Source organism: Mesoplodon mirus (genome assembly GCF_964341445.2).
Source record: "Mesoplodon mirus genome assembly, chromosome: 12".
Classification (NCBI taxonomy): Eukaryota; Metazoa; Chordata; class Mammalia; order Artiodactyla; family Ziphiidae; genus Mesoplodon; species Mesoplodon mirus.
In genome coordinates, this window is record NC_138988.1 from 43,687,441 (window position 1) to 43,758,258 (window position 70,818).

General features: G+C 43.1%; 3 protein-coding genes across 6 annotated transcripts; all 3 read left to right on the forward strand.

Annotated features, from left to right (window-relative positions):
- The first annotated feature begins 2,416 nt into the window (after positions 1-2,416).
- On the forward strand, positions 2,417-13,847 carry SLC25A38 (solute carrier family 25 member 38). 3 transcript variants are annotated; one of them, XM_082638391.1, is made up of 7 exons: positions 2,417-2,615; positions 7,664-7,785; positions 8,412-8,496; positions 9,209-9,388; positions 9,623-9,797; positions 11,799-11,965; positions 13,048-13,319. In XM_082638391.1, the coding sequence occupies exons 1-7, from the start codon at positions 2,547-2,549 to the stop codon at positions 13,168-13,170; spliced, it is 921 nt and encodes a 306-aa protein (XP_082494517.1). In that variant the 5' UTR covers positions 2,417-2,546; the 3' UTR covers positions 13,171-13,319. The 3 variants fall into 3 exon arrangements, with proteins under 3 accessions (XP_082494517.1, XP_082494518.1, XP_082494519.1); XM_082638392.1 differs by having other exon boundaries at positions 9,623-9,791; XM_082638393.1 differs by lacking the exon at positions 11,799-11,965 and having other exon boundaries at positions 9,623-9,791; positions 13,048-13,847.
- A 3,302-nt stretch (positions 13,848-17,149) lies between these two features.
- Positions 17,150-40,120, forward strand: CASP14 (caspase 14). Its single transcript, XM_082637465.1, has 7 exons — positions 17,150-17,766; positions 19,664-19,716; positions 20,781-20,930; positions 24,688-24,913; positions 25,380-25,496; positions 34,858-34,967; positions 39,724-40,120. Exons 1-7 carry the CDS (start codon positions 17,418-17,420, stop codon positions 39,823-39,825), a joined length of 1,107 nt encoding a protein of 368 aa, XP_082493591.1. The 5' UTR covers positions 17,150-17,417; the 3' UTR covers positions 39,826-40,120.
- A 3,494-nt stretch (positions 40,121-43,614) lies between these two features.
- On the forward strand, positions 43,615-57,120 carry RPSA (ribosomal protein SA). 2 transcript variants are annotated; one of them, XM_082637798.1, is made up of 7 exons: positions 43,615-43,679; positions 45,977-46,142; positions 47,055-47,173; positions 54,377-54,622; positions 55,437-55,565; positions 55,673-55,838; positions 56,961-57,120. In XM_082637798.1, the coding sequence occupies exons 2-7, from the start codon at positions 46,010-46,012 to the stop codon at positions 57,053-57,055; spliced, it is 888 nt and encodes a 295-aa protein (XP_082493924.1). In that variant the 5' UTR covers positions 43,615-43,679; positions 45,977-46,009; the 3' UTR covers positions 57,056-57,120. The 2 variants fall into 2 exon arrangements, with proteins under 2 accessions (XP_082493924.1, XP_082493925.1); XM_082637799.1 differs by lacking the exon at positions 43,615-43,679 and adding an exon at positions 43,729-43,991.
- The last annotated feature ends 13,698 nt before the right edge of the window (positions 57,121-70,818 follow it).

Below are 70,818 nucleotides of genomic sequence, written 5' to 3' on the forward strand. Positions count from 1 at the left end.
GTGAGATTTAGAGTTAGATCTCTCTGCCTGCAAAGCCCATGCTGTTTTCACTGCACCTTTCAAGTTCCCCCTGAGACCCACTCAAGAGGGAACACAAGATTCATCAGATTTTGTAGTTGGAGCTGGTGGTGGGGTGGGGAATTTCTTCTGCTTTTAGTTTATTCTCTTCTAAGCAGGTGTAACTTGCTTCAGACAGCCTTGTTTGCTTCCCCTGCATTTCTTTGCTCTCACGTCTCTGCTCTACCCTGAGCGATGCAAGAATCTTCTTCTGGATTTCAGGGAACCCTTCAGCATGGCACCTCACTGGAACCGCGCCGTGCGGAGTGGAGTCCTGGGTGACTCTTTCTTTCCCTTTCTCCCCTCGTCTGCCCCTGCAGGGTTACCCATGGTGGCGCACTGGGGACCATGATAGACACGTTTTTCATGACTTTGTACAACAGTGCCAATGCAGTCTTTACAGGGACCATGACCATCACCTTCAAGAGGTCTGTTTCCTTGCCTGGGTTCAAGTTAGGAGTAAGCTGGCATGGGGTTATTCCATGTGTTGCAATGGAAGATGAGGGCTCATGTAGCAATCCTGAGTGTAAAGAGGAGTTTCTACTTTTGCTTTTCTCATGGACCAATCTAAACTTGTTAGATGTTCCTTTTTCATCCAAGGACAAGGTGATAAGCTTGAAGATGGGTTATGTGTTCCAACATAAAGATATTCTACATAGGACGATGATGAACTACTTTTGGCTGCCTCCGATTTACAGAAAGCCAGCCCATGTGCCTGTAAATATTTACTTCACTCCACAAATAATTATTGGGCCCCTACTGAAATGATAATTCCTGATATTTGATTAGTCTCTTGCGAAACACGCACACATTATTTTGTTCGATCTTTACTATAATCCTGGGAGGTCGGTACCATTATCTCCAACTTCACAGATGAAGAAGCTGAGGTGAATACACAGCTAGCAGGTGACAAATGCAAGGGCCCCTGATACCTTAGAGTAGAACCCCAGGACCTCCACTCTGGCAGCCTCATCCTCCCACAGGGTCATCCCTCCCTTTCTCAGGAGACCAGCCCACCAGCCGCTCTCCCCCATTGCTCTCTCCTAGACCGAGTGGTGAGGCTGGAGGCAAAGGTCACTGGCATGGAAGGAAGAAAGGTGTTTCTCTCTTGTGAAGCCCAAAGCAGTGACAAGACTGTCCTCTTCGCCAAAGCTTCTGGTAAGGCCATTAGAATTCTTTTTTCCTCCTGTTTGTGCCCATCCTTGTGGATGGGCACAGAGGGTGACTTTCCACACTGCTGAGGGCACTGCCTACCCTGGGAGACTCTTAAGGCTGCGTGTTTTGGGTTGGAGGGGATGCTCTCATGGAGAGGAGCGTCTATAAGTTATAGGATAGAGGGCATCATAACACACCCATTCACCTCTCTGGGAGGCCAGTGTTGTCCAGTAGAAAAGTAGTTCGAGCCACAGGTGCAATTTTTAAAAATTTTATTGAAGTATAGTTGATTTACAATGTTGTGTTAATTTCTGCTGTACAGCAAAGTGACTCAGTTTTACATACATATGTTCTTTTTCATATTCTTTTCCATTATGGTTTATCACAGGATAACAAGTGTAATCTTGTGTTCTAGTAGTCATATGAAAAAAGCAAAGAGATAAAATTAATTTTAATAATTATTTCACCTAATTCAATACACCCAAAATATCATTTCAACATGTAATGATGTAAAAATTATTCATGAGATTATTTTATCTTATTGTCATGTCTTAGAAATCCAGCGTGTGGATAACTTACAGCACATTTCTGGCACGAAATGAAAGCGTTAAAAGGGAAATGTGGATCTGCCAAGACAATAAAGTTGTGTTTAATGGAAAAATATTCCACACTGCTTCGGGTTTTAATACAAATTAATTATAATTAAATCAAGTTTAAAATTCTGGTCTTCAGTCACACTAGCCACACTTCACGTGCTTGATAGCCACAGATGGCTACTGGCTACCGCATTGGGCAGAGCGAGTCTGGACTGTAACTACCTTCAGACGTGGCGCCCAGAACCATACCTCCCTGCAGACGCCCGATGCAGCTCCGGGCGCAGGGAAGCCCCGATCCTGCAGTTCCGGAGGTCTCCACGAGGCAGCACTAAGGAGCACACCCTCGCCAGCGCGCGACCCGCGTCCAACCCCGGAAGCTAAATTCCGCCGTTATATCTAGTTCTTCCGGCTTTCTCCACTCCCGGATGCACTCTGCCTAATACTCTCAAGTCCTGAAGACAGCGACGGGACAGGATGGGCAGGGCAGTAGAGCCTCGCAGTCCGCTGAGCTAGTGAAGAGCGGCGCCTGGAGCCACTCACGTGCGGTGGGCGCGCAGGTCCCGACCCCCGACCAGCGCAGACTGCAGAGAAGCCCCGCGGTAGGACGCGTCGTCCGGCTACCGCCATCGCGTCGCCCGGCTACCGCCGTCGCGTCGCCTTCTCTAGAATCGTCAGGGCCGGGCCTGAGCTCCCACCGACGGCACCCCGGGCCCAGTGCAGTCGCAAGCCTCCCCTCCAATGATTCAGAAGTCACGCCCGGCGCTGCTGCAGCCTCAAGATGTCGGAGACAGGGTGGAAACGCTTATGGTAACCTGCGGGGAAGGGAAGGCAGGGGTTCCGGCATTGCCGGCTCGGGGAGGGAAATTCGGAAGGTTGTCGAGGGTCAGCGGCCCTCGGGGAACCTTTTCTGCCTCCGGGATGCGCGCATAACCGGTTGGGGACGTGGCGGCAGAGATGGAGTTTGACTAAGGGATTAAAAGAGGGGAGGGAGGGAGGAAGGAGAGAAGTTGCAGTCCAGTCCTTGGGACAGGCAAGCAAAGGTCTCGCTCCTGTATTGGTAATCTGGGTAGAGGTAGGCGGAATTGCCGGGGCTTTGGCCGGTGTCGGGGGGGAATGTGCCCGCGTGCTCCAGAGCGAGGTGCGAGCGCTACGGGACGTTGCTTTGAGTTGGATGCCTAGAATGACAGGTGGGAGGACACCTGGGTAGATATTTGGACCATTGCAAAGCCCGGCAATAACGCTAAGCCTGAGAAGCGGCCGTTGCTCGAACGAGGTGGGTTATGGCTGCACAGCGTCCGCGGGCTGGACCAGGTGGACTCTCCCGGGAACCGGTGCGGTTTGCCAGCGCCACGAGGCCACGCCCCTCCCGCGCCTGGATTGGCTGCCGTGTTCGTGCCGCGGGGCTGCCATTGGTGGAGGCGGAGGCTGGGCTGGGCCGGCGAGGATGGTGTGGCTGAGTTGCTGCTAGCGGTGGGTGGAGGCGGGGATGCGGCTTCGCTTTAGGCCGGGAATGCGGCAGCGGCTACTTTTCTCCCTGAGGTCAAGGTCACGGGCCACCTGCGCCGGGGGCAGGGCAGGGGTGTGGGGTTTTTTGTTTTGTTTTGTTTTTTATCCTTAACAAAGGTGGAGGCGGGGACCGCTCTATGTTTACATCTTATAACATGTGCTTAAGTATTCCTTTTTGGGTCCTCCAGCTCTGGCCTGGAGATCTGAATTGGATTTAGGATATAGTTTTTTTGAAGGGGAGTAGGAGTTGCTTGTGGAATCTGTTTGCTAACTATTCAAGTGCTGCTTATTGCCTTTATGTATCTATGTATCATTGTTTGGTTGTTTTTGCCCTACCCCCCAAAAAAAAACAAAAAAACAAACAAATAAAAAAGCCCGCTGTATTACTCGTTTTATTTACCTTGAATAAATTTGGGCTGTTTAGGGAAAAAAAAAACCAAGCATGCCTTAAAGGGTATGCCATCCACCACTGACAATATCTTAAAAATGAAAAGTGTAAATTCTATCTTTTTAATACAATTATGTTACCTATGTTTTGTGTGTGTGTGTGTGTTACGCGGGCCTCACTGTTGTGGCCTCTCCCGTTGCGGAGCACAGGCTCCGGACGCGCAGGCTCGGCGGCCATGGCTCACGGGCCCAGCCGCTCCGTGGCATGTGGGATCTTCCCGGACCCGGGCATGAACCCGTGTCCCCTGCATCGGCAGGCGGACTCTCAACCACTGCGCCACCAGGGAAGCCCATGTTACCTGTTTTGTTTTGTTTTGTTTTTTAACTATCAGAGGTTAGTCTATACTGCTGGTGTATCTTTTGCATCTGTTCTATGCTAATGGACCTGGAAGATTACAAAGTTAAAAAAGTTATGGGCTCTATGCATGCATGTATCCACAAATATTTATTTAGCCAATAAAATGTTCAAACAATGTGCTGTAAAAATAAAAACATTAAGAAAATAGTTCTGCAATGGAGGACAGTGTGTTGGGCGTTGGGGAGCAGTATACAGTAGTTCCGTACACAACCTGTGAGAGCATTAGAGAGGCAGCTCCAAAGAGAACTGCTTAGAAGCTGTAACTGCAGGCCATTCCTACAGCCTTACTGGAGCAAAGGGCTGGAGGGAGCCAGGGGAGAGTCCCTTGTCCAGGGATGTGGCCTGCAGGGCCCTTTAAGCTTTATCCTGTGGAATTGTGCTCAAGGGAGAGCCATGTGCAGATTTCCTGTTATATGAAGTGATTCGTTCGTTCATTTTTTTTTTTTTTTAATTTATTTTTGGCTGCATTGGGTCTTCGTTGCCGTGCGAGGGCTTTCTCTAGTTGCGGCGAGCGGGGGCTACTCTTTGTTGTAATGAGCGGGCTTCTGACTGTGGTGGCTTCTCTTGTTGCAGAGCAGGGGCTCTACGCGTGCGGGCTTCAGTAGTTGTGGCTCGCGGGCTCTAGAGCACAGGCTCAGTAGTTGTGGCGCAAGGGCTTAGCTGCTCCATGGCATGTGGGATCTTCCCGGACCAGGGCTCGAACCCATGTCCCCTGCATTGGCAGGCGGATTCTTAACCACTGCGCCACCAGGGAAGTCCCTGATTCATTCATTCTTGATTGTTGAGCACCTGCTGTGGACCAGGTTCCGTGGTCAGTGCTGGAGGAACCACCATGAACAGGACAGTCCAGGCCTCCTCTGTCCTTGACCCTCAGTCATAAGGCAGGTGGGCTCCAGCGCCGTGGAAGCACTGAAGAGGAGCACTGAACGCCAGTGTGGGGTTAGGGTAGATCAATGGCAGGGTGTTCACTGGGATGGAGCGCCCTGCACGAGAGGCACATGGTGGGTGAGGAAGAAAGATGAGTTCAGGTTTGGAAATGTCAACATGCGGTGCCTGTGGGACATCGGATTAAGTGGATATGGGAGTCTGCAGAAGATAGGTTGCAAGTGTGGACCGAAGGGTGGAAAAGAAGAGGCCCTGCATGTGAAAGCGGAGAGGCCGAGGAAGTGGGAGGAAGATCAGGACAGTGTTAATCCCAGAAGCCGGAGGCAGAGCACATTTCCAGAAGGAGCTGGTGGTGGTCAACAAGCAACAGCAGAATGCTGCTGAGCTGCCTGGGAAGTGCCCTGGACTGTCACTTAGACTGGGAGGGATGGTGAAAAAAGCATGAACTTTGAGTCCTAGCCAATGGCTTCAAACCCTGTGACTTAGGATACGTTGTCATCCCTGTGAGCTCCAGTTTCATCTGGAAAATGGGTTTGAACATCTAGCTCTTATGAGCATTGTGAGATTTCAAGGTGCTGTATATGGATGCCTCACCCCAGGCTGCTCTGATAGCGGGGGTTGGCACTGCTGAGGCTGGAGACCCCCAAGGAGATCACTAGGATGGATCAGTGGGGGGCAGGCTCTGGGAGGAATGAGGGGTCATCAGTAGGAGTTGGTCATGAAACAGTAGGTAGACCAAGGAGTCTTATTTGTCTCCTAAATGTCCTGCTGGGACATGAAGGAGAGGCAAGCGTGTGGAGAACCGTGGACAGAGTTTCCATTAGGGGATGTTGAGTTTGAGATGCCTACAGGCCATTCGAGGGGAGGTGGGGGAAGCATGGGGACAGTGGACTCGGGAGAGAGGCTGAAGTGGGCTGGAGGTGTGGGCGTTGCCAGCATGTGTGCGTGGAGCATGGTGTGGTGTGGAGGTGAGGGTGCCCTGAGAGGCCGCAGCTACGGGGAGATAAGAGGAACAGCAACATCTGTGTCTGGGGAAAGGAGGCTTAGAAGGGCAGCCAGAAACCAAAAAGAGAGGAGCGGCGATCAGCTGTTTCAAATGCACCAGAGAGGCCAAGTAAGAGAAGGCCACAGATGGGAAAGGGGTTCTGGGATATGGCAGGTCCTTGGTGAGGCAGCTTTAGTGGAGGGGCTTTATCTGGATGGCAGACTGGGGAACCTGAAGGGTGACTAGTGAAGAGGGAGTGGAGATGATGTGGCATCAGGCTGGAAAGATGGGGGGCTTTCAAGCTTGTTCCAGACACAGGAGAAGATGCCAGTGGAAGTAAGAGGCTGAGTATGCAGGGAAGAGAGGCTCACTGATGCCATAAAGGTTCGGATGAGGCTGAGAAACAAAATTCGTGGGAATATGGGTTAGCAAAAGGAGCAGGACACACATTTGATGAAGTTGTTCCCATCTGGCTTGGTTGTACTTGTGGTCTTACCTTTGATGCTTGGAAGGCTATTTGAACGTGGTTATAAGCTCCAGTATTTATTATCTGAACTTATTAAGCCCTTTTAAGGAATTCCAGTTATAAATTGAGACTTGCTTTTTTGGTGAAACGTGGAATAATCTTTCTTCTCTGTGAAACAAATACCACAGATTACAAACATTTTGGTTCCGGGTAGGTAGTTTTTTTTGACGTGTGTAACAGGCAACTTCATCTTAATAGCATTTTAGGACTATAGTATGCCATTTATTAAAAAGTAATAGTGCAAATGACATTTAATGAGAAGACAGAAGATCTTTGGATGGAGTTTGCCAAGTGTCTCCTTTGGAAAAGAGGACATTTGTTTCCTGCTTGGATTTTTAAAAGTGTGTTTTCACAACCAGTTGATTGCGTCTGGATTCCGGGGCATGCCGTGGGGCCTCTGGAGTGTGCTTGGGGGGGAACACAGTCAGTCTGCGAGGCAGTCCTGCCCTTCTGGGTGCCGCCTCTCGATTAGACAGTGTGTGTGACTCTCCCGGCTTAGAGGACAGCCAGCAAACCCAGGAGTGGTTGCTGCCTGTGGCGCCCCTGTGACCTGTTTAGGTCCCAGTGAGACGAATGGGTATATGACAGGGGGAAAGTTTTACATTAAGGAAATGTATGGGTTTTACAGGAAGTGGCACAGACGTTTCACATTCTAGCTGCTCACTTATGGTTTCACTTCCTTTGTCTTACTCCTGTAAATAGCCTGCAGGCCCTACAACCAAAGGAACCTGAAACCAGCAGTTCAGAGTTAAAACACTGTTCAGTTGATTTTTGCTTTTGTGACAAGAAGGAGTTGGCCTTTAACTTACCGTCAAGACAAGTAGGGAGGTGTGGTCAGTGGCATAATTCACAGACGGAAATTACCGTGTTGCTCAGTAGGAGCAAAGTTATCCATAAGTTTTTAATTATCAGTAATTACTAAAGTTGTTATCGGTAAGACCAGAAAGCTACCTCTTGGAGTATACTGTGTTCTCAGCAACATTCCAACACTGTTCATTCCTGGCTATGCTTTTCCCTTCTGTGAAGTCTGACGCTAATACAGGGCGCCACCAGGTGAGTTTCTAAGAGATCCTTACAGAGAACTGACTGGTCCAGGTGTGGCGAAGGCTGAGACAAAGCTGCTGACACAGTGTTCTCTTGCCCTGCAGTTGCAGCCCGTGATCAAAGCTTTCCTGTGTGGCTCCATCAGTGGGACCTGCTCTACCCTCCTTTTCCAACCCCTGGATCTCCTCAAAACGCGCCTGCAGACCCTCCAGCCCTCAGCCCATGGGTAAGGCCTGCTGCCCCCTCCCCCCGCCCCCTCCCCCCCTTTTCACCAAGGACCTGGTTTCAACGACTTCTCTCAGACACTGGCGCATCTTTACTGTGTTCAGTCAACTTCCATTCTGTTGGATGAGCAAAGAGAAACACAGGCCAGGCCGAGCTTTCATGTGTTCTATATATACTCTGTTATATTTGACATTTCTCTTAATTAAGTGGGGTCCTTCCCTGAGTAGCTTCCTGGGATCTGCCTTGGTGACGTTTGCATTTTACTGTGCCAGCCTGTAATGTCATAACTGTGCTGCCTGGCACAAGTAGTGGGTGGTTTTCTGGAAATAAGGTAGGTATTGAGTGTATCTTGTGTGCCCCCTGTTGGGCTCAGCCCTGTGGGAAGTACACAGAGTGTATGTAAAATGAGAAGTTATCCCATTGCTTGCAGTGTGAATGGACAAAGAATCATGCACCTGCCACATCATGAACGCATAGGAACTCAGAGTAACTCCAAGGTGCCTTTTAGAGATTCTTAAGTGTTCTAGAAAAGAGTCCATACAGAGAAGTCTGTGAGCGGGGAGTTCTTTCACAAGGATGTGGTCTAAGTGATTTCTCCTTCCTTGCCTCCATTTTGTCTGCCTTCAGATCCAGACGTGTTGGGATGTTGGCTCTGCTCTTGAATGTGGTTCGCACGGAGAGTCTTTTGGGCCTCTGGAAAGGGATGTCCCCTGTAAGCTGCCTTTTGGGTCTTGTCTTGCACCCCCTCCTTTAATAACTAGCCATCTCTCATCCACCTCACACCTCCTCTCTTTTAAGGGTACATGAGGTTGGAGGTGGTGGGAGGGCCTTTCTGGTCTTCCTGCCTGTCCCTCTCACTGTCGCTGGCTTCCATTTGAGGGCCCTGGGAATAGCACACCTGTGCGCCCTGGGCACAACTTCTTAGTGCAGCATGAAGTCCTAGAGCAGAGGCAGCTGGCGCCCCACCTGTCAAAAGGCCTTGCCCTCACCCCTCCAGTGCCTCCACACCTGCATTTCTTCGCCTAGACAGCTTTTTCTGTCCTTAGGAACTCACTTTGCTGGAAATGGCAGGGAATTCACGCTCACCCCAACCCCGCAGCAGCCCTTAACCAATGAAAGATGAGAGCTGATGTTTAAAACTTCCCTTCCCTCCTCGGGTGGCCGGGTAACCGAGGCGTGGACACTGATTCCCAGAGTTCCCCAGAGGGATTCCATTGCCCATGGCAATAGCTGATGAGATGACACAGTCTTTGTTGGCTGCCTTCTCTCCCATCTCATTTCCCTACTCTCCCATTGGTGTTCCCTCCACACCTTAAATCGACTCCTTGCATGCGAATCCTGGGTCTTCTTTGGGGAAATCCAGCTCAGACAGGATCTTACGTGTTGGTGTTTGATTCCGTTCCTCCCTCCGACTTGTTCTGCAGTCCATCGTGAGGTGCGTCCCTGGCATTGGAATCTACTTTGGCACTCTCTACTCTTTAAAGCAGTACTTCCTGCGAGGCCATCCCCCCACTGCCCTGGAGTCAGTCATACTGGGGGTGGGCTCCCGCTCTGTTGCGGGGGTCTGCATGTCACCCATCACTGTGATCAAGACACGGTACGAGGTGAGTGGGCAAACAGAGACACTGGGCTCTTGAGTCTAGTGGCCACTGATGCCGCCTCCCAATTTATAACCTAACACAGGGTTGACGTGGTCGGAGAACTCATCTGTGTAGTCAGGCCAAGCACATGCAAACTAGAGCCGCCAGGGCTCCGGTAATGCACCCTGAGGATGTCTTCGTTCAGTACGCAAACCCAGGGCCACTGTGCCAGCCGTTGGTTCTGTGCTTCCTTTGCAGAGCGGGCGGTACGGCTATGAGAGCATCTACGCGGCCCTGAGGAGCATCTATCACAGCGAGGGGTACCGGGGTCTCTTCAGTGGCCTGACAGCAACACTCCTTCGTGATGCCCCCTTTTCTGGAATCTACTTGATGTTTTACAACCAGACCAAAAACATTGTGCTTCGTGGTACGGGTAAAGGAAGGTGTGGTGGGAAGAGATATCCCTCGAGAGATCACATCCTCACCACTTTCTCTGAGATAGGAGACTATTTGTTGTTCTTAGCAGCTCCAGATTCTTCTCCTAGTTTTAGAAACCGAGCCATATCTGCATTGTGTCAGGCATGGGACCCGGTGCTGGGATGCAAGGGCGGCCATGAAGACATGGTCCCTGCCCTTTTGAGTTTATAGCTTCCTAAGGCAGACTACTGTTAGTATGTAATTCTTGAGTCGGGGAGGGGGTAGGATAAAGCTCATTTTGCATACGTTTTGCAGCAATGCTTCCCACATTTGCCTGATCTTAAGAAATCTGGGTCCTACCCAAGGCATCCTAAATCAGAAGCTTTGGGGTAAGACCTGAGAGACTGTATTTTTCAAGAAGCACTTGTGATTCTTATCAGACAAGTTTGGGAAATCCAGTGGGTCAGGAGCTAGAAGAAAAATATTTTCATGTCCCTTGCTGTGCTACTGGTTAACGTTGTTTTGAGCCCTCCTTTTGGATGGAGAGAAAGATGCCAAACCCCTAGCATTCTGGCAGGCCCACCCTCCCAGTAAGCTCGTGTTGTCAAGACATGGGCAAAATCGACAGGCAGTAAACATCCACCCAGGCAGAGCCAGGCATTGATAGAAACACATCCTATAAAGTGAACCTGCATTCAATAAGGTGTCTATGGATAACATGAGCAAGGAATTGCAACCAAAGTCATTTAATTGGGAAAGCCAGAATGCCACCCCCATGACAGTGGTGTCAGTTGGGGTGCTTTGGGAGATTGGCTGCTTCTCCCCAGGCGCCAGGAGGTGTGACACTACAGGTCACAGCCTTACCTTACAGGAGAAAGTTAAGGCAATAAGGGAACTTGGATATACATTTTTAACTTCTTCATCCATCCTAAATTTTTTTTTAATTTGGTATTTAGAAATCATTTTATGCTTACCAAAAAAAGCCACAAGAATAGTACCTATAACTCCATAGCTCTTCATTATTCTCTTTCTATGTGTATAATTGTTTTCCTCAAACCATTTAAGAATAAGTTGCAGACATGATGCCTCTTCACCCTCAAATACATCAGTGTGTACTTCCTAAGAACAAATGCATTCTTGTATAACCATCGATAGTTCTTTCATCTATAGTCTTGATTTCTCCAATTTTCCCAATAATGTATTTTGTAGCAATTTTTATTTTTTATTTTCAAGAGTATAAGCCAGGGCCTCCCTGGTGGCGCAGTGGTTGAGAGTCCGCCTGCCGATGCAGGGGATACGGGTTCGTGCCCCGGTCTGGGAGGATCCCATATGCTGCGGAGCGGCTGGGCCCGTGAGCCATGGCCGCTGAGCCTGCGCGTCCGGAGCCTGTGCTCCACAACGGGAGAGGCCACAACAGTGAGAGGCCCGCATACCGCAAAAAGAAAAAAAAAAAAAACAAAAAAAAAAAAAAAAACAAGAGTATAAGCCAGTTATATAACCTCAGCATGGGTTTCCCTGATGTTTCCTTTCAACTAGATTCATTTATACCTTTTTAGCAAGAGGAGCACCTAACTGAGGTTGTGTCTTCAGTGCCTTATATCAGGAAGCTCATGATATCCGTTTGACGCACTGTGGGTGATGTTAACTTTTTATCACTATAAAAATAGTGTCTCCACTGAAAACTCAATTGTTTGTTCTTTTGTAATTTCTAAGTATCTCTGTGGGGAGATACTTTGAATCTATATAAATCTATATAACTCCTCCTGTCCTTTCATCCATATATTTTAGCATCAGTGAATGACTTGCCTGAATCAATTATGCTGATGGTTGTAAAAAGGTGAACTTTTAGTTCCATTATCCTACTTACACTGATTAGTTTAGATTTTGAATTCTTAGCCTTGTTTGAACCCAGACCCTTCTGGCTTTCAGGAAGAATTAGTGGGCAACTTGGCATGGATATTTATCTGATGAATGTGGGATTTATTTATAACCGAATGTTGCCTTTGTCCTGTTTCAGACCAGTTGGATGCAGTCCTTGTTCCCGTTGTAAATTTCAGTTGTGGGATATTTGCTGGGATTCTGGCCTCACTGGTAACTCAACCTGCAGATGTTATCAAAACTCACATGCAGCTCTCCCCAATGAAATTTCGGTGGATTGGCCAGGCAGTGACACTCATTTTCAAAGTAAGGCTTTAGAATAAATATTGGTTCATATTGTGGTTAAGGCTTTCTCTCTAAGGCAGTAGCTCTTATCCTTCACATGGTAGAATCACCTGGGAAGCTTTTAAAACAATCCCGATTCCCAGCTCATAACCTGGGCTTATCATATTAGAATCTCTGGGGGAGATGAAACCCTGGCATCAGTATTTTAAGTTCCCTGGTGATTCCAATGTGTTGCCAAGGCTGAGAATCACTGCTAAAAATCTATGGTTGTGGGGTTTTTTGTTGTTTTGGTTTTGTTTGTTTAGGGAGGGAGCCTGACATTAGGACAACATGTGATATTTGTTAAACATGCATATTGTTGGGCTCTACCCCAGACCTACCTAGTCAGGAGATCTGGGAGGACTCCTTAATCTAATCAAGGATCTAGGAGAAAATGTAGTCAGAAAAAAATCACAGGCACATTGTTTTGTTTCCAGGAGTTTGCGCTAATGCAAATGGACAGATGGTATTGAAGATAAAAAGTACAGTAATTGTAAAGTACACTAAAATGCTATTTAAAAGACACTGAGTAAGCCCTTTGGAAACATGTACTGTTATCAGATATTCTTTTTGAGAGTAAATTTGTCACTTAGATCTTTAGATGTTTCTGTACTTCTCAATTTTTGTATGTAGCACAGGAAACATGTAAGCATCTGCAGCAAGTATCTGCCTTATCCTAGATACAAGCAAGTATTTGTGACTCTAATCATATTCATCACACTGCTTAGGTTGCCTGCTTTCTTATTCTTTATACCTAAAATCATGAAGTTTGAAAATAGAGTCTTCAGTAAATGTGAAAATGGTAAGATTTTCAGCGAAGAAATAAATTCCCCTGGATGGAGCAAGCCTAAAAAAGATAAAACTTAGCAACTACTCCCCAAAAAAATTTTTTTAGTTAATTGCCTCCTTGGACCCAGTATTCGTAGTTTTAACACTATTTATAAAAGTCTAAAAAGTAAGACTTAACAATGGGGTAATGCAGAGAGAGATCCTCACTCTCGTGCCAGGTATATAAGTGTATTGCTGCTTTAGTCCCAGAGTTTTGGCCTCCATTTTCCTCCTAGGACTATGGGCTGCGTGGCTTCTTCCAAGGTGGTGTCCCCCGGGCCCTCCGCAGAACTCTGATGGCAGCCATGGCATGGACAGTCTACGAAGAGTTGATGGCCAGGATGGGCCTGCAGTCCTGACCAAGCCAGGACCAGGCAGAGATGGGATCTGTTGCCCTGCCTGGTTTCTGCCAAGGACCTCTTCAGCTCACTACCCTGGACCTGGACGAAGTCCTATCTGGAGAGGCAGGCAAACACGTCATCTTCAGTTACCCAGCTCAAGAAGAGAATAGGTGGGCCCGACTCAAGCCTTCCAGACCTCCCAGAAGAGGAGTCACTGACATGGACATCACATTGGGGAGTTAGGAGAAGGGTCTGCATACCCTGCAAGGCTACTTGAAAAGGCATTTCCAGAGGGTGCTCTGTCCGGTGGCTCTGCTCAGCCACCCACTATGCCACGGTGCCTCTTTGGATCTGCTCTTGGGCAATGCAGCGCCAGGGATGCTGTGGGCCGCCTGCAGTGGCGGAGGAGTTCCAGCAGCCAGGCTGGATCTGCTGAGAGAGGAGTCACTGTCACCAGGCTGAAGTCTGCCTCTGAGGTGATGTTAGGATGAGGAAGAACAGATGTCACGACTTCATTGGTTCCTCATCGACTTCTCAGAGGCTCCGGAGAAGGGGGGCAGTGGCTTCCTAGCCCCTAAGTGTCCAAATAATATTGTTTGATCTTGGCTCCTGCACTGTTTCAACTCCAAGTCACTCTGGCATTTTTCTGCAGCTAAAGTTGGGTAAATAAAGTGAAGCACTTTATCATCGAAAAACCTCAAGTGCCACGACTCCACTCTAAAATAACAAAATAGTCTAAGGTGGCTGACTCTTGAACTGTATAGGTCCTCAAACCTAAAATTTTTTAAAATAGCTTTATTTTATATATCATACAATTCATCCATTCCAAATAGACAATTCTGTGATTTTTTTAGTAACTTTACTGACTGGTGCAGCCATCACCATAAATCAGTTTCAGAACACAGTCACTCCCCCGCCCCCAATAAGATCTCTTATTTACAATTAACACTCGATCCCAGCCCCAGCACAGCCTAGGCAGCCACTGAACTGCTTTCTGTCTATAAATTTGCCTTTTCTGTGCACATAGTGTCATACACTACGTAGTCTGTTGTATCTGGCTTCTTTCACTTAGCATAACGTTTTGGAGGTTCATCCATGATGTGGCATGTTCAACACTTTATCCTTTTTTTATGGCCAAATAATATTCTATTGTGTGCCTATTTATCCATTCATCAGTTGATGAATGTGTGAATTGTTAGCACTTTTTGGCACTTACGAATATTGTCACTATGAACATTCACGTATGAATCATTTGTGTGGACATACATTTTCATTTCCCTTGTGTACATGCCTAGGAGTGGAATTACTGGATCATGTGGTAACTATGTTTAATCATTTGAGAAACTACCAGACTGTTTCCAAAGTGGCAGCACCATTTAACATCACCACCAGAAGTTTATGAGGGTTCTGATTTCTGCACACCCTCCTCAACACTTGTTATTGTCTGTTTTATTTATTGTACCCATTCTAGTGGGTTCTATCAACTTTCAAGCTTAGGAAGCGGCTGTTGTTTTATCCAAACAGCAGAAGGGGGAAGTTTGATCTCCTGGTTAAGAACGTGGGCTGTGATCCAGGCGGCCCAGGTTAAAAGGCTGGCTCTCCACCTACTTAGACACATTTGAAATTGTCCCGAGGGGATGGGGATAGTAATATTTCCTACCTCCCAGGGTGGTGGCAAGGGTTAAATGAGCATATGTTTCTGGTGCATTACATTAGTTTCCTAGGGCTGTCACAGCAAACCACCACAAATTGGGTGGCTTCTAACAAATTTATTATCTCAGTTTGGAGCCTACAAGTCTGAAATCAAGATGTTTGCAGGACCATACTCTCTGAAGGCTCATGGGGAAGATGGTTCCTTGTCTCTTCCAGTTAATCTCATGGTGGCTGGCAATTCTTGGCGTTCATCAATCCAATCTGTCTCTGTCTTCACAATGCTTTCTCCCCCGTGTGTCTCTCTGTCCAAATTTGCATCTATTTTTAAGGACACCAGTCAGTGGATTAGGGCCCACCCTACTCCAGAATGACATCTTGATTACGTTGCAAAGACCGTATTTCCAAATATGGTCATGTTCATAGGAACTGGGGGTTAGGACTCCAACGTATCTTTTTGGGGGACACAAGTCAACTCATACATATTAAGTTTAATGATTTATAAGTTTAAGTTTTAGGTTAGAATGCCGTATTCAAAATTATAATGTGGAGAGGAGTATGGGAGAAGACAAACCAGGATCCTAATCTCCTAGTGGTACCCAAGCCACCAGTGCTTGGTGACCTATGTGTGTGAGGCTGTGTGCTGGGGAAAGCAGGGGAGCACCTAGGGCTGGAAATGGTGTACTTGGGGCAGGAATGCAGGGCAGGCAGCTTAACACGGATGATGGATGGAGTGCCTGCCGCCTAAGGACTTAGCCTCTGAGGCAGGATGTTCAGGTTTCTTGGCCTCTTCAGTCTCCCTGAACCTCATCTTGGGCTCTGGGAGCCTAATGCCAGTGGGGCCCAGCCAGGGGCTCCTGGGAGTGGAGGGGCAGAGATAAGCCCCAGAGGTGCAGGCTTCATCCCAGTGCAGATTTGCTCTCCTTATACACAGCTGGTGAATTTCAGCCACCAGAGTCCCCTCCCTGCTCTTCATTTGTTCTTTTGGGGGCAAATCATATTAAAATTTGGAGAAATCGTCTCATTTTCTCTAAATATGGAGTAAAACTGAAATTTGCCATTATGAACTCTGATTCCAGAGGCAAGTGGCCCTGGGGTCTACATATCCCAGGCCCCCAGAATGTGTTTTTTCCTCTCCTGCAGTCACCCACAAGTATTAAAGTTCAGAAAGGAAGTGGCTAGTGAGCTTCAGAGGGCTTTGGAAACACTGCCCAGTGGCCCCCCTTTTTTAAATTGATTCGTTCTTGGCTGCCTTAGACCTAAAGCAAATTATTTAGGGGCGGAGCTTTGTGGGAGTAAACAGTCATCTGGCGCTAGAGATAAGGCCTAGTAAGGCAGGAGGCAAAAAGGGCAGAAGCAAAGCTTTCAAGCTGCTATACTCAATTTCCAAGAATATGTTATGAAATATCTCAATCACAAGAGTAGAATAGATGGTACATTGCCCCTTCACTCACATCACTCAAATGGAACAATTATCAGGATTTAGCCACTTTTGCTTGTCTTTCCCCTCTCCCCCACCTCCTTTTCTTTCCTTAACTGAAGCTTTTAAAAGCGGATCCCAGACATCATACCATTTCACCCTTCCACATTTCAATATGCATCTCTAAAAATTATGGACATTTTTCTTAGGTAATTACGTTATTATCCTACTTGAAAAAAGTTAACTTTTTTTTTTTGCTTATCATCCAATACCCAGCCCATATTCATGTTTCCCTGATTGTCTCAAAAATTATTTACAGTTGGTTTATTTGAATCAGGATTCAAACAAGTCCTAAGATTCTTTCACCAGCTGTTAGAAAGGGTAAGTAATTTTGAGGCAAACCACGGTTAAAAAAATGAGTCATCACTTCCTGAGGGCCCAATCAAGTCAGGGAGCCTAGCAATAGGACTCCGGGGGGTTGCAAAGCTGAGATCTGCTCTCCAAGGCAGTGCTCCTACGCCTCCAGGCTGAGCAGTGTGCATTGCCACCTTCTTGCTGCCTTCAAATTCTCAAATATCAGCTTTTGTCACCACGTCCTCCTAAAAAAAAACTGGCTCAATGCCATAATCTGTAAGTGTTCTTTCACCTTCCAAGTTCTTCCCTGCTCCTTGGGAACTACTGGCTTAGGTAGCTGCTAAGCGCTATAATGTCAGTGGTTCTCAAACCTGGCTGCACACTGGAATCATCAGGGAGCTTTAAAAACCACTGATGCCTTGGTCGGCCACCCAGACGTTCTAATGTAATCAGCTCAGGTTGTGGCCTGGGCATGAGTAGTTTCAAAAGTCCTCCTGGTGATCCTAACGCGTGCCAAGGCAGAGCACCTCGGAGTAGCCCTGCAGGGCGGGCACCACTCGGCTTTGCTAACCCAGGCTCCAAGGGTTAAAGAAGGAGCTCTTGTGGGCGGAGCGGGGCCTCCAGGGTGCGGGGCGTGGCTCTGGGGCGGGGGCGGAGCTCGGGCCCGAGAGGACGGAAGGCGGGAGCTTGCAGGCAGCCGGCGTCCAAATCTCCGGGCTTCAGAGGACGAGCGGAAACGCCTTCGGTTTTCAAAACAAAGAAGAGAAGCGGGAGGCGTGTGAGGCGCGCAGGGCTCAGATTGGTCCCTCCCGCCCGGTCGCTTCAGCATCATTGGGTGACAATGGAGGGGAGCCCGGGAGTCGGCTGGCGTTCGGGGTCCGACGGTTCGCGGGCGCCTCCGAAGATCCCGCCGGCCATGGAGGAGCTGCAGAGCCGCTTGCAGGAGACCCTGGACCTTCTGTCCTCGCAGGAGCTGCGCAGCTTCCGCGACCACCTCAAGAAGGTGGAGCCGCGCGTGAGCCAGGTGAAGCTGGAGCTGGAGGGCCGCAGCCCGTCGGAGCTGGCCAGGCTCCTCGCCAAGCAGTACTACCCGCCGGCCGCCGCCAAGCGCGTCCTCGTCCAGGTGCTGGAGCAGCTGCCCCGCGCCGACCTGCTGCCACGCTGGCAGAGCGCCGCCGCCGACGGCCCGGGTGAGCGCGCGGAGATTCCTGGGGTTGGGGGGACCGGAGGGGGCGCTTGGTGACCGCGGGGTTTGGCCCTACCGCCCGGGGATTCCCGGATTGGCGGAGGGAGGACGGACCGGGATTCCCGGGCAGGGGGAGGGGGGACTGACTGGAGGGAAGGGGGACTGGCGGGGAGGGGGGTGTCCTAGGTGAGCTCCGGGTTAGGCCTGGGGCACAGGTGAGCAGCGGTGGACCGAGCTTCAGTAGGGTTGGGTGGGGGAAGTGGAGCAAGGAGGATGTGGGCGTTATGGGACCAGTGAACGCGCGGCGGAAGTGGGAACCGGGGGATAAGCGGGCAGGAGAGAGACAGTTCCCAGGCACGGAATCCAAGTGACCAGTCCAAGAGTAGCCATCAGGGTCTACCAGTTCATTCTGGGGTTGAGAAATCAGATTGACTCAGCAGGCCTGAGATGCATTTTTAACAATTACCTCCAAGTGATTATGATGGGGGAGGTTTTTAGATGATGCAGTGAGAAACCCCGTGTTGGAATCCACCATTAGAACATTTGCCATAAATCTGGGAAGATGTGGCTTAAGATCAAGAAATGTAACAAGCTGGGGGCGGTTAGGGTTTCCCCTTGTAAGTTTAATAAATGTATGTGTGTATAATATGTGAGTGAGTTTGCGTACATAGAGAAAGAGAGAGCGAGAAAGAAAGAGAACACTTCTACTGGGCACACTGAGGTAGACACTAAAATATACTGTTGCTGGTCTCTGCCATCTCATGCTTATGATATGGTTGAGTTTTTTTTTCCTTTTTAATTATTTTATTAAATCAAAAGTACAACCGCTACTTAACTCTACACACACATTTAACATTTTAAGGAATAACGTTATGTGTCATTACACCAAATTCCTGGCTAATAGCTCTCGAAAATTTTGAGAAAAATCACGCGGAGGGGAAGGGTAAGCTGGGACGAAGTGAGAGAGAGTAGCATTGACACGTATACACTACCAAATGTAAAATAGATAGCTAGTGGGAAGCAGCTGCATCGCACAGGGAGATCAGCTTGGTGCTTTGTGGCCACCTAGAGGGGTGGGATAGGGAGGGTGGGAGGGAGACACAAGAGGGAGGGGATATATGTATGCATATAGCTGATTCACTTTGTTATACAGCAGAAACTAACACAACATTATAAAGCAATTATATGCCAATAAAGATCTGGTTGAGTTTTGAGGCATGTTGCTTTGCTGACTTTTAGATTCCTAATGGGTGACGACTGTAAACGACCTCAAAACATGGCCTGTAGGCAGAATACTGGCCCCACGAAGCCTTTGATTCTCCCTTGACTGCATCTGCACAGCGCTTATCATAATGTCTCTCCAGGCTTAGTGGTTAATGTATCACACTTTTGTTATCACCCCTTTAAACTGTGAGTCTCTTGCAGTTGGTAAACTGGGTTTTTTTGTTTTTCAGAATCAACCAAACTACCCGGTATCATGACTACACACTGTAGGCACTCCAAAAATATTTGAATTGAATGCTAAGAGTTTGTTTAATTAAAAAATTAAATAGGGTCTAGTTCCTTTAACTTCATTTTTCTCTTCATTGATGTCTTGGTCTCCTTTTCTGGAGGTGCATGTTCACTAATGTTCATTGGTGCTTCTCCTTTTCATCTCTGGCCTGGCTCTCCCTGCCCCTGATTCTGACTGGGGCCTAAGGGAGTTCTGTTAAGTTTTCATCCTTATGAGTTTGGGAGAGGGTTTTCAGAATCCTAGAAACCTGTTTTAAAACATAAGAGGCAACTGATTTCCTTGGGAGGTTCTTCCTGTTAACAGGAATGACAGCAGATCATGATTAAGAAGAGAAAAAAGAAAAAAATATGTTCTTTTCTGTTTTGTCTTTTCATGAAAATTCATTCAGTGATTCCACGAAAGATTCCAAAGAGAAGCTATGACTGTGTGGAAGGTGAATTGGTAAATATCTGGACTCTTAAAGATAGTATTTAGTCACCATTTGAACATTTTTTTGTGCTGCTTCTGTTGGATTGGAGGTGGGTATCTGTGTCATTGTCTCAAGTGGTCAGATCTCCCTGCTTTCCGTTATAAATAGGAAAAGCAAAACATTAGCCAGATAAAACCACTTTGCACGCATTAACCAAATGAGGTAAGCACTGTTGGTATCTGCATTTTACAGACGAAGGCATTGCAGGCTGTGTGGCCTCTCGAAACTACATAAATTGCTGGCTTCCAGCCTTTTTTTGCTTGTTTTATTATGGACATTTAAAACATAAGCTAAAGTAGAGAGAAGAGAAAAATGAATCTCCAGACTCCAGCCCAACCTACTCTTTGCCCTGCTTCAACAATTAGCAACGTGGCCAATCTTGTTTCATCTGCTCCTCCCCCCGCCCCCCCATTATTTTGAAGCAAATTCCCCAGCTACCATATCACTTTCATACATACAATACTTGAGTATGTATTTCTGAGAAAGACTTTTTCCAAACATAGTCATGATACCATTATCATACCTAGAAACAAATTCCTTATTGGCAGTCAGCCTTCAGATGTCCCTGACTGGCTCTTATGCCTTTTACAGTTGGATTGAGTCAGGGTCCGACTCACACAAGGTCTACACAGTTACACTTGATGGTTTGTCTCTTAAGACGCTTAATTTATGATACCTCTCCCTTTGACCTCTTTTCATGTTTGTTGACGAAACCAGGTTATTTGTCCTGTAGAATGTCCCACATTCTGGATTTTGATAACTACAGCCCTGTGTTGTCATTTACCATTTTCCTTAAATGGGCAGTTATGGCTATGTATAGGAATTTAAAAATAAGATTGGCCTATTCGTCCTAGTTTGAGAAAGGTATTTGAAAAAATTATAAATGAAGTCATGATGAGAGAGGAAATCAGTGTTGTGCCCCTGCTCTGAGCTGGGAAACGTTATCATTAACTCCAGAAGAAACTCATTTCACATATAAGGCGTATTTGGATTTGGTTTGGTTTAAATATTGTTTCTTGGCTTTCCTTGAAAACAGGACCATTATGACCTGAGTGGCAGGCGGAAGGCCTTCCTCATGTGTGTGACGAGGAACAGGCCGGGCGCTCACCAGGATGTCCTACTGATGGAGGATTGGCTTGGCCAGTGCCAGTTCGAAAATACGTTGTGCATCGATCCCGACAAAATGGTACCAAGTTAAAAACAAAAATGAAAATTTGTGGCTCGGGACTTCCCTGGCGGTCCAGTGATTAAGACTCCGTGCCTCCACTGAAGGGGCGCAGGTTTGATCTCTGGTTGGGAAACAGAGATCCCACATGGCTTGTGGCACAGCCAAAAAAAAAAAAAGAAGAAGAAGAAGAAAAATTGTAGCTTGGATATTATAATTTTCCTTCCTTTTTAAAAAAATTGGGTTTTATTACCTGGTTAGAACCAGGGCCTGCTGAGCAATGGATGTGTATGTCCTGATGAAATTCTTACCCAGCTTACCTGTTGGATGCGGATGCTTTTGTCATGTTAAGTGTGTGATGATACTCCAGCTTCCCTTCTAGTCAAGCAGGGACCTCTTGGGTCCCTGCATTTGAAGAGGGAAGGGAATCCAAGAAGGTGTAAAAGTGAGTTGGGCAAGGAGGCCCAAGGACAAGCTGTGAGTCCAGAGTAGGCAAGGTCCAGAGCATTTGGGAACAGGAAGACCAAGGGGACAGCTTTGAGAGGTCATCAAGCAGCCAGGCCAGAGGAATCCCAGCAGCATTGGAGCCCAGGGGCTTTGAAAGATCCTGGTGGGACTTGCTTAGAACCATGGGAGGGGTGGGGAGAGGAGTTGCTGAGAGCCCTGGGCAGAATTGCCTTGTGATTTAACTAGAGGACACAAGAAAATGAGGTGGAAGAGCGGTGGTGGTGGGTGGGAACTGCATTTTGACCTCTCTTACCCCAGCTGAGTCCTGGCCTAGCCCTGCCCATGTTTTGGGATAATAATAACTGAGGAAAGTCCTTCATAGACCCCAGGAGGCACCGCTAGTGAATATCAAGGAACAGCATAGCAGAAGGGCTAGGAAAGCAGCACACACTGACTGGTGGAATCTTGTCTCTTACTAGTTGTTACCTTAAATCTTGTTCTCAACTGAGGGTGATTTTTGTCCCCCCAGAGGACATTTGACAATGTCTGGAAACATTCTTGGTTGTCACAACTGGAGGGTGCTATTGGCATCTTGTGTAGTTGCCGAGGTAGAGCCAGGGTGCTACTGAACACCCTATGGTGCACAGGATGGCCCCCAAGGCAAAGATTACCTGCCACAAAATAATAGTGCAAGAGTTCTAGAAATTCTGTCTTAAATTAATTGACTACTTTCTTATCTCTAAAATGGGGGGGGGTGATAGTAATTTATCTCGTAGGGCTATGGTGAGGATGAAATGAACTACGTTATGTAAAAGTTCTCAGAATAGTAGCTGGCTTATAGTAAGTGCTCAATAAATTTTGATTTTATTATTTCGAAGCTAAAAACAGACTCCTTCATGTTTCCCAAGGATTGTACCAGAATCTCTTCCAATATTACGTGATTTTTTTAATCCTGTCCTTTCCATTCAGATTACAGGTAATTGCCAATGTTCTTCTGGTTTATTTTCCCAAAGGTCCAGAAGTGGCCTCTTTCTCTACATCCTGTCAACATTTATTTGCAAATATTTAGCAACTTTACTGGTAAAATTATTTCACTGTTTCATTTTCCTGATTATTAGTTTGGTTGAACATCTTCTGGCCATTTTTTTCCTTCTGTGAATTATTTGAATTACCTGTTTGCCCTTTCTCTTACTGGATTTTCTTTTTCCTTTTTGTTTTCGCTGCGCCATGTGGCTTGATCTTAGTTCCCTGATCAACTGTCGAACCTGGGCCCTGCATTGAGGGCACGTAGTCCTAACCACTGGACCACCCTGGATTTTATTTTTCTTACTCTGTAGTTCTTTTTCCTGAATTTTAGACAAAATAGAATGCAAATATTGTTACTTGCCTTTTGACTTTTTGTTATCTTAAGTCAAATGGAAGTCTTCTTTCTTTCTTTCTTTATTTATTTAATTTTTTTATTTTTAGCTGTGTTGGGTCCTCGTTGCTGCGCACGGGCTTTCTCTAGTTGTGGCGAGTGGGGGCTACTCTTCGTTGCAGTGCGCGTGCTTCTTATCGCGGTGGCTTCTCTTGTTGCAAAGCACAGGCCCTAGAGCACGTAGGCTCCAGTAGTTGTGGCACGTGGGCTCAGTAGTTGTGGCACGGGCTTAGTTGCTCCATGGCATTGGAAGTCTTATTTATTTATTTATTAAATTATTTATTTTGGCCGCACCATGCGGCTTGTGGGATCTCAGTTCCCTGACCAGGGATGGAACCCAGGCCACAGCAATGAAAGTGCCAAATCCTAACCACTAGACCACCAGGGAACTCCCCTGGAAGTCTTAGTTTTTGTGAGTAAACTTGTCAGTCTTTCTGTTTGTTGGCTTCTTGGTTTTTACGTCTTGATTAAACCCCATGATTTCCCAACTTAAAATTTTTTTAAATTATTTTTCTGTAACATTTTTATAGTTTAAGGTTAGCCTTCTACTCACTGGAATTATATTCTTTGGAACAGTGAGGTGGGAGGTCTAACTTTATTTCCAAGCCAGTCATCTCATTTTGTTGATGATACATTCTTTCCCCACATATTTGAATTCCATTCTTATCATAAACTAAATCCCTATATATATATTTGGATCAATTTCTGTATTCTAAAATATTCTATTCATACATTTGTTTATTCTTAAGCTGGTATATCAGTGTTTTGTTCACCATGATTTTATAGTACCTTTGGATGTCTGATAGGACCTATCCCCCATTCATTGTTTTTTATGTTTTTTTTTTAAACTTCTGAATGTTCTTTGCTATTCTTGAGCACTTTGCTGTTCCTGAGCATCTGTTCTCTGTGACCTTGAGAACCATCTGGTTAAGTTTCACAGAAATCCTTTGAGATTTTAATTGACATGACATTGAGTTGAGATTAATTTAGAGTTAATTGGCAAATTAATAGTATTGAGTCATCTCAGAAACATCGGTATGTCATAGTTTATGTTGCCTCTTCACTAAAGTTTTTTTTTAATAATTTTCTTCACTTAGGTAACGTGCATTTCTTGTTAGGTTTATTCCTAAATATTGTTCTACTTTTGTTATGACCATGAATGGATCCCTTTTCCATTATGTGGTTTAAGTTATTATTCCTGGGTAATTGGGGAGCTATAGATCTTGGTAAATTAACTTTGTATCTGGTCAACTTGCTGATCTCTAGTTCTAGTAGTTTTTAGTTGATTATATTTCCAGATAGTCATATTATCTGTAAGTTGATTATATTTCTAGATAGTCATGTTATCTGTAAGTAATGAGTTTGTTTCCAATATTTAAACTTCATCTAATTTTTTACTTTACTTTATTGAAATGGCTAGGATCTTTGTTATAACACGTATGAGGCTAGTGAGAACAGCCATTCCTGTCTTCTCTTTTTAGTGGGATTGATTCTGATGACGTCTCCTGACAGATTCTGGCAAGTAGATATGATTGGGTAGACTCCTCCATTCCCTTCCATTTCTAGCTTATTGAGGGTATTAATTTTATAAGATAATTTTATATATTAAAGTAAGTTAATAATATAGCATTGAAATACATTAACCCTTTGGGGAGCTATAATTCTGTTGTATTTTGTGGTAGAGAATCAGAAATACCCTAATTTTGTCAAACAAGAACCACCAGTGGTACAAGAAGAAATCATATGAATTCCGAAAGCAACCAAAAGGGAGGTGACAAGTTATACTGACTCTGTTAGAGATGCAGGTATTTTCATATTTGTCGTCTCATTGGATCACCTTGTAAAGGAGCCATCTCTTGGATTTCTGGGTTTTCCTACTTGCAGTTCTTTTTAATATGTTTTCCTGTTTTACAGGAGTTACTTGGAAAAATAACATCATTTCGAGATGGACTAAATGAAATTAACGATGACATTGGCTGTTGCCTTGTTGCTCTTATGTCCCACGGAGAAGAAGGCTTTATCAAAATGAAAGATGGTGAAAAAGTCAGCCTGGAAGGCATTTTTGAAATGTTTAACAATAAAAATTGTCCAGCACTTCAAGAGAAACCAAAAATCTTTATAATCCAGGCCTGCAGAGGAGGTAAGTGGAGACCTCTTTGTAATAGTTCTGTTTCTAGGAAATTCTCATATTGATGATTGAGGAAAGAAAACTGAGTTTTAAAAAATTATTTTACATTAGCGGACGCTTAGCTGATGTAACTTTAGTTACGTAGTATAGTAGCGACTTTGAGCTGGGAGGAAAGGATGAAGGGAAAGCTTTCCTGGGATAGGATAGTTAATTTAGGCTGAGGAAGTGTCTTAAGTCTTTAAATTCATGAGGTGGGTTGGGGAACCTCAAATTCTGGGAGAGAGGTGGGCAATTTCCAGGGGATGTCCCACCGTTCATGTGATTCCAGGTGGCTTGTGGGACTAATATCTGATTCATGTTAACTTTGGTGGATATTTCTCTCTCTTATGGAGATACAAGCTTGTTGTGACTTTTATTAAAGGTTATTGGTGGCAGTGGTGTATTATCGTAGCTTGCATTTTCATTCCTCAAAAAATAGAGAGAAGAGACAGTGGTGTTGAAACGGATGATGAACCCATGGACTCGGATGAAGGATCAGAGAAGAGGAGGCTGCCTACATTCAGTGATTATTTCATCATCTATCCCACCCAGGCAGGTAAGACAGTGAGGCTTGATGACAGTGAGATACACATTCGTCCAGAGGGTTAGCTTCTTCCTAATGATTTTGAAAATCTTTTAATTTTTTTTTAGCTGTGCCACGCGGCTCATGGGATCTTAGTTCCCTGACCAGGAATTGAACCCAGGTCCTCGGCAGTGAGAGTGCTGAGTCCTAACCACTGGACTGCCAGGGAATTACTGAAAATCTTTTAAAAAAATATTATCTGTGCTTTACAGATTGATGTACATAAGGAGAAATTTTCATTAACCTATCCATTTTCAACTGTTCCACTTTCAGAGATGGCAGGTTTGCATCTGACTGTTCATCTCTTCCAGGAAGACGCCATCCTTTTAGCAAACTATCACATAGTAAATAAGATCATCGGCTCTCATGTGAAAAAGATCTTCGTCCAAAGCCAGCTCTGCCACTTGCTGTCTTTGAGACCTTCAATATTTCTTAGCCTCTAGATATATCAGTTTCTTTATGCAAAAGAAGAATGATAAAATATACTTGTGTCATTGGGATGTTATATAAATTAAATTATGTAGTGTGGGAATTGTGCTTATCATAATAACTGGCATAATAAGGTAAAAAAGAAATCAATATTATTACTAATATATTATGCTGATTACGTTATTATCCTTATTATTACTATACTATTAATACTAATAAGTTAAAATCCAAAAGAATCTTGTGTGCTGAAGGGGTGAACTTGATTCATTTGTGAAAGGGAAACAGGAAAATGTAGAGAAGATAGAAATAAATGGTCAAGGGCATTTATTTAGCTGTTTTTATCTTGACTTTCTTCAAAAAGGATTAAAATAGCTTATGTGTGTGTATACACACACACACACACACACATATGCAATTCAAGATAAAATGTTAGTGAAGAAATGGAAGCAAAGGAAAATAAGGACAATAATATAAAATGAAAATGCCCCATTGAAGTTAGATGTAACTTTATTCATCCAAGAGAGATGAAAGCATATGTCCTGGGACTTCCCTGGTGGTCCAGCAGTTAAGACTCCATGCTCCCAATGCAGGGGGCCCGAGTTTGATCCCTAGTCGGGGAACAAGATCCTGTGTGCATGCTGCAGCTAAGAAGCCTGCATGCTGCAACAAAGATCCTGAGTGCCAAAACTGAGACCTGACACACCCAAAAATAAATAAATATATAATAAATAAATAAGTATTAAAAAAAAAAAAGAAAGCATATGTCCTGATAGACACTTGTATGTAGCAAGTGCAAGCAGGTTTATTTGAAATAGTCAAAGACTGGAAACAACCCAAATGATCAACAGGTGAAAGAATAAACAAATCGTGGTATATCATACATGGAATACTACTCAGCAATAGAAGAAATGAGCTCCTGATGCATGCTACAGCATAGATGAAGCTCAGAATAATCCTGCTGACTGAAAGAAGTCAGACAGAATAAAGCAGATACTGTGTGGTTCCATGCATACAAAATTCTAGAAAATGCAAACCAGTCTATAAGAGAGCAAATCAGTTGTGTTTGGAGGTAGGAGTGGAGAGGGAAGGAAGGATTACAGAAGGGCATGAGGACATTGGAGGGGGCTGATTGGATTCATTATCTTGTTTGTGATGGTTTCACGGAAGTATATATATGTCAAAACTTATTAAATTGTTTGCTTAAAATATGTGCAGGACTTCCTTGGTGGTCCAGTGGTTAAGAATCCATGCTTCCAATGCAGGGGTCATGGGTTCAATCCCTGGTCAGGGAACTGAGATCCCACATGTCGCGTGGTGCCACCAAAAAAATATATATATGCAGATGCTTGCCAATGATCAATCATACTTTAATAAAGCTGTAAATTTTTTTAAAAGTTAGATGTAAGACAAGCATGCCCACTCTCACTCCTACTGTTTGACATGGCATGGGTAGTCCTAGCTAATTCATTAAGATAAGAAAAGATGTAAGGATCAATATTGTAGAAATCAATAGTTTTGAATATCTAGCAGTAATCACTTAGAACATATAATAGAAAAGAAAAAAGATACCATGCTATTTTTTTTTTTTTTTTTTTGCGGTACGCGGGCCTCTCACCGTTGTGGCCTCTCCCGTTGCGGAGCACAGGCTCCGGACGCGCAGGCTCAGCGGCCATGGCTCACGGGCCCAGCCGCTCCGCAGCATGTGGGATCTTCCCGGACCGGGGCACGAACCCGCGTTCCCCGCATCAGCAGGCGGACTCTCAACCACTGCGCCACCAGGGAAGCCCAACCATGCTATTTTTTCTTGCTTTAGTGAATGATGTCTAGGAATGACCAACAAAAGATGAGCAAGAACTTTATTAGAGAAAATGAGAGAACATTCCAGAAAGGCATAAAGAAAGACCTGAATCAATGGTGGGAAATACCATGCTCATGGTTGAGATTTTCAATACCATGGAAATGACCTTTTTTTCCCCAAATGAGTTTGTAAATTGAATTCTACATGTTTTTTCATGGAATTTGACAAACTAATCACAAAATTATTATGGAACGCTTAAGGGTCAAGACGAGGAATCTTGAGCTCCAATTTTGTTGAATGAATGAATTTCATGACTATGTGCTGGCTATTTATGTTGAGGACTAGAAATTCAGTATTGAACAAAAGAACTAAAAAATCTCTGCCTCCATGGAGCTTATGTTCTAGGGGAGGAGAAAACAGTAAGCACATACAGAAAATAGATCCTGGGTTGCTTTATGATTCCATGTCTATGAAGTTCAAAAACAGGCAAAACTAATCTATGGTGGATGGTAGAAGTCCGGGTGATCCTTGTCCTCAGGTGCACAGTGTTTGGAGTGGTTATGACCAGAGCAGCAAAAGGGGACTTCTGGAGTACTGGTATCATCGTGTTTCTTAATGAGGGTGCCAGTTATGGGGGTGTGTTCAGTTTATGAAAATTTATTGAGCTATTATATACCCATATGCTTTGCATACTTTTCTGTATGATGGTTACCCTTCAGTGAAAAGTTTACCAAATAAAATGTTAGATGGTGATAAGTGCTATGGAGAAAAGTAATGCAGGAACCGGGGGGAGGGAGTATTGAGGGGAAGAAGTGGAGATTATAAATTTTTTTTTTTTTTTTTTGGCTGCATTGGATCTTCGTTGCTAAGCACAGGCTTTCTCTAGTTGTGGCAAGCAGGGGCTACTCTGTTGCGGTGCGTGGGCTTCTTATTGCTGTGGCTTCACTTGTGGAGCACTGGCTCTAGGGTGTGCAGGCTCCAGTAGTTGTGGCTCACGGGCTGTGGAGCTCAGGCTCAGTAGTTGTGGTGCACGCGCACGGGCTTAGTTGCTCCGCGGCAGGTGGGATCTTCCTGGACCAGGGAAGATCGAACCCATGTCTCCTGCATTGGCAGGTGGATTCTTAACCACTGCGCCACCAGGGATGTCCCAAGACTATGGTTTTAAAAAGAGATGTGTAGAGATGTTTCCACTGAGAAGATGATTATTGTGTAGAATTGAAGGCCATGAGAGCATAAGCTATGCAGATATTTGAGAAAATGTGTCTTCTAAGATATGAATACTTACTAGAAAGCAATAACAAAAACTCTATCAGCCGGTACATAGACAAACAGATCATTGGGATAGAATAAAGAATGTAGAGGTAGAACCAAATATATAGGGAAAAGAGACACATGACAAAGAAGCCATTGCTCATCAATGGTGAAAGGATGGACCGTTTAATAAGTGATGGGAAAACTGGCTTCACGACGGGAGAAAAGCAAGTTTATTTTCTTCTTTTTTTAAAAATTTTATTTATTTATTTTTGGCTGTGTTGGGTCTTAGTTTCTGTGGGAGGGCTTTCTCTAGTTGCGGCGAGCGGGGGCCTGGTGCGTGGGCCTCTCACTATCGCTGCCTCTCTTGTTGCGGAGCACAGGCTCCAGACACGCAAGCTCAGTAGTTGTGGCTCACGGGCCTAGTTGCTCCGTGGCATGTGGGATCCTCCCAGACCAGGGCTCGAACCCGTGTCCTCTGCATTGGCAGGCAGATTCTCAACCACTGCACCACCAGGGAAGCCCAACTTTATTTTCTTATTTCTTGGTGTAGGGTTCCTTGTATCTTTAATCACGTGGACTCTCTATCTGTAGTTATGTTCCCTTCTTTACCTCTAATATTTCTGGCTTTCTTCTTTTTTTTCTTGATCAGTCTTGCCAGTGGTTTATTTATTTAGTTAAGAACCCATTTTTAGTTTTGTTAATCCTCTCTATTATTATGTTTGTTTTTGATTTCATTCATTTGCCTCACATTTCCATTTTTCTCCATTTTTTAAGGGTGTATTCTACTCTTACTTTCCCAACTTTTTCAGTTAGGTACTTGGATCATTATTTTCTAGCTTTTAAAAAAAATAAACATTTTCAAACCTATAATTCCCCTCTAATTACTGCTTTCACTGTATCTTTTATATTTTAATATGTAACATTTTTATCCTTCAGTTCCAAGAATTCTTAAATTTCCATTATTCTTTTACCCATTAGTTATTTAGAAATATGCCTCTAAATTTTTCTGGTATTGAAATTTTAAAATTTATCCTTTTATTATTATTATTATTATTTATCCTTTTATTATTTATGTCTAGTTTATTCTTGAGAAAGAATATCACCTATACCAATCTGAAATCGGTTGAGACTTGCTGTAGTAAATTTTTTAATGGCTATTGATCTATCATGAATATCCTATATGTGCTTAAGAATGTGTGTTCACTTCTTGAATACAAGGTTCTATATATTTCTATTAATTGAGCTTAGTTATGTTGTTCCAAGTCTCTACTAAAGGTCAAGCAGACATATTTAGTAATTTGTCTGCTTGACCTGCCAATAACTGAGATAATGTGTTACTATGTCATGTTATCATAGTGGATATGTCAGTTTCTTCTGTAGTTCTATTATCTATTTTTCTTTTCTTTATATATTTTGAGGCAACTTTAGTAGAGGCATATGATTTTAGAATTGTTACACTTTGTGGTGAAATAAATATTTTAATCATTGTTTAGTGAACCTACTATCACAAATAGTGCTTTTTTTGGTATTAGTTTTTCTCTGATATTAATATAGATACCCCAGTATTCTTTTGGCCCATATTTGCCTGGTATATCTCCTTCAGACCTTTTTCTATTAACCTTTCTGGGCCTTATGTTTTAGGTAGTCCTTTAAACAGAATATAACTGGATTTTGTTTTTTAATCCAGTCTAATATCAATCTTCTTACTGGTGAGTTAAGATAATTTATCTTTATTGTGACTATTGATATATTTACATTTTTACCATTTTACTTTGTGCTAGTTACTTTTATTTGCTTTTCTCCCCTCCTTTATTGCTCTTTTTTAAAAAAAATTGAAGTATAGTTGGTGTGTACAATATTATGGTAGTTTTATTGCTCTTTGTTTTTGATTGATTGTGAGTTTAGTTTGTTATTCTTACATTTTATCCCTCTACTGACTTGGAAGGTATGCGTTTCGCATCTCTTCTTCTCCTGGTTCCCTGTGAAATGTTATAAGTAAGTAAGCTTATTCTTACTCCCTGATGATACACAGAACCTTAGAACACTAATTCTCATCACCTTCCACACTTAAGCGCTATTGTTCAACATTTACTTCTAACTTTTATTTTTTGTATCTTTATTTATATGTAATTATTTATGTATTCTTACACTCCTCCTCCTTCCACCCTAATTTTCTTCTAAATTAGAACATTAACCCAACACATTTTCATCAGATAGGTTGGCATGTTCTAGGGTGACAAGCACTATGCTAGGTAATGCCTATTCCTTTTCTAAAACCCCACAAATTCGAACACTTTTGTAATATTTTATACAGTGTATGTTTGTTTATATTTATGCATGTGTTTACCATTTTCTTCTCTATCTGTCCTGAATCTCAGACCATTTTCTTTCTTCATGAAGTATATCCTTTAGAAATTCATTTAAGGAAGATTTATAGGTGGTAAGTTCACTTTACACCCAAATCTGGCCGATGATGTAACAGTGTCTTTGCTTGTTCTTCCTTGTGATTCCATCATTTATTTCTTTAAACATTTCATGCACAGTTATTTTATATTTTTTACCTTATACTTTCAGTATCTAAAGTCTTTGGGGATCACTCTTGTGGTCATTCTGTTGCCTGTCACTCATGGGGGTTTGTTTCTTTGTGTGTCTGAACTCTTAGCTCATTTATTGAATCTTAATCTGTGATACTCCTGGGGGCATAATTCAGTTATGCTTCCCTTTAGAGAGGATTATCACCCGCGTGGACCTCTGTAGCTCTGCTCAGGGTCACATGGTTAATGCAGGATCTTAAATTCATCTGCCTATCTCCCAGGTACACCTTCCAGACTTGACATTTCCCCTTAGACACAAGCGCAACTCTGATTTTCCCCTTTGCTTTCTGCTTCTAGCTCAAGTTTCAGCTTCCTTGTTTGGAGGAATGGCATGCCTTGGGGATTTCCATTCATTCCTATCAGCCGAGAATAGCATTAAACTTTTACTTTAATCAAGAATTAAGTTTTGGGGCTTCCCTGGTGGCGCAGTGGTTGAGAATCTGCCTGCTAATGCAGGGGACACGGGTTCGAGCCCTGGTCTGGGAGGATCCCACATGCCACGGAGCAACTAGGCCCGTGAGCCACAACTACTGAGCTTGCGCGTCTGGAGCCTGTGCTCCGCAACAAGAGAGGCAGCGATAGTGACACGCCCGCGCACCGCGATGAAGAGTGGCTCCCGCTTGCCACAACTAGAGAAAGCCCTTGCACAGAAACGAAGACCCAACACAGCAAAAATAAATAAATAAATTACTAAACTCCTACCCCCAACATCTTCTTTAAAAAAAAGAATTAAGTTTTATACCTGGAGGGATATTTAAAGTACCCAAAGTGCCCAAAGTGGAAAACTTGGAATATGTGATAAAATGAATCTTTTGGATCATCCTTTTTTTGGAGGGGAGCGTGATTCCAGTTCTTTTTATTTTTATTTTTATTTTTATTTATTTTTGACAGGAAAGTAGGATTTATTGGTGGGCACGAGTAAGGAGGGGACAGCACCACGGCTCTCGCGAGTGCAGGACCCGCCGTTTGTCCAGGGCTGGAGTTAGGGATGTATATGACCCCACAGCCATCCGGGATGAGTCGCTTTTCTGCCATCATGTTTTCAAATTCGTCAGCATTAAACTTAGTAAATCCCCACTTCTTGGAGATGTGGATCTTCTGGCAGCCAGGGAACTTGACCTTGGCCCTTCGGAGGGCCTCAATCACATGCTCCTTGTTCTGCAGCTAGTGCGGATGGACATTATGACTTGGCCAATGTGGACCCTGGCCACTGCACCCTGGGGCTTTCCAAAGGCACTGTGCATACCCCTCTGGAGCCTGGATTGGGGACAGCATGCCAGTCATTAATGTCGACTGAAAAGGGCTGTCTCCAAGGTTCCTTAGGGCAATCCATACAGGCAACAGGCTGCATACACTACTGAGGAGGCTGCTATTTGCAGCCATTGCGCACTGGGCCCCCATGGGGGAAAGAGCACAGTCGGCTTAATTGGCTGCAAATACATTTTTTCAGGCTCCGGATGCGCAGGCTCAGCGGCCATGGCTCACGGGCCCAGCCGCTCCGTGGCATGTGGGATCTTCCCAGACCGGGGCACGAACCCCTGTCCCCTGCATCGGCAGGTGGACTCTCAACCACTGCACCACCAGGGAAGCCCCAAATATTTTTTTAAATTTTTAATTAATTTATATTTTATTTTGGCTGTGCCATGCGGCATGTGGGATCTTAGTTCCCCGACCAGGGATCAAACTTGTGCCCCCTGAAGTGGAAGCTCGGAGTCCTAACCACTGAACCACCAGGGAATTTCCTTGGGTTGCCCATATTTACCTGATTGGATGAGGCAGTACCAAATATATGTGGGGATGGGGGGCAACGGGTACTTCCATATACCATTGATGAGAGCAAGTTATAATGCCTCTTTGGAGAGCAATTTGTGATACCTAGGAAGTTTGTTTATTCCACGACCCAGCAATTTCACTTCTGGGTATACACCCTACTGCTGCAGTCTCCAGATCAGGGGGCCACAGTGAAGTCACACAGCTATACTTAAATCTGTGAACCACCAGCTCAGGTGAGATATGGTTCCAAAAATTAGATCGTGCTGTGTTCTTTTTGATATCATATTTTGGTGGTATCTAGGTTTTGGAGGTTCGCTGAGCTAAAAAGCAAGTACCATGGTGGTATCCTAGGTTGAGAAGTCATGCAGTGCCCAAAAGGGGCACACATCCCATTAGTAATTGTGGTTATTTAAGAATGAGGGAATTCCCTGGCGGTCCAGTGGTTAGGACTCTGTGCTCTCACTGCCGAGGGCCTGGGTTCAATCCCTGGTCAGGGAACTAAGAGCCCATGAACCGCTCGCACAGCGCAGCCAAAAAAAAAAAAAAGAATGAAAAAAATATTTTTTTATCAATTTGTATGACCATCACCTTTCAATTTTTTTGACCATCTATTCATGTGCTTATTGGCCATTGTGTATCTTCTTTTGCCCAATGTTGTATTGGGTTGTTTGTTTTCTTATTAAACTGTATATATTCTGAATACAAGTCCTTTCTCTGGTACGAGTTACAAATATTTTCTCCCAATCCGTGACTGGCTTTTCATTTTCTTAATGATGTCTTTCAAAAAGCAAAAGTTTTATAAGCATTGGTGGTTCAGTGGTAGAATTCTCGCCTGCCAAAAAACAAAAGTTTTAGATTTTAAGTCCAATTCATCATCTTTTTTTCTTCTATGGCTTATGATTTTTGTGTTGTAAGAAACTTTTGTCTACCCTGAGGTTGAAAGATGTCCCATGTTTTTTTTGTTCCAACCCAGGTTTACTATGAGAGCGTGCAATTTTAACATTCCCATTGAATTTCCACACTATATAGACATATTTCATGTTTTTCAGTCTAATAATAAAGATAATTTCAGTAAACTCTTGAATACCCCCAAATAAATTCCACATGGTTGTATTTAGGGCGATTTAGCTTAAAATTCTAGAGCAAAAGTCAGTAATAAAAAAAACAGAAAAGGAATAAATAAAGCAAATACGACAAAATGATAACTCTTGGATCTGAGGGATGATTATATGGGGGGTTGTTAAACTTTGCTTTCTACTTTTTTGTATATTTGAAAAGTTGTATTTTAAAAATGCGTATAAAAAGAATGTCCTCTTGAGAGGTTATGTACTATTGGTCACATGAGTTCTCTGTGATTGTATCTTAATGCAAGTGTTTCTATATTCTTGATTCAAAGCCATTTTCCAGGTTTTAACTATGGGTCAGAGAACAAGTTTGCTGTAAGTTAGAGGAGGAAAATGGATGAAATGACTTTTTTCCTTTGTAGATCATGTGGCTTTACGGGACCCCCGCACCGGCTCTGTGATGATCAAAGCAATGACCGAAGTCTTTAAACAGTATGGAAAAAGGTGGCACATTGCTGACTTCTTCACCAAAGTAAGTAAATTCCAAGTGAACGTGTGCTCCATTCTGTCTAAAGCTAATGCACTTGATGAGAACATTTTCACGAGAAGATTGACTTAAGCCCGAGAAAGCGTGAGAGATGGTGAGAAGTTGTTTGGAAACAGCAGGCTGATGGTGCATTAAGAGGACTGTCGCAGAAGTCACGGCCGATCCAGGTGCGAAGGGAAACTGATAGTGACACTTTATTCATTGGTACATGAGTGAGTTGGATTTTAAGTGAGCTTTGAAGTTCTGCTTGCTCTGTGGTCCTGCTGGCCTGACTTAGCCTCCCCCCAGGGAGAGGGGAGAACCCAAAGGCTTCTTCAAGAAAGAAGCTCACATTTGTCTGAATGTTCACTGAATGAATGAGTGGCCAAGAATTGCAGCAGATTTATACACGAACCGTAGTTTGGAGGAGGGCCTGATGATAGTGGTTCATCATATCAGGATTGAAGAGTAATTTTCTGTGTAATCTGGGGGTTTTATTCCTAAAGAGAGCTAATTAGAAGAGGTTGTAAATGAGCACAGTAACAGCAACAGTAACACCCATGCAGGTCTCACTCTGTGCCAGTTGCTGTTCCCTGCACTTCACAGATATTAATACATTAAGTCTTTCAACAGCTCTCAGGCAGGTACTGGGACTCCCATCTCCTATTACAGATGGAAAGCAGCCTTGGCTTTCCAACCCAGGCAGAGCACTTCTAGAGCTCATGCCTTAACCACAGTTATATAGGATTACTTACTTCTTATCTCCCCAAGTTATGGTAGCTATTTTTATTTTTTTTAAAAAATTGTTTAATGCTTTACATATGATGCTTAACAGCTTTCAAAACTCCTTTTCACCTCATTTTTATTTTTTAACATATTTATTTGAGTATAATTGCTTTATAATGTTGTGTTAGTTTCTGCTATATAACAAAGTGATTCAGCTATATGTATACATATATCCCCATATCCCCTCCCTCTTGCATCTCCCTCCCACCCCTCGAGGTGGTCACAAAGCACGGAGCTGATCTCCCTGTGCGATGCAGCTGCTTCCCACTAGCTATCTGTTTTATATTTAGTAGTGTATATATGTCCATGCCACTCTCTCACTTCGTCCCAGCTTACCCTTACCCCTCCCCGTGTCCCCAAGTCCATTCTCTTTGTCTGCGTCTTTATTCCTGTCCTGCCCCTAGGTTCATCAGAACTTTTTTTTTTTTTCGATTCCATATACATGTGTTAGCATACAGTATTTGTTTTTCTCTTTCTGACTTACTTTACTCTGTATGACAGACTCTAGGTCCATCCACCTACTACAGATAACTCAATTTCGTTTCTTTTTATGGCTGAGTAATACTCCATTGTATATATATGCCACATCTTCTTTATCCATTCATCGGATGACGGACACTTAGGTTGCTTCCATGTCCTGGCTATTGTAAATAGTGCTTCAGTGAACATTGTGGTACATGTCTCTTTTTGAATTATGGTTTTCTCAGGGTATATGCCCAGTAGTGAGATTGCTGGGTCATATGGTAGTTCTATTTTTAGTTTTTTAAGGAACCTCCATGCTGTTCTCCGTAGTGGCTGTATCAATTTACATTCCCACCAACAGTGCAAGAGGGTTCCCTTTTCTCCACACCCTCTCCAGCATTTATTGTTTGTAGATTTTTTGATGATGGCCATTCTGACCGCTGTGAGGTGATACCTCATTGTAGTTTTGATTTGCATTTCTCTAATGATCAGTGATGTTGAGCATCCTTTCATGTGTTTGTTGGCAATCTGTATGTTTTCTTTGGAGAAATGTCTATTTAGGTGTTCTGCCCATTTTTGAATTGGGTTTATTTTTTTGATATTAAGCTGCATGAGCTGCTTGTATATTTTGGAGATTAATTCTTTGTCAGTTGTTTCATTTACAAATATTTTCTCCCATTCTGAGGGTTGTCTTTTCATCTTGTTTACGGTTTCCTTTGCTGTCCCAAAGATTTTAAGTTTCATTAGGTCTCATTTGTTTATTTTTGTTTTTATTTCCATTTCTCTTGGAGGTGGGTCAAAAATGATCTTGCTGTGAATTTATGTCATAGAGTGTTCTGCCTATGTTTTCCTCTAAGAGTTTTATAGTATCTGGTCTTACCTTTAGGTCTTTAATCCATTTTGAGTTTATTTTTGTATATGGTGTTAGGAAGCGTTCTAATTTCATTCTTTTACATGTAGCTGTCCAGTTTTCCCAGCACCACTTATTGAAGAGGCTGTCTTTTCTCCATTGTATATTCTTGCCTCCTTTATCAAAGATAAGGTGACCATATGGGCGTGGGTTTATCTCTGGGCTTCCTATCCTGTTCCATTGATCTATATTTCTGTTTTTGTGCCAGTACCATACTGTCTTGATTACTGTAGCTTTGTAGTATCGTCTGAAGTCAGGGAGCCTGATTCCTCCAACTCCATTTTTTTTTTTTTTTTTGTGGTACGCAGGCCTCTCACTGTTGTGGCCTCTCCCATTGCACAGCACAGGCTCTGGACGCGCAAGCTCAGCGGCCATGGCCCACGGGCCCAGCCACTCTGCGGCATGTGGGATCTTCCCAGACCGGGGCATGAACCCGTGTCCCCTGCATCGGCAGGCGGACTCTCAACCACTGCGCCACCAGGGAAGCCCCCAACTCCATTTTTCTTTCTCAAATTGCTTTGGCTATTTAGGGTCTTTTGTGTTTCCATACAAATTATGAAGTTTTTTGTTCTAGTTCTGTGAAAAATGCCATTAGTAGTTTGATAGGGATTGCATTGAATCTGTAGATGTTTTGGGTAGTATTGTCATTTTCACAATGTTGATTCTTCCAATCTACGAACATGGTATATCTCTCCATCTGTTTGTATTGTATTTAATTTCTTTCATCAGTGTCTTATCGTTTTCTGCATACAGGTCTTTTGTCTCCTTAGGTAGGTTTATTCCTAGCTATTTTATTCTTTTTGTTGCAGTAGTAAATGGGAGTGTTTCCTTAATTTCTCTTTCAGATTTTTCATCATTCATGTAGAGGAATTCAAGAGGTTTCTGTGCATTAATTTTGTATCCTGCAACTTTACCAAATTCACTGATTAGCTCTAGTAGTTTTCTGGTAGCATGTTTAGGATTCTCTATGTATAGTATCATGTCATCTGCAAGCAGTGACAGTTTTACTTCTTTTCCACTTTGGATTCCTTTTATTTCTTTTTCTTCTCTGATTGCTGTGGCTAAAACTTTCAAAACTATGTTGAATAATAGCGGTGAGAGTGGGCAACCTTGTCTTTTTCCTGATCTTAGAAGAAATGGTTTCAGTTTTTCAACATTGAGAATGATGTTGGCTGTGGGTCTGTCATATACAGCCTTTATTATGTTGAGGTATTCATCTCATTTTAAGGTAAGCTCTTGGGGGGAAAAATGTTGAACGGAAGGAGTATAGACAATTTTGACAGTCATTCTAACCATATTTCCAAATCTCTTATATTGCTCAATTTCTCTAAGAAAATAGTTTCTCATCAGCGTCTCAATAAAATGTAATAATAAAGACAGATTTAACCTACCGTAAGTAGAAATCCATTTTAGTTAATGCTAAGTGAAAGTTGTTTTGCCAACTGGTGTTCATTAAGTCTTTATTGAACAGCATTCATTTTTTTAAAATTGAAAGTGATATTTTTTAACTCAATGAAAGATTCTTTAAATTCTATAGTGCTTTACAATTTTCAAAAGTTTCATACATGTTTTCATATAATCCCATAATAACCCTTCTCCCCCCACGCCTACATTATCCCTGCACCCTTCCCTCTCCCCACCGTAACCACTAGTTTCTTCCCTATATCTGTGAGTCTGCTTCCTTATTTTTTAATTCACTTGTTTGTTGTATATTTTAGATTCCAAATATAAGTGATATCATACAGTATTTGTCTTTCTATGACTTATTTCACTCAGCACAATACCCTCCAGGTCTATCCATGTTGCTGCAAATGGCAGAACTTCATTCTTTTTTTATGGCTGAGTAGTATTCCATTTATATATGTGTGTGTGTGTGTGTGTATCACATCTTCTTTACCATTCATCTGTTGATGGACACTTAGGTTGTTTCCATACCGTGGCAATTGTAAATAATGCTGCTACGAACATTGGGGTGTGTGTATCTTTTCAAGTTAGTGTTTTTGTGTTTTTCGGATATGTACTCAGGAGTGGAATTGCCGGGTCATATGATATGAACAGCATTCTTTTTTTTTTTTTGAAATGTGGGATCTTAGTTCCCCGACCAGGGATGGAACCCGCACCCCTGCAATGGAAGCGTGGAGTCTTAACCCCTGGACTGCCAGGGAAGTCCCAACACTGTTCATTTTTAAAGCACTTGCTGAGTAGACACTGGCAAGAAAGTCCAAAAATGAGCATGATGCGACCTTTGCATTAAAGGCACTTAGAGCTTAGTGAGGCAGCAGATGGTAGGGTTACAAGCACCACTGGAATTAATAGAGCTATTGGATACTTTGGACAAAACATAATCAAATGCCTTCATATGCCATGAGTTACCAAGGCTCAGAGGAGGTTACTGTCTTACCTGATGTTACCCAGGGGCAAGTTGACTTGAACCCAGGTCTGTGCATGCAGCCACTCGATGCCTTCAAGCACTTGGTGGGTGGTGTCTGCATTGTTTTCCTGGTGCAGTCAGAGAATTCTGCCGTCTCCTTCTGTGGGCTTTACTAAGAGGCTTTTGCTGAGGGCTTTACATTCTTTTGGACAGTTTGTGCTTTTATCTTACAGGTGAATAACAGAGTGGTGCACCGTGAATTTAATCTTCGTAATGAACCAATAAAAGTATCACTTGTAATGGAGTCAACTTTAACTAAATTTGTATACTTTTGACATCAGGAAGATTAAGAAACAAGGACTGTTTTACAGTAGAGTTTGAAAAGAGCTGTGAGCATTTGTAGCATTGTACTAATGGTTACCATTTTGCATTATTTTTGTCATTCGTTGTATTTGTCCAATTTGTTTTGTATATATATATATATATATATATATTATTTTTCTAAGATTTAACTATGCTTACTTGATACTTGTAAATAATTTGACTTTTTTTTTTTTTAAGATCACTGTTTTCTGAAAAAAACGTTTTCCTGAACCGTTACCAAAACATGGACGTCCAGCTCCATTTGTGTACTGTTTTTATCCTGTGTTTCTCTTGGTGATTACACCCTACCTTCTCCACTCTCAGCTTGATGCTGGTGTTAAGCCTCAATTTCTTGGCTTAGTCAAGAATTGCCTGTGTGTGGTCTTATCCTCTGTTTTACCTTATTTACCCAGATTGTTTTCTGCAGTCAGTCTGATCTCCTCTTTGACTCCGTAAGCCATTCTCAGGTCTTACCTGGATGTCTCTGTGCACTTGATGCCTTCATGTGTTCCACCTTCCATCCATTTCCCCGCTTCCTCCTTGCTGCCTCATATCTTTGAACTGCTGTTTTCTCCACCTGGAACCCTCTGTTCCACCCCACATAGGTAAGTCTTCTCCATCCTTCAGAGTTTGGTTCAAGCATCACTTGCACAGGGCAGCTTTCCACAGCCCCTCATGCTAGGTCAGCTTCTTCTAAGTGCTCAGATACCCTCAGCTTCTCTTCTGTAGCATCGAAATGACTGTCTAGTGGCTGTTTAATCTCTCTCTCCAGTTCAGTCGTAAGATCCGAGAGGCAGAGGCTGTGTGTCTCATTCATGGCTGCATCCTAGCTTCCATCTGTGCCTTAGGGCACAGAGAAGCCATGCAATGAGCGTTGAGTGAGTGACTGATCCCTGTCTTTTAATTATTTTATCCATCCCTCAGACCTCTGTGCATATCTAGCCACTTGCTACTTATGCCCAAACACGTGGATGTCTCATGGCTACTTTAACTCAACAAGTTGGACGTTAACCTGAGTTTCCCCTAAATCTCTTTATAAAACCCATCCCATTGTTAATAATCCTTTGACTCCCCACTGCCTGCTAGATATACCCCAAAATCCCATAGGAGAGTATTGCAAGTCTTTCTCCGTCAGGCTTAATCTACACTACTCTTTTACTGCCTGTTTGTCCTCGTAATTCGCCCTCCCCTTAATAATCCTGTCTCACAGAATCGGGCTTGTGGATCAATGACTGTGGATAAACACTCTTGGATATGTTATCATATCATAGTTCAATCTCTCCTTTCTGTCTGAAATGCCCTTCATTCTCACTGTGTGCTTCCTCTATACTGTGTATTCTTTAGGGTGCAACTTGGGTCCCCTCCCACTATAAAGCAAAGCTGTATGTAGACTAGTGTTTTTAGAGTAACAAATTGTGGACTGAGCATGACTGATGGGCCTGTATGAGGATGCAGGTGTTTGGTGAGAATGCTCTGAAGACTGAAGCAATCCAGAATCTCCAGGCCTGTCTCCATTTCAGGGATAATTGTGTCCTTTTTAGTTAATGTGATTTCTTAAGTATAAATACATGTGATTTAATTTTTAAGCCTTTGTGTTCTGATATTTGATATATAGCTTTGTTTTTGTATAGAGCATTAAAATGTCTCTGGTTCATAAAATATGAACATCAGATGAGCCTTCTCTTTCACTCGGATTCTGGAGGATTTCTAGGCACAGAGGCTTGTTTCGGGGGGACAGCAGCAGCTGAAATATCAACAACTCTTATTTCCTGGGAGAGGTTGAGTGACTTGGTCAGAGTCACAGCATGTGGTGAAGCTGGGATTCCAAAGCATGAACTAATTCAAGACATGAAGTGCCAAGTGATAGAGAAAAGTTTTAAGACAGAATGTTTTTGATGGACAGAAGGGACCATCCCATTACCACTTAACTCATGGAATGAGGGCTTTGGGACAAAGGAGGGAAAAGTGATTTTGGAACCCTGCTCAGACCACTACAGGTAAGGGTCGTGGAGAAAACTGTAGGACAACTGGATACCAGACAAACAGGTGAAGAGGAGCAAGGAGGAATTCTGGTTAGAAAGGTAGGTGGCCCAAGATGAACTTGATGCCTGGGGCTAGCTAACTGCCCCATATTTTCAGCTTCAAATCAGTAGAGACTGTCCTAGCCATCCAATGCCATGTGAAATATAGCCCAAAAAACTAGTCTCTGGCACAATTTTATATTTGAAAAAAAAAATTTAAGCCCAGTTTATTTTTTAAATACAGCCCCCAGGAACCAAAGTTTGCAAAAGGAAGGCTCTGAGATTTTTATTAAAAATGTGTATGAATAAAAAATAGTGGAGAAACTTGTGCAGAAGACTAGGAGGCTGAGGTGGGGAGGAGAACATGTGGCTGGGGAGCTACAGCCCTTTGACAAGTGCCTCTTAGGCCAAGGGCGCCTCACCATGGCTTATTATCACTACAGCACGTTTTCACCTTTGGAGTTAACTCACTTCCTTGCCGAATATTTTCATTATGCAGATCACGTCTCAAGGACAAAGTTATTTTGCGGGAAAAAAATATTTTGTGGAGAAACAAAACCTAAATGTAATTACAGTACCATTTCCTAGTTGTCATAATGGAAGTATTCTGGAGATTCTGTGGTGCACAGGGGAGGGAGCTGCTGAGATAGTTTGGGAGTGCCCCAGAATGCCCTCCAGAGAAGTCCTGCAGTGATAGAACACTGTCCCTAAAAGCCAGCCATTCTTTTTAAGTCTTTTTTTTTTTTTTTGGTGAGCCAAAATGTCTACAGATATTTTCAGCAGTTTCTAAGGATGCTTAAAGCCATGACTAAATTTACTCCTTTCCTTGTATGTCAGCTCTTTATTTAAATGCAGTGGGGTTTGTTTTGTTTCAGTTTAAAAACCTGTGTTCCTCATAGAAAATTTCAAGAAACACTAAAAAAATGAGGCCAAAAACCTATCCAGTTTCTCTACTTGTATATCCGTAGTTCTCACCATGGCTGCACATTAAAATTATCTAGATTCTTTTGGTTTGGAGTTGGGCATATGTTTAAAAGCTCTCCAAGTGATTCTAAGCGCAGCCAGGCTTGAAACCTACTGTATAACTAATAATCTGGCTATTGGTTATTTGTTTACAATCATTTAATGCCTAGGGCTTCAATTTTTAAAAACAATCGCCCTCATCCTGCAACTCCTTTTTGTATTTTAATTATTTTTTAACGGCTGCATAGTATTGGGCGGAATAAATATTAACTAGTAATGGATATTGCAATTTTTCTCCTACGAGAAAAATTCTCATGCAAACCACCTGTGCAGTCTTCATTTTATTTTTTTTTTCCGGGAAACTTCCTGTAAGATAACTTTTTAAAAATCTGAATTACACACTACTAACTTGTCCTCCAAAAACGCAAAGAAATTTCTCCAGCTTTTGTTTATCCAATACAGGCTTGTGTTCAACACCCCTTCCCATGTAAGGAAACTGCAGCTTAGGTGAAGGACCCGCTCAAGTTGATAGGTACAAAAGGCTGGGCGAGACCTCGAATCCATACGGGCGGGCTGGCTGACTGCCTGGGCTGACTTCCGGCCCGCGTCCCTGGTCGCAAACTGCGTGTTCCAACCGGCCCGCCCCTTTCCGCCATTCGCTAGCGTCCGCGCCAGCGCCGCAGCCCGCCTTCCGTAGGAAGACCCGCCCCAACGACGCCCGCCTTGCTGGCGCTTCCGCTCGCCTTTCGTTGTCATTGGCTGGAGGCGGACTATATAAGGACGTCATTTCCGCCCGCGCGTTCTTTCCGTGCCTGATAAGGGTCCATACGGCTTTGTTGTGGGTGAGTAGCCTGTGGCGTCCGGGCGTACCCCAGGGCCACCAGGACGAACTTCCTGCCGCGACGAGTGTTGCGAGCACCTGGGTGGAAGCCCGCAGGTGGGGCGCGTCTGTCTTCGGCTCGGCGCACTCCCCCTCGGATCTGGCGGCCTGCACGTGGCCGGGCTCGGGCCCACGCGTTCCCACAAGGCCCCGGGAGCCGGCGGAGGTCGCGCTCCAGCGGCGGAGGGCCCGAGTTGGAGTGCGGGTGGCTGGGGGTGCAAAGAGACCGGCCTACGCAGCGCGCTACAGTCTCTTCGGGTCCCGACAGTCGGCGGTAAACCCAGAGACCTGGGCTCCAGTTTTCTCCAGTTGGTTGGATTGGTCTGTTTTCCCCGTTCGTGGTATTCCGTTCAAGAGTTAAGGTTCTTGGCGAGGTTTTTGATGCCGGACAGGCTAAATTAAAGGTCCAGGTTCTTATTCTACTTGTCCAAAAGATTTCGGACAGTGGACGCAAAGGAAGGCACCTACAGGGACTTCCCCGGCGATCCAGTGGTTAAGACTCCGCTGTTACATTGCAGGGGCCCAGGGTTCGATACCAGGTCGGGGAACTTAAGATCCCGCATGCCTCGCGGTGTTAAAAAAAATTTTTTTTAATTACCAAAAAAAAAAAAAGGAGAGACTGAGGTGTAGAGAGAAACGAAACAATTTATGAAGGGGCAGAAGCGAAAGTATGCACTCGGAGAAGAATGCGGGCGTCCTCACGAGGGAGGAGCGCACCGAGGGGTTTTTCTGACACCCCACCACCACCCCCCGCCTTTTATTTCACTTTAATTCCTTGAATGGGCGCATATTTCTTTGTTTAGGGTCGGAATACTCATTGTTGGGAGAATCGGAGTGGGATTTTGATTTCACCTGTTATATAAGTTTTTGCTCTTCCCCGTCCGCCTCCAGAAGCCACCGCACCTGCGCTCTAAGAGCCATTTTCCCTTGCTAGTCGAGCGCCAGGCGTGTGAGGTTGTACAGCAGTCACCTGCAGCCTGTGTGCTCGGCCAAGCTCTCTGGGTTTTATGGTCAGGGTTCCCTCATTAAGTGCAAAACAGGAGGTGGCTTTGCTTTTTCCCTGATGTCTGTTTGAGGAGGCTGTTCTTGGGTCCAGCCCTGTCTTTCCTGCCTGATTTTGAGGAAAACTAGTTGTAATCGCAGGGAGAAGTAATGCCAAAGCTCCCAGCTTCAGGCGGCTTGAAAATAAACTTCACCACCTTTGCTCAGCTTTAGAATAGTCTAGAACATGGCTGCTGTTCCACGTCTAAGTCCTGCGTACCTTGAGAAGTATTAAGTCTCAGTTCACTATTTTCGTTTAGTTTCATTATCTGGGTGTTTTGTCCCTCTCCATAATACTCTTTAGCAGGATTTCCAGCAATTTTACAAGGTGTTCATGTGTCTCATCCCACTAGACTAAGCCCAGTGTCTGACACTAGGAGGTGTGGTCTGTGGTTAGATTGTATATTTCAAGTTTATCAATATTTTTTTTTTCTTTTCTTGTGGTAAGTGGGCCTCTCACTGTTGTGGCCTCTCCCGTTGCGGAGCACAGGCTCCGGACGCGCAGGCTCAGCGGCCATGGCTCACGGGCCCAGCCGCTCCGCGGCATGTGGGATCTTCCCGGACCGGGGCACGAACCTGTGTCCCCTGCATCGGCAGGTGGACTCCCAACCACTGCGCCACCAGGGAAGCCTTATCAATATTTTTTATTGAAGTATAGTTGATTTACAGTGTGTTAATTTCTGCTATACAGCAAAGTGATTAGGTTATACATAGGTATACATTCCTCTTTAACATTCTTTTCCATTATGGTTTATCATAGGGTGTTGAATATAGGTCTCTGTGCTATAGAAGAGGACCATGTTTATTCATTCTGTATATAAAAGTTTACATCTCCTAATCCCATCCTCCCACTCCACCCCTCCCCTGTGACAACCACCAAGTCTGTTCTGTCCTGTTTTCTGTTTAATAGATAAGTTCATTTGTGTCATATTTTAGATCATGTAAGTGATAACATGGTATTTGTCTTTCTCTTTCTGATTTACTTACTATGGTAATCTCTAGTTGGATCCATGTTGCTACAAATGGCATCCTTTCTTTTTTTATGGCTGAGTAGTATTCCATTGTATATATGTACCACATCTTTATCCGTTCATCTGTCAAGATGGTTAGATTTAAACATTGAGTCATTTGACTCTCAAGAGGAGTTAGAATGCACCCGTTACCTCATCCCACTTGTCACTGGAGTGTAAAGGACTTTTGTTAACTATTGTTTTTCAGGTTCCCGTCGTAACTTAAAGGGAAACGTTAACAATGTCCGGAGCCCTTGATGTCCTGCAAATGAAGGAGGAGGATGTCCTCAAATTCCTTGCAGCAGGAACCCACTTAGGTGGCACCAACCTTGACTTCCAAATGGAACAGTACATCTACAAAAGGAAAAGTGATGGTCAGTCATTGCTTTAGGGTTCTTTTTCTTGGTCATCCCAGCTATAAGGACAAATTTTGATGCTTCTGTTCTGACGGATAGTGCTGATGAAGTGATTTCTAAAATATCAGCCTTGGAGGGCTCTCACTAAGTAACAGATGAAACTAGATCTTTAGATGGGTAAGAAGCTTTAAAACTGGGTAAAAGTGCTGTGGTGGTTTTTGGAAAGAAAGGTTTCTGGACTCCAGTGGAAGAGTGGCTATTGCTAGGTTATGTGACCTGGTTTGGGCCATAAAGTAGCATGATGTAAACATAAAGAGGAATTACGTCAGCTTAGTTTCTAATAACTTATCTCCCATGGTGCCTTATATTTTGTGGCTACTGATACAGGTTTGTAAAGCTGAATTCTGAGAGGAAAAGCCACAGATGGGAATTTGGCTTGTTTGAATGTATCAGAAAAGGGAATGTAGGTTGTGATGAGAATATGGAAGGCATTAAGTTCTTCAGCTTAGAACCACTGAAGGAATTATGTGTGTGAGTGGCAGGGTTTAAAGGAGTTGGGGATGAATCTGACATCAAGGCAGAAGATAAGAGGAAAAGAGTGGTAAGAGGCCAGAAGTAGGTAAGACCTTGTTGGATTCTGCATGGGGGGCCTGAGGGCGGGTTAGTACAGGGAAAGAGTAGGGAGAAGGTGCACTTTGCCTACTGAATCAAGGCTGCACACTATTAAAGCTCAGAGCGGAGGCCAGTGTTGGCCAATGAACTTCTGAGTGTCGGAAGTGTGCTATATTAATGGCAGGATTTTCGCTAACACCAGTAGAGCTTGGCTCTGTGACTGGAGTTTGATAGTACTCGCTGCCACATGCATTCAGCTTTTTAGAAGAATGTTAACTTTTAAAGCTTGGCTAGTTGTTAACAAAACCTTGTGTCTAGGCATCTACATCATAAATCTGAAGAGAACCTGGGAGAAGCTTCTGTTGGCAGCTCGTGCCATTGTTGCCATTGAAAACCCAGCTGATGTCAGTGTCATATCCTCCAGGAATACTGGCCAGGTTTGTGGAACAATATGCTTGGTTTTTGTTATAGAACCTAAAGATGTTTGGGGATGTATAGAAAAGCATAAGAAAAAAATAACCCGTAATTTCACTGTTCAGAAATCATTTGAAATTGGCCCTGAGTCAGAGGAATTGCCAAAATTCAACCATTTCAGTGTATTTATCACTTTGCATCTGACAGTATGTCAAGGTTCATGTTTTCATGTCATTGTGTGTTTTCTTGTGCCACTAAATATAGAGAAATGACCCTATTAAAGTGGCTCACCACATTTTTCTGCAGTGAGGTTTTTATATTTAAAATGATGCAATACTGGGTTAAAAAAATTAAATGTCAACTTCAGAATATTTCAGGAAGGTCTTCTGAGGGTGGGGTGCCCCCCAGTCTTTGCCTCATAAGCAAGAGTAATAATCTTTGCCAGCTTAAATGAATAAAAAATAGCTTAGTATTTTTTAATGGCAAGTAAGGTAAAACTTCAGTCTTTTTTGTCCCAGTTCTATCTTGATAATTATTTCCTTTTTCTGCTGAGAAAACTAATGGATTTTTTAAAAACATGCTTTATAAAAGCATTAAAGCTCTTATTAAAAGGATTTCATTCACCCTGTTTCTAATTTTAAAAAATTTGACTTGGATTTTGACAGTTTTTAAATTATGTATTGATAGTAAGATGCTCTTTTTGAATTTCATTAAAAAAATTTTTATTGTATAGTATTTGATTTACAGTGTTGTGTTAATTTATGCTGTACAGCAAAGTGACTCCATTACATATACATATATTCTTTTTCATATTCTTTTCCATTATGGTTTATCACAGGATATTGAATATAGTTCCCTGTGCTATACAGTAAGGCCTTGTTTATCCATCCTATATAGCATAGTTTGCATCTGCTAATCCCAGACTCCCAATCCTTCCCTCCCCCATCCCTTATCCCCCTTGGCAACTACAAGTCTGTTCTATTTTTCTCCTTCATGGATATGTTCATTTGTGTTGTATTTTAAATTCCACATTTAAGTGAAGTCATACGATGTTTGTCTTTCTATCTTACTTAGTGTGATAATCTCTAGGTCCATCCATGTTGCTACAAATGGCATTATTTCATTCTTTTTAATGGCTGAGTAGTATTCCCGCTGTTCATACACGCCACATCGTCTTTATCCATTCATCTGTCTATGGACATTTCAGTTGTTCTCATGTCTTGGCTATTGTAAATAGTGCTCCTGTGAACATTCAGGTGCCTGAATCTTCGAATTACGGTTTTGTCCGGGTCTCTGCACAGGAGTGGAACTGCTGGGTCATATGGCAGCTCTAGTTTTTTGAGGAACCTCCATACTGTTTTCCATACTGGCTGCACCAGTTTATGTTCCCACTAACGGGATTAGAGGGTATTCTTTTCTCCTTATCCTCTCCAGCATTTATTATTGGTAGACTTTCTGATGATGGCCATTCTGACCAGTGTGAGGTGGTACCTCATTGTAGTAGTGATTTGAATTTCTCTAATAGTTAGCAACGTTAAGCATCTTTTCATGTGCCTATTGGCCATCTGTAGTTCTTTGGACAAATGTCTATTTATGTCTTCTGCCCAGTTCAGTTGTTTGTTTTTTTGTTACTGAGATGTATGAGCTGTTGGTATATTTTGGAAATTAAGCCCTTGTTGGACATATCATGTGCAAATATTTTCTCCCAGTTCTTTGTATATTTGGTAGAATTCGCCTATGAAGCCATCTGGTCCTGGACTTTTGTTTGAAGGGAGCTTTTTAATTACACATTCTGTTTCATTTCTAGTAATTAGGCTGTTCAAGTTGTCTGTTTCTTGATTTGGTTTCGGTGGGCTTTATGTTTCTAGAGAGATATCCGTTTCTTCTAGTTTGTCGAGTTTGTTGGCATATAATTGTTCATAATGTTTTTTTGTTGGCATATACTTGTTTGTAATGGTATCAGTTGTGGTTTCTCCTCTTTCATTTCTTACTTTATTTGGGTCTTCTCTCTTGTTGGTGATCCTGGCCAGAGGTTTGTCAATTTTGTTTACCCTTAACAGATCTTGGTTTTATTTTAATCTCTATTTCCTCTCTGATCTTTTTTTTTTTTTAATAGTTATTGGTTTGGTCGTGCTGGGTCTTAGTTGTGGCTCACCAGCTCCTTACTTGTGGCACATGAGCTTAATTGCGGCTCATGGGCTCCTTAGTTGTGACACGCATGTGGGATCTAGTTCCCTGACCAGGGATCAAACTGACCCCCTGCACTGGGAGTGCAGGTCTTAACCACTGTACCACCAGAGAAGTCCCTCCTCTCTGATCTGTCTCCTTCCTTCTGCTGACTTGAGATTTTTCTGGTTTCTTAAAGGCCTGTATCGCTGTGAACTTCCCTCTAAGAACTGCTTTTGCTGTATCACATAGATTTTGTGTTTTCATTGTCATTTGCCTCAAGGTATTTTTTAATTTCTTGGATTCCATTGTTGACCCACTGGTTTCTTAGCAGCATGTTGTTTAGTCTCCCATGCAGTTGTTTTTTTCTTGTTTCTTTTTCGGTGGTTGATTCTAGTTTCATGCAGTTGTGGTCAGAAAAGATGCTTGGAATAATGTCTATGCTCTTAAATTTGTTGAGGCTTATTTTATGCCCTAGTATGTGGTCAATCTCAGAGAATGTTACCTGTGCAGTTGAAAAGAATGTATATTCTGCTTTTTTGGCTCTAATGTCCTGAAAATGTCTTAAGTCTATTGTATCATTTAGGATCTCTGTTGCCTTATTGATTTTCTCTCTCCCAGATATGTCCGTTGATATGAGTAGGGTGTTAAAAGTCTCCTATTATTAGTGTATTCCTGTCAGTTTCTCCCTTTATGTCTGTATTTGTTTTATGTATTTGGGTACATGTTGATGAAGAGTATAGTGTCCTCTCCTTTTATTGATCCTTTTACCATATGTCGTGTGCTTTATCTTTCTTTGTAGCCTTTTTTTTATTAGTCTGTTTTGTCTGATGAGTATTGCGACCCACACTTTCTTGTCATTTCTGTTTGCATGCAATATCTTTTTCCATCTCCTCACTTGCAGTCTGCGTGTGTCATTTGCCCTAAAGTGTCTCTTGTAGGCAGCATATTGTAGGCTTTTTTTTTTTTAATCTAATCTGCTGTTCTGTCTTTTGATGGAACGTTTAGTCCATTGACGTTTAAGGTAATTTTATTGCTATTTTAAACATTGTTTTCCTGTTGACTTTATATTTCTTCTTTGTCTCTTTCTTTTTGTTTTTCCTTTTGTGGTTTGATGATTTTCTTTTGTGTTGTGCTTTTGTTTTCTTGGTTTTTGTGAATCTATTGTGTTTTTGATTTGTGGTTTTTCAAATATGTTAACCCCTTCCTATATCAACTTGACTTAGACTGGTAGTCGTACAGGCTCACTTTCTAGAAGAAAAAAAAATCCACATTTTCTTTCATCCCCCACATTTTGTGATTTTGATGTCCTCTTTTACATCTTCATGTTTATCCCTTTGCTTTAAGTGGTTATCATCGCTTTAAGAGAAATTTTTTGATTTCTTTTTAAAATCTGTTTACTGGCTTATTTAAGTGATTTACTTTCCAACTGATTTTTTTTTCCCTTTCCTATAGATTCTTTTCTATTTAGAGAAGATCTCTCAGTATTTACTTTAGGGTAGGTTTAGTATTGCTGTATTCTTTAAGTTTTTGCTTGTCTGAGGAAATTCTCCTGTTCCAAATGATAATCTTGCTGGGTAGAGTTGCAGGTTTTTCCCTTTCAGGACTTCGAATGTATGTTGCCACTCCCTTATGGCCTACAATCAGCTGAAAGCCTTATGGGGGTTCCCTTGTAATTAACTCTTTGTTTTTCTCTTGCTGTCTTTAGAATCCTTTGGGGTTTTTTTTTTTTTTTTTTTTTTTTTTTTGGTACGCGGGCCTCTCACTGCTGTGGCCTCTCCCGTTGCGGAGCACAGGCTCTGGACGCGCAGGCTCAGCGGCCATGGCTCACGGGCCCAGCCGCTCCGCGGCATGTGGTATCCTCCCGGACTGGGGCACAAACCCGTGTCCCCTGCATCAGCAGGCGGACTCTAAAGCACTGCGCCACCAGGGAAGCCCTGGGGGGGTGCATTTTAATTATGTCTTGGTCTGTTTTGGTTTATCTTGTTTGGGGTGCTCTGTGCTTCCTGTACCTGGATATCAGTTTCCTTCTTTAGGTTTGGGAAGTGTTCAGCCATAATTTCTTCAAATACATTTTCAATCCCCTTTCTCTTCTCCTTCTGGGATCCCTATTATGTGTAGATTGGAATGCTTTATATTATCCCATAGGTCCCTTATATTGCTTTCATTTTTCATTTGGCTTTCTGTCTGCTGTTCTCATTGGGTGATTTCCATTCTATCTTGCAAATCACTTTCTTCTGAAGATAGATCACTGTCTTCCAGATAACGTTCTTCTGCATTATTCATTCTGCTATTCATTGCCTTTAGTTTAGCTTTTGTCCCTGCAAATGAATTTTCTGATTTTTCGTGGTTCTTCCTTAATAATTTGTAGTTCCTTTTCACAGTAATCGCATTTCTGTTGATAGTCTTTCTCAATTTGTTCAGTATTTCATTATTTCCTTTTTTAACTCGATGTCTGTTAGACTCAGGTCATTTTCATTGTTTGTTCTTCAGGGGAATTCTCTTGATCTTTTAATTGGGAGTGGTTCCTCTGTCTCTTCATTTTACTTATATTTCTCTTGCTCTATGAGTTGAGAAAGTTATCTACTGTGGCGTTGGAGGGCTTTTTTTTTTTTTTTTTTTTTACTTATTTTATTTTGGTTGCCCTTGGTCTTAGTTGTGGCGTGCGAACTCTTAGTTATGGCATGCATGTGGGATCGATCTAGTTCCCTCACCAGGGATCGAATCCACGTCCCCTGCATTGGAAGGTGGATTCTTAACCACCGTGCTACCAGGGAGGTCCCTTGGAGGGCTATTTTTATGTGGGAATGTCACTGCATAGCCTCTTTGGGTTTAACATTTTTGGTGCGAGGGCTGTTTGTACTGTGGATGCTTGCTGCCTCTTTCCTCAGTGTATGGTGGCCATCATCCCCTTGACAGGAGGTGTGACTGGTGCGGTGAGTAGAGCCTACACTGGATGTTGTTTACTCTGTGGTTGTCACTACCCTGTCAGAGGCAGGGTATGCTCCCTAGTTGTTATAGAGTAGAAGCCCCCAGAGCTGAGCTGCGGCGTAAGGTAGGCTGGATTGGAGCGTTTCCACTGGGAGAGGAGCCACTGCGTCTTTCTCTGCAGGAGCTGTTCACTGGCGAGTGTGCTCTGTGGTGCCACCTGTCACCCGTTGTGCTGTTGGCACTGCCCTCGGCCCCATCGTAAACCAGGGAATGCTGGCAGTCAGCCCTGGTGTCCTTCAGGTGTTGTTTTCACAAGGCCACCTGCGCAGATCCACTGAAGTCAGGTGCCAGGACAGCAGTAGTCGCACACCTGGACCCCCTGTAGGAGCTATGGAGGCAGCTCAGACCCTGGCCCAGCCCCCGTGTGCCCGTGCCCACAAAGCTCACAGCTGCTTAGGCAAGACCCGTCCCAGTTGCAGGAACACTCATCCATTTGGATGTCCTGCAGGAGCTGAGTTTACAAAGCTGGTGGCAGATGTGTAAATCCACAGCTCGTGTAGCCGTGGGGGGAGATTTCAGCCTGCTTCCTAAGTTGCGTGGCCCCTGGGGCTAGGCTGCAGTTTCAGCCCTGCCTCTGTTCCTGGGCAACTTGCTGGCGTCTGCTCCTGGGTCCACTGAGCCGGCTGTCGGCGCTGGGGCTGGTGAGTGGAGAAAGAGGCTACGCTGGCGACCCCACTTCTCCTTTCGCGTGCCACTTAACAGTGGCGCTTCCCTTTTGTGGTGGGCCCGGCCTTTTTCCACAAACACTCCTGGTTGCGGCTGTGCCACTCTCCAGCCCCTTCAGGCTGTCTCTGCAAAGCCAACCAGTTCTCTCTCTGGGTCTGTCCTCTAAACCAGCACCCAGCCCCCACCTGTACTAACGGACACGCATCTCAGGCTGGGGTGTGCAGGTCTCTCTGTTATGCCCACCACAAGCCAGTTGTTGTGCTCTCCTCTGAGCCTTAGGAGCTCCCTTTCTGTCCCAGTTGATCTCCCCACCGTTGAGGGGGCTTCCCAGGGTGTTGGGAGCCTTTCCTCTTCTTCACCTCCCTCCCGGGGCACAGGTCCCATCCTGCTTCCTCTTTTTTTTCCTTTTGTCCAACCCAGTTATGTGGAGATCTTTCTTGCCCTTTCAGGTGTTTGAAGTCTTCTGCCAGTGTTCAGTAGGTGTTCTGTGATGGTTGTTCCATTTGTAGATGTATTTTTGACGTAGTTGTGGGAGGAGGTGAGTTCCACGTCATTCTACTCCACTATCCTGATTGGAACCCCCTGCAGATGTATGTTAATGGGGTATTCCCCAGAGGCTGGCTTATGACTGGACCTCTGTGGTTTGATGTATGGCTGACAGTTTTAATTACGGCTGTAGAACGAACTTAGTGACCACTCTGTGCTTCCCTCAGCGAAAATTTACTGAGTATCTAGATTGGTCCAGGCAATGCTTGCTGAGTGCTCGGAATATAGCAGAAAAGCAGTCTGTTTTTGAAGGGATGAAGGAAATAAGCTTTCTGTAGGGGGAAGTTAGAGGATAAGAAAGGTGGGTGTATTCCTGCTCTGTATAGGTTGGCTGTGACAAAATCTGACCGGTAACAGAAGTGCTTACTAGATGCCGGGCACTGTTCTGCGTGGTGTGTATCGATTCATGTAATTTTTACAATTCTATGAGGAACTTGGAGGCACGTGAGTAACTTGCCCCAGTTACTCGTAAGTGACCTACTTGGTACTTGAACCAGGCTGGTTGGCTCTGGAACCTGCAGAAGTGAGGAAGTTGTAAGCCTCAGATACCTGAGGGAAGAGCATCCCCAGCAGAGGGCCTAGGGGTGGGGCCGTGCTTGGCATGTTTTTTGGCTCTAATTTTGTAAGTATTTTTCATGTAATAAGTGAAGGATATAGAAGAATTACTGGATGTTTTGAGTGTTTAACTTGATGGTTTCATTTTTGAGTAAGGGATTTTGGGAGGTTCTGACCAGATAGGCTGCTTCATGTGATTACAGAACTTGGTGTTGACCCATGTATAATTGCAGAACTCCTGCAGTTCTGCAAGATGGCACCATCTCTGGAGCACTGTTAACTCTTAATATTGATTCTTCCAGCGAGCTGTGCTGAAGTTTGCTGCTGCCACTGGAGCAACTCCTATTGCTGGCCGCTTCACTCCTGGAACCTTCACTAACCAGATCCAGGCAGCCTTCCGGGAGCCAAGACTTCTGGTGGTTACTGATCCCAGGGCTGACCACCAGCCTCTCACAGAGGCCTCTTACGTTAACCTGCCTACCATTGCTCTGTGTAACACAGACTCTCCTCTGCGGTATGTGGACATTGCCATCCCATGCAACAACAAGGTAACAATTTTATGATCTAAACTAGAGCTGGAGAATAAGTGCTCTAGAGACAGACATTCCTCTGCACATTGTTAGAGCTTGGAGTTGAGGCCACTGGCCGATGAACTCACAAGTGTAGGTAGTGTGCTACACGAGGGGCAAGTTTTTCGCTAACATCACAAGGGTCTCTGGCCCAATGAGTGGAGTTTGATAGTAATACTTGCTACAAATGTATGATTTTAATACATGAAAGCTTTAAGGAGAGATGACAAAACATTTTAAAAATGGCCTGTGTTTTCTTCTGCTTTTCTCCGTTATTTCTTACTCCTGGACCTCTCAGGCATTACTTGGCCTTTCTGTTTTCAGACTAACTTGATGTATCCTGATGTAAGATCCTAAAAAGGTGGGTTGCATATGGTTCAAATTAGTCTGGTTTGTCACTGGTCACAAAACCCTTGTTACACAAAAGAATCAGGCAAAGAGGTTTTTTTTTTTCCTCCCTACTACCAGTGTTCAGGCACTGACCCCAGGTAATTCATTTTGTTGTCTAGAGTGGACTCCTGATTAATCCCCATGATTCATTCCAGTGGCAATCAAGGTTGAGAACCAGAGTTACAGAATAATCTTGTTTAAATAAGTAAAGTCTTTTATTATTTTTATTGGAGTGTAGTTGCTTTACAATGTTGTGTTAGTTTCTGCTATACTATGAACACTTTTAAACGAAGATATGTCTGTTCACATGGTACCAAGGGACCCAGCTGTTAGGTGGAATGGGAGGTGCTTGCTGTTTGGGGTTCGCCGACTATCACTTTATAATAACCTGGCACTCTTGCAGGGAGCTCACTCAGTGGGTCTGATGTGGTGGATGCTTGCCCGGGAAGTTCTGCGCATGCGTGGCACCATCTCCCGTGAACACCCATGGGAGGTCATGCCTGATCTCTACTTCTACAGAGATCCTGAAGAGGTGAGCTTCCTTCACAAAGGCATGAACAAATTAGACACTTCAGTCTGTGCTTCTTGGCAGTAAAGTCTGTCAGTCCCTGTAAACGAAAAAAATTTTTTCTAAACCAGATTGAAAAGGAAGAGCAGGCGGCAGCTGAGAAGGCTGTGACCAAGGAGGAATTTCAGGGCGAATGGACCGCCCCAGCTCCTGAGTTCACTGCTGCTCAGCCTGAGGTGGCGGACTGGTCCGAAGGTGTGCAGGTGCCCTCTGTGCCTATTCAGCAGTTCCCCACTGGTACGTATCAAGATCCAAGGGCGTCAGGCTGGTGGTTTAGAACTTCTGTGTTTCCAGTGTAACATATGTGTGTGTGTGTGTATATATATATATGCACACTTTATATATATATATATATATACACACACACACACATGCATATATACACACAGTTTATATATACATATACAGTAAATCCTGTACATACAAACGAATTCCCATTCTGAGAGCACATTCGCAAGTCCAACACAGTTAGCCTAGGTACCCAACTAGCACAATGGGCTATATAATACTATACTGTAATAGGCTTATAATACTTCACACAAATAACACATAAAAAAACACAAAATAAAACATTTTTAATCTTATAGTACAGTACAACAGCTGGCATACGGGCTGGCATCGAGTGAACAGGCAAGAAGTGTTACTGACTGGAGGAGGGAGAGGAGGTGGGAGGGAGATGGTAGAGCTGAAAGGTCGTCAGCTATCGGAGATGGAGGGTAGTTTCACTCACGCTTGACCTTGATGGCACAGGTCTGGTTCCCTGCTGGATTCAGTTCTGCCTACTCTTGAAAAAACGAGTCAGTGATGTCTCGGTCTATATGTACCAGCTACATCACCACTGCTTTTACACTTGCTTCCAGACATCCTGTGCTTGAAGTAAAGCTAACTGTAACTGTGTGTGCTCTATACAGTACTGTACAGTACACAAAAGTACAACCACTTGTAGAGGATGCAGGCACGTGACAGTGTGCAGCAGACATGTGAATTAACTACGTGATTGGACATGCGAATGCACTTTCTCTTTGAGAGTTCGTAACTTGAAGGTTCGTATATAGGGCACTTAGTGTATGCATGTGTACATGTATACGTATATACACACATACATACACTATATATATATATACACACCCATACTAGTATTAAAGGATTTTTGTCTCTGCCATAGCTGTGCTAATAACTGACAGGTTGAATTCAGGTGCTTTTGAAGTGTTCTGTCTTTTGTCTTTGTCCTTTGAAATGTGTTATCTGTTGGAATGCAAGGCAGATTGCTGCTGGTGGTGAGGTGACAAAAATACTATGGGAATGGGGCTGATGGCTTTTTTTTTTTTTTTTTTTTTTTTTTTGGTATTTTCTCAACAGAAGATTGGAGTGCTCAGCCTGCCACTGAAGACTGGTCTGCAGCTCCCACTGCTCAGGCCACCGAGTGGGTAGGAACAACCACTGAGTGGTCTTAAAACTGTTCTTCCACAAACTCTTAAAATGGGAAATAGGTTGATGGAAAATAAACAGTTTCTAAAAATTGTGTCCATTTATTTCAGTTCATGGGACAGGCCTGGGATGAAAGCCTTGCTCAGCCCGTTCCTAGTGTGTGGCTCTGGGCAAGAGATGATGTTTCTGGGCCCAAGTGTCCTCAGCAGGGGATAATCTTGGAGCTGTGATGCAGAGCAATGTATCACATTGTCCTTTTGTTAGTATGTAATTTAAAAATAATTTTAAAGAGTAAAATATACATGCAGATGATCATGAAAGACATACCTGTATTCTTGGAGATTAAGGATCAAGTTAAAACCTCTAGCCATTACACACATTACCAAGTAGGAAGGTGCCAAGATCTGAGAGTCTTCATGTTCCCCTCCCTGCTCCTTCCTGAAGTCACAAGCTTCTCTCCTTCGATCCTTTGGAAAGGGTAAGATGATCAAATCAAGAATTCTTTAGTTTGTTTTTGAGCTTCCTATAAATGGAATCATATCTTGTGTGACTTGCTTCTTTTCCCTGTTATTTTGTGCTTTTTCACCCCTCTTGCCATGTTCCCAAAGAATCATCCATGACCTCTAACTGCAGTGGCCATTTGAGTTGTTTCCATAGGCCATTAGCAGCAGAGCTATTTTGAACATTTTTGATAGATCCTGGTGTATGGAAATTTCCTCACTCTGGGTTTCAAACTCTAGCTTCGTCAGATGATGTCAGTGTCATCTATAAAATGCTCTGACAACACAGCCACAGCCCTTAGTACTAAAGCGCTGTCCTCTAGTCACCGCTCAGAGCTGCTGCCTCAAAAGTACAGGGTGTGATCCTGGCCCCTCTCTTTCCCCGCTGCTCTTAGGACTGTCCCCGGGCCAATGCCACACTGTCTTTCCTGTTTACTGGAGTTTTATAATCCACTATAGCAACGGGTAGCACGGTCTTCCTGCCTTTTCTCCAAATGTTAGGGTTATTATTGAACCTTCTGCATTGTCATATACATTTTTTAACCTAGTGCAGCTCCAGTATAAAGCCAGTTGGGATTGCATTGACTGTAATTTAGTGACTATAATTGACTGACTGACTGTATGGAGTTTTTCAGTCCATGAACAGTCTACATCCTGCAAGATTCTCATTTTTATGTCCCTCCCTCAATAAAATTTTAGAATTTCTTCTACAGAGGTTTGCACATCTTTTGTTAGGTAAATATATTCCTAGATTCTCAAGGTGTTTTAAATCGTACTCTTCAACAATTGGGGATCCTGTTGGAATCCATATTTAAATAAAACAGGTATGCAATGGTAAATGGCACTACTGCCATGGTGCTTCTGACCCTGCCTGAGCAAGCCACGCTTTCTGTGCAAGGCAAGAATGAGATTACCGAACTCCACCTATGAAAAACCTCCAAACCTACATGCCAAACATTGAACTCATTTAGTAGAGAAGAACCTACTGCACTCCTACCCATGCCAAGTTCAGTGGGTTTCACTTACAAATAACCTGAGAATTTTCCAATTCTACCTTTGCAAAGAATCTCAAGTAAAATAATTCAATAATCAACATAATTATTAAGTGCTTACTCTGGACCAGACATGATTCTAAGCACTTGGGGGCAGAGCAGTGAATGAAGCTTGTGACCCTATGGCAGTAACATTTTGATGGGTAAGGCAGTAATAAAGCTTAAGTATGCCGTTGTCTGTAGGATCAGAAGTGAGGATGTAAATGTGAAGGTTTGCCTAAATCACAGGCATCAGGCTATAGGAGAGAAAAATGGGAGAGGATCACTGGGGGAGAACCAAAAGAGCCCAAAGAAACCCCTCTGGAAGGAGGAGTCTCATCAAGCTGGGAGAGGTTCTGCTCTCCCTTGGGACTTGGGGCCCTTTACCAGAGGCCATGGAGTCTCTTGGAGCCCATGCTGTGTGAGGTATGGAAATGAGTTGGGGACCGGGGTGGGGGGCAAGGAAAATCTCTAACCATACAGACATCTGTTCCAGTTCTGCTCCCTGCTGTACACGCACTGGAAGACAGTGGCCCGAGGAGCACTCCGCAGCCCCAGTCCCCGTCACATGTGATGCACGTGGTCCACACCGGTGCAAAGAGCTCTCAGCGTTGTCAGAAGTGTCCACCATGTCCCCACTGGAAGGCCCTCTGCCACATCCTCGGCCACTGATCTCTGCATTTCCTTCCACCCAATACCCTGTGCCAACCCAAGGGGTGTCTTCCACTTACAATTTTCAAGAGAAAGTTACAGCTTTCAGCATGGGAAAGTAGCCCTCCTGACCATCATGGCCACACAAGATTTCAAGACAAGGAATGACTGCGCTGGCATAACATGACATTTGTTTCAAAATCCTTTTTGGAGGTTTTTGCTTTTTTTTTTTTGTATTATTTCATATAGAAATTGTTGTAAATTGCTTCTTAAAACAATGTCTAATAACACTGCTTTTGCAATTTAAAAATGAGAAAAATTACAATTTATAACACAAGGGCATATGAAACAATAAGACACTGTTGGAGAGGAGTCTGGTGAACTAGAAAAATATATGAAGAAATGACATAGGGATAGAACATAGGAAAGAGAAGATTAATATAGAGGACAAAATGAGAGGCAAACATCTAGTTGGAGTTCCAGAGGGAGAAGAGAGAATGAGGGAAGTCAGAATTTTCTGAACTTCGCATGAATCCACCAATTCAGGAATTCCAGTGTTTACCAAGTAGGATCAATTTATTTTTAGAAACCTATCCTTACACTGTTGAGGAATCAAGGAAACGCCAAGCACAAAAGTGTTCTTGAAAATAACCAAAGAAAAAGGACACCCGACTGTTCCCTATCAACAGAGACAGAAGACAATAAAATGAGAAAAAGAAGTGGTCAACCCAGCTCTGTTAGCCGAGAATTAGTTAGGACACTATACTTTTCCAGAAAACAAAGTTACTAAGAAAAAGTGATGCCAGAAGGAAGCTGTGGCCAAGAGTGCTGGTGGTCGACCAATGTCCATCCTTCTTCCATAGTAACAGATGTGCTGATTGTTAACTGGGTATAGGCTGAGAAGCTGGTGCCTCACATTACACAGTGATAAGATGTTCAGTCAGGTTTGGAGGCCTGCATTACTTTGGAGGGTGGACTATAATTTGACCAAATCTGTGTCATTAGGGACACGGTCAGGAAGATTTAGAATGATGGATTATGTTGACAATTTTTTGACTGCTTTGAGCAAAGTCCTGTGAAGGAACAACTCCAGCTAAATCTAGGCAGCCTGTAAGCAGAAATGGAAGGACACAGAGTTCTGCTAATATAGGCACGTTCTGTCTCTGACCTGCAATATACTCAGCCACACGTTTCTGTACGACCAAGTCAAGCAGTTATGAGCTATGCATCTGAAGGGGCAGACTCTGAAGAAGGTAACACTCTTGCTCCTTGGAAAGCTAGCACACAGAAAGAGTAGGTAGGATCAAAGGTGTTTTCCATTACAAACCTGCGATAAGGAAGAAAAAAATCTGGAAAAATCAGATTATGGTAACCAGGCTTTGGAACAGGAACGCTCATACTGGCTGGTGGGAGTATAAATTGGTACAGTTTGGCATTATTTAGGAACACAAGCATCTGTAACATCCCTCTTGGGGGTATACACCAAAGACACCTATGCACATTTGCACTAGGATATGTGGACAGGAATGCTAATCAATAAACCTGGAAATAGCCTAGGGTTCATCCAGAGCACAGTTCCTAAGTTGCGGTATATTTATATCATATCAAAGAGTGCCAGGCAACAGTGAAAATGAACGAAGCACAGCTACATGCAATGACATGCATAAATTAAAGTGTTTCAATGTCTGTAATCTGAGAGAGGTTAGAATATAAGAATGTCTCTCATCCACACGCTCATTGTACGACGTGACCTTCCCACAATCCCATGGGTGGAACCTATGTCCTCTCCCTTTTAACCTGAGTGGAACTTCGTGACTCCCTCAACTAATAAGGTACAGTGAGTGATGCTACATGATTTCCAAGGATAGAGCATAAAAGTGCCACTCCCTTCTGTCTGCATCTCTTGGGACATTTGTTCAGGGAACTCAGCCGTCATCCAGTGAGGAAGCCCTAGGAGATTAGAAGCCCACTTGGAGAAGCAGCAGCAAGGCCCCTCACTCCCAGGCCCCAGACCAGCAGAACTGCCAGCTGACAGCCAGCATTAACTCGCCCGCCATGGGAGTGATCTGTACTGAAAGTGGACTGTCCAGTATCAACTAGAACCATCTCAGTTGATGCGATGTAGAGCAGATGAAAGTCACTCCTGTCAAGCTCTGTCAACAACTGCATATTCATGAGCAAAATAAATGATTTTTGTTGTTTTAAGCCACTTAGCTTTAAGAAAACTTGTTACTCAGTAACAGATGGCTGATATAATGGGAAAATTCTAGAGACATTTCCACTAAAGTCAGAAACAAGACATAGATGTCCACTATTACCACTACTTTATATCATAGCAATGAATTTATCAGGCAATGCAATGAAGCAAGAGTAACTAATTAGGGCTTCCCTGGTGGCGCAGTGGTTGAGAATCTGCCTGCCAATGCAGAGGACACAGGTTCGAGCCCTGGTCTGGGAAGATCCCACATGCCGCAGAGCGACTGGGCCCGTGAGCCACAACTACTGAGCTTGCGCGTCTGGAGCCTGTGCTCCGCAACAGGAGAGGCCGCGACAGTGAGAGGCCCATGCAGCGCGATGAAGAGTGGCCCCCACTCGCCGCAACTAGAAAAAGCCCTCGCACAGAAACAAAGACCCAACGCAGCCAAATAAATAAATAAAATAAATTTATTAAAAAAAAGAGTAACTAATTATATACACAATCTATAGTCACCTGATTTCTTTATAGAATTTACCATAAGCATTTCTCCACAATATTATAGCTTTTGTATATATATTGTGTGTGTATATATATATATATATATAGCTATTGTATATATTAACTATAAAATAAAGTATTAAGTGGCTACCAAACCTTTGTATATGTTTTTTCCTATTTTTAATATTTTCCAAATTTCTATTTTCATAAACATAGCTATCATGAACATCCTGTGGTTAACTGGATCAAATAACAGGAATATTTTAAGGATTTAAAATAAAATCATTAAGTATTCTGGAATTACATTTTTAGTAGCAGCAAAAGGGACTGCAGGCTCAATTTTATTGTCACCCACAATAATAATAATAAATAATAATAATAATTATTATTCTGGTCATGCTGCATGGCTTGTGGAAGCTTATTACCCCTACCAGGGATCAAACCCGGGCCCCTGGCAGTGGAAGCACAAAGTCCTAACCACTGGACCACCAGGGAACTCCCCACAATAATTATTAATCTCTGTTAATCTGATTAATGAAAATTTTCATTTCAGTGTTGTTTCTTTGCATTTCAATTACGTAAAGAGCAGTTCTTGACCTGCTTTGATTTGAACATCCAGAAAGAAGCTACAAGGCTTGATGCTTCCAAAAGCATTTCTCCACATACTGAGAAGCTAGTCTAGGTGGCATTAAGGTACCCTCTGCCAGCAATAATCTATGCATAAGATGACCAAATAAAAAAGCCACTGCCTTCCATTTTTGTTGCAAAAATAGAGGAAGATAACAAACTGATATCTTGTAATTTTACTATTCAATGATATGTGCTAAAAACTATGTGTTCTGCACAGAACTAGGGACATGGGAACCGACAGAGAACTAGGACCATTCCCTACCCTCCAGGAATTTACTCTGTAATTTGGAGAGAAGACAAATAGAAAGGTGTCTATTGGGACTTCCCTTGTGGTCCAGTGGTTAAGACTCCGTGCTTCCAGAGCAGGGGGCGCGGGTTCAATGCCTGGTCGGGGAACTAGGATCTCACATGCCACAAGGTCCAAAAAAAAAAAAAGAAAGGCATCTATCATGTGAAGGCGACAAAGGGCAGAGATACCTATGCTACTTTTGTTTTTCTATCAAAACAGTAGGTTTATGAGTTAAAAAGATAGACTTGAGAAAAGCGTTCCATTTTGTATTTCAAATAATTTAAGTATTTTACCTTAGCTATGCCCATAACAGAGGCTACCATCTAAATGAAAATGGGAAAATAGAGGAATTTATGGCTTTACTACATCTAAATCTAGAACCCTAAGCAGAGACCTTGCCATGTCACTGTCGATCACTCTGTTAACCACAGGAGGGCAGACTTCACGGGAAATGCTTCCTCACCAGCACTTTTCCAAACCCTGGTGAAGATCTGTACCTTCTCCACCACCTGAGATCTGGTGCTCAGGGACCAGAACATGCTCCAGGGTGCTTAAAACATGGTCTCTCACCTATTAACCCTGCACAAGGTTTCCACCGGGAGATAGGTCAAAGGCCAGGGAAGAATGTGTTCCCTTTTGTGACATGAGATTCACAAAGAATTCCTTTGAGCCCCCTGCATCGTGCCAGTGATGGGCAGCCCGAGGGGCTCAATGTTGCAGAGGGCTTTCTCCAGATCACGTGGGCGCATGGGATGAGAAAGGCCATGGGGAACGAATGTCTTTCTTAGAGCACTTTTCTGAGCCTGGAAGGGATGTATTGTCATCACCAGCATAATTCCTGTTGTTTGAACAGGCCCTGAATGAACCTGTACTTTAGTGTGGAAAAGCTTTTTGTTGTTCTTTCTTGTCTTTTGCCTTAGACTCTCTCATTTTATTCTAACTTTTGAAGATGCCAGCTAGTACATTATTTACCATAGCACGGACTCTGAACACTTGCTACTGTATAAACGCCATCTACTGTTATTCAGGAAACCAGAACCTTAAATGTAAGACTTAAAACTTTGAGCAAGAACACCCAATTTTATTCTGAGCAAGAAACCTGGTGTATTTATACACCTTCCAGATTAAAGTCTGCTTTTGTGAAACAACCCAGACAAATTAATTAAGTTCTTGTCCTTGCCTTTGAAAGAATCCCTTTAGGCGGTGGCTTGGCCACTTCATACCTGGGAGATCGTGGCTTATTACCACTCTTGGGTGCCCCCCTACCCACCCAAAGTCCATAGCTCAAGGGGCTTTGAAATATTTTTTAAGGTGGGACATCACTATGAGAGTGAACTGAATTTTTGATACATACTGAAAGAAGTTTGGAAACAATGATGTGAATAAAAGGGCAATCAAACTGCATCCTCCTATTCGAGATGCAAAATGGAAACTGACTCTATAGGCAATGAGACCAAGTTGTTACGTGACTTCTAAGCTGGCTTTAAAGGAGATTTCCAGTGATGGGTCCTAAACATATTTTGACCACCTAAAGGGCCCTATTCCTGTGCAAGTTTAGTCTGGAGTTTAAGGGTTAGTCATGAAATTTTACCCATATTTCCTGAAACTTTGTCAAAGGATTGGACCTGCTTTTGTAATGGCCAAACAGCTCCTATCAGATACGATCTCCCCTGGATAACTACTAAAAACTCTAGGGAAAATATTTTTTTAAACTATTGCCAGAGCTCTTTGCTTGAGCTGACACATCCATCTTCTTCTGCTCTTGGACACAGGTGATCCTGACTTTCAGGCCTTCGGACTCAGACTGAGATTCTTATCACTGCCCCCCACCCATGGCCCTATTCTCAGGCCTTTGGACCCGAACTGAATTACACCACTGTGTCTCCTGGTTCTCCAGCTTGCAGATGGCAGACTGTGGGACTTCATAGCCTCCATAATCATTTACTATAATGAGCATCTCAAACTGGAGAATCACAGCTTTCAGCAGCACTTCACTACCTGGAGTTCTGCATAGAAGCTACGTGGGGGAGTGAGTAGGAAAATTTGCTTTTTCTGACAGGATTCCTGATTCCTGGGAGAGGTGTAAGAAAAAGAGAAACTAGTATTTTAGAAGATGGTGGAGCAGGAGGGCCTTCAGCTCACCTCTTCTTACCAGCACACCAAAATCACAATTAACTGCTGAAAAACCATTGATAAAAAAGATTGGAATCGGGACCAGATGGCATCACAGGCAAATTCTATCAAACACTTAGAGAAGAGCTAACACCTATCCTTCTGAAACTGTTCCAAAAATTGCAGAGGAAGGAACATTTCAAAAGTCATTTGGAAGATCTAAATAGACATTTCTCCAAAGAAGATGTACAGATGGCCAAGAGGCACACGAAAAGATGCTCAACATCACTAATTATTAGAGAAATGCAAATCAAAACTACAACGAACCTCACACTGGTCAGAATGGCCATCATCAGAAAGTCTACCAATAATAAATGCTGGAGAGGCTGTGGAGAAAAAGGAACCCTCCTACACTGTTGGTGGGAATGTAAACTGGTACAACCACTATGCAGAACAGTATGGAGGTTCTTTAAAAAAGTAAAAATAGAGGTACCATATGATCCGGCAATCCTACTCCTGGGCATATATCTGGAGAAAACCATAATTCAAAAAGATACATGCATCCCAATGTTCATTGCAGCACTATTTACAATAGCCAGGACATGGAAGCAACCTAAATGTCCATCAACAGATGAATGGATAAAGATGTGTTGTCCATACATATGTACATATATACATAAACGTATATATATATACAATGGAATATTAGTCATAAAAAAGAATGAAATAATGCCATTTGCAGCAACATGGATGGACTTAGAGATTGTCATATTGAAGTAAGTCAGACAAAGAAAGACAAATATCATATATCACTTATATGCAGAATCTAAAAAAAAATGATACAAATGAACTTATTTACAAAACAGAAACAGGCTCACAGACTTAGAGAACAAACTTATGGTTACTGGGGGGAAGGGTGGGGTGGGGATAGTTACGGAATTTGGAATTGACATGTACACACTACTATGTTTAAAATGAATAACCAACAAGGACCTACTGTATAGCACAGGGAACTCTGCTCAATGTTATGTAATGACCTAGATGGGAAAAGAATTTGAGAAAGAATAGATACATGTATATGTATAAGTGAATCATTTTGTTGTGCACCTGAAGCTAACACAACATTGTTAATCAACTACACTCCAATATAAAATAAATATTTTTTAAAAAGACTGGAATCTACCAAAGAAAAAAGATATTCTACATCCAAAGACATAAAGAAGAAACCACAAGACAGCAGGAGGAGTGCGCTCAGTATATTATCAAATCCCATACCACTTGGGTGGGCGTCCCACAAGCTGGAGAATAAGTACATTGCAGGAGTTTGAGATCTCTGAGCCCCAGGCCAGTCTCCCCAGCCTAGGTGTCCAGCATCGGGAGGAAGAGACTCAAGAGCATTTGGCTTTGAAGACCAGTGGGGCTTGACTGCAGGAGCTCCATGGGACTGGGAGAAACAGAGACTCCGCTCTTGGAGAGTGCACACAAGGCCTTGTGCACAGTGGGTTCCAGAGCAAAAGCAGTGACTCTATAGGAGTCTGGGCCAGACCTACCTGATGGTCTTGGAGGGTCTCCTGGGGAGGCAGGGGTGGCTGTAGCTCTCTCTGGGGCCATAAAAGCTGGTAGCAGACAGAGCGGGGACCTACAAGAACTCTGGCTGGAGGCAGACACTTTGGATCCTAGGTACTGAGACCTGGCCCCACCCAACAGTGTGTAAGCTCCAGCCTCAGGCCAAACAACCGACAGGGCAGGAACACTGCCCCACCCATCAGCAGACAGGCTGCCCACAGCCACCTCTAGACACGTCCCTTGACATGGCCCTGCTCACCAGAGGGCCAGGACCCTGTTCTACCCACCAGTGGACAAGCACCAGCACACACCCAGCGAGAAGCCTGCACAAACCTCTAGACCAGCCTCACCCACCATGGGGCAGACGCCAGAAGCAAGGAAACTATGATCATGCAGAACTGAGTCTGCAAACACAGGTCAGAAACCACGCTGGGACCAGCTGGTCCCTGGTCCTTGGGTGATGACAGGGAAGTGTACTGCTGGAACATATAGGACATCTCCTACAGAGGGCCACTTCTCCAAAGTCAAGAAATGTAACTAAGTTACTACATACATAAAAATACAAATAGAAATTTAAACAAAATGAGATGGCAAAGGAGTATGTGTCAGACAAAGGAGAAAGATAAAACCCTAGAAGACAACAAAGTGAAGTGGAGATAGCCAATCTACTGGAAAAAGAATTCAGAGTAATGATCGTAAAGATGATCCAAGAACTTGGGGAAAGAATGGATGCACAGTGCGAGAAGTTACAGGAAGGTTTTAGCAAATATATTTAGAAAATATACAGAACAACCAGACTTGAAGAATACAACAACTGAAATGAAAAATACACTAGATGAAATCAATAGCAGAATAAATGAGGCAGAAGAACAAATCAGTGAGCTGGAAGACAGAGCGGTAGAAATCACTGCCACAGGACAGAATAAAGAAAAAAGAATGAAAAGAAATGAGGACAGTTTAAGAGACCTCTGGGACAACGTCAAATGCAATGACATTCTCATTATAGGGGTCCCAGAAGGAAAAGAGGGAGAGAAAGGGCCTGAGAAAATATTTGAAGAGATAATAGCTGAAAACTTCCCTAACATGGGAAAGGAAACAGTTACTCAAGTACAGGAAGTGCAGAGAGTCCCATACAGGATAAACCTAAGGAGGAACATGCCAAGACACATAGTAATCAACTGACAAAAATTAAAGACAAAGAGAAAATGTTAAAAGCAACAAGAGAATAGCAACAAATTATGTACAAGGGAATGCCCATTAGAGATAGCTGATTTTTCAGCAGAAATCCTGCAGGCCAGAAGGGAGTGGCATGATATATGTAAAGGGATGAAAGGGAAAAACCTACAACCAAGAATATTCTACCCAGCAAGGCTCTTGTTCAGATGTGATGGAGGCAACAAAAGCTTTACAGACAAGCAAAGGCTAAAAGATTTCAGCACCACTGAACCAGCTTTATGACAAATGCTAAAGGAATTTCTCTAAGCAAAAAAAAAAAAAAAAAAAAGACCACAACTAGAAACTATAAAATTATGAATAGGAAAGCTCACTGGTGAAGGCAAATATACAGTAAAGGTAGAAAATCTCCACACACAAATATGATATCAAAACCATTAACCGTGAGAGGAGGAGAGTACAAACGCAGGATATCTGAAATGCATTTGACATTAAGAGATCAGCAACTTAAAACAATCATGTATGTAGACTGCTATATCAAAACCTCATGGTGCAGGCTTCCCTGGTGGCGCAGTGGTTGAGAGTCCGCCTGCTGATGCAGGGGACACGGGGTTCATGCCCCAGTCTGGGAGGATCTCACATGCCGCGGAGTGGCTGAGCCCATGAGCCATGGCCACTGGGCCTGCACATCTGGGGCCTGTGCTCCACAATGGGAGCGGCCTCAACAGTGAGAGGCCTGTGTACTGCAAAAAAAAAAAAAAAAAAAAAAACACCTCATGGTAACTGCAAATGAAAAATCTGTAATAGATATACACACAAAAAAGAAAAAGGAATCCAAACAACACTAAAGATAGTCATCAAATCACAAGAAAACAAAAGTGGAAAGGAAGAAAAAAGACCTACAAAAACAAATTCAAAACAATTAACAAAACAGCAATATGAACATACATATCAAGAATTACCTTAAATGTAAACAGATTAAACACTCCAACCAGAAGACATAGACTGGCTGAATGGATACAGAAACAAGACCTGTATATATATTGTCTACAAGAGACCCACTTCAGATATAGAGACACATACAAACTGAAAGTGAGGGTATGGAGGAAGGTATTCCATGCAAATGGAAATCAAAAGAAAGCTGGAGTAGCAATACTCATATCAGACAAAACAGACTTTAAAATAAAGGCTGTCACAAGAGACAAAGAAGGGCACTACATAATGATCAAGGGATCAATCCAAGAAGAAGATATAACAATTGTAAATATATATGCACCCAACACAAGAGCACCTCAATATATAAGGCAAATGTTAACAGACATAATAAAAGGGGGAATTGATGATAACACAATAATAATAGGGGACTTTAACACCCCACTTATATCAATGGACAGATCATCCAGACAGAAAATCAATAAGGAAACACAGGCCTTAAACAGCACATTAGACCAGATGGACTTAGTTGATATTAAAGAGCATTCCATCCGAAAACAGCAGAATACACATTCCTTTCAAGTGCACAGGGAACATTCTCCAGGATAGGTCACATGCTGGGCCACAGAGCAAGCCTCAGCAAATTTTAAAAAATTAAAATCACATCAAGTATCTTTTCCAACCAGAATGCTATGAGGTTAGAAATCAACTACAGAGAAAAAACTGCAAAAAAACATAAACATGTGGAGGCTAAACAATATGCTACTAAGCAACAAATGGATCACTAAAGAAATCAAAGAGGAAATCAAAAAATATCTAGAAACAAATGAAAATGAAAGCATGATGATCCAAAACCTACGGAATGCAGCAAAAGTAGTTCTAAGAGGGAAGTTTATGGTAATACAAGCTTACCTCAGGAAACAAGAAAAATCTCAAACAACCTATCCTTACACTAAAGAACCTACCTACACTTAAAGCAACTAGAGAAAGAACTAACAAAACCCAAAGTTAGTAGTAGAAGGACAGAAATCACAAAGTTCAGAGCAGAAATAAATGCAATAGAGATTAAGAAAACAATAGCAAAGATAAATGAAACTAAAAGCTGGTTCTTTGAAAAGATAAACAAAATTGATAAACCTTTAGCCAGGCTCATCAAGAAAAAAAGGGAGAGCACCCAAATCAATAAAATTAGAAATGAAAAAGGAGAACATACAACTGACACCACAGAAACACAAAGGACCATAAGGCACTACTACAAGCAACTATATGCCAATAAAATGGACAACCTTGAAGAAATGGACAAATTCTTAGAAAGGTATAATCTCCCAAGACTGAATGAGGAAGAAATAGAAAATATGATCAGACAAATCATAAATACTGAAATTGAATCTGTGATCTAAAAACTCCCCAAAAACAAAAGCCCAGGACAAGATGGCTTCACAGGCAAATTCTATCAAACATATGAGAAGAGTTAACACTTATCCTTCTGAAGCTATTCCAAAAATTGCAGAGAAAGGAACACTTCTGAACTCATTCAATGAGGCCACCATCACCCTGATACCAAAACCAGACAAAGATACCACAAAAAAGAGAAAATTATAGGCCAATATCACTAATGAACATAGACACAAAAATCCTCAACAAAATACTAGCAAACCAAATCCAACAATACATTAAAATTATCATACACCATGATCAAGTGGGATTTATCCCAGGGATGCAAGAATTTTTCAATATACGTAAATCAATCAGTGTGATACACTGCATTGAAAAATTGAAGAATAAAAACCATATGACTATCTCAATAGATTCAGAAAAAGCTTTTGATAAAATTCAACATCGATTTATGATCAAAACTCTCCAGAAAGTGGGCACAGAGGGAATTTACATCAACATAATAAAAGCCATATATGACAAACCCACAGCCAACATTATACCCAATGGTGAAAAGCTGAAAGCATTTCTTCTAAGATCAGGAACAAGACAATGATGTCCACTGTCACCACTTTTATTCAACACAGTTTTGGAAGTCCTAGTCACAGCAATCAGAGAAGAAAAATAAATGAAAGGGATCCAAATTGGAAAAGAAGTAAAACTGTCACTGTTTGCAGATGATATATTATACATAGAAAATCCTAAAGACACTACCAGAAAACTACTATAACTCATCAGTGAATTCAGTAAAGTTTCAGGATACAAAATTAATACA

Bases quoted from the DNA above. Each gene is read 5' to 3' on its own strand.
- SLC25A38 (XM_082638391.1), top strand. From the start codon at position 2,547: ATGATTCAGAAGTCACGCCCGGCGCTGCTGCAGCCTCAAGATGTCGGA. The intron at 8,497-9,208 runs GTAAGCTGCCTT...CTTGTTCTGCAG, and splicing joins TCTGGAAAGGGATGTCCCCT to TCCATCGTGAGGTGCGTCCC. The intron at 11,966-13,047 runs GTAAGGCTTTAG...TTTTCCTCCTAG, and splicing joins CAGTGACACTCATTTTCAAA to GACTATGGGCTGCGTGGCTT.
- CASP14 (XM_082637465.1), top strand. From the start codon at position 17,418: ATGGAGGGGAGCCCGGGAGTCGGCTGGCGTTCGGGGTCCGACGGTTCG. The intron at 20,931-24,687 runs GTACCAAGTTAA...CCTGTTTTACAG, and splicing joins GCATCGATCCCGACAAAATG to GAGTTACTTGGAAAAATAAC. The intron at 24,914-25,379 runs GTAAGTGGAGAC...CTCAAAAAATAG, and splicing joins AATCCAGGCCTGCAGAGGAG to AGAGAAGAGACAGTGGTGTT.
- RPSA (XM_082637798.1), top strand. From the start codon at position 46,010: ATGTCCGGAGCCCTTGATGTCCTGCAAATGAAGGAGGAGGATGTCCTC. The intron at 47,174-54,376 runs GTTTGTGGAACA...TGATTCTTCCAG, and splicing joins CCTCCAGGAATACTGGCCAG to CGAGCTGTGCTGAAGTTTGC. The intron at 55,839-56,960 runs GTACGTATCAAG...TTTTCTCAACAG, and splicing joins TATTCAGCAGTTCCCCACTG to AAGATTGGAGTGCTCAGCCT.